Below are 71,864 nucleotides of genomic sequence, written 5' to 3'. Positions count from 1 at the left end.
GGGAACCAGGGATCATAGGAGGCAGGAAAAGCAAGCCTCCTTCGGGCAAGAAGAGGCAGCCAACTAGCCTGTGTTTGGAAGCCTATATTTGCAAGGAATGGGTTAGCTTCTCCTAAAGGAGACCTCCAGATCTGCTCAGAAGATAGATATTCCAGAGGCAGGGTCGAGGTTCCTGACTGCCCTTTGCCAGCCTTGCAAAGACATTCCTAGATTCTAGCGCTATTTTCCATGAAGGAGCAGGCATCGGGAATATGTCAGAGTTGACGGGTGCCTTACTGGCCTCAGCTCAGCTATTGCCTTTCCTTTCAAACTAGGATCAGGGCCTACTTGGTAAAGGGTAAGGGTCTGCTTCTTTCCAAACTGCCAAGGGACACAGCAATGAGACCTCTGTCAAGGTGAGGGAAGCCTAAGAGGACGGATTCTCAAGCAGGTGCTTTGCTACAAAGCATCAGCACCCCACGGAGAGAACCAAGATCCCTGTTCCCCAATGTTGGGAGTGTAGCTTCACACACAGAGTTGTCTCTATAGGAGCCAAGAATGTTCCTGAGAGATTAGGTTCACTAAACCTCTCCTACAGAGCATAGACCTGTCCATGTGGTTTTTCCTTCCCCTGTGAGTTGGGTCCCCGAGGTCCACCACACCTCCGGGGAAACTGTCCCTGAGAAAAGATCTCCAGGAACCGCTTCGCTGAGGCTGGGAAACGCTGTTCACAGGAAGTAAGGCAAGCGAATCTCCTGCAGAGAAAAAGAGGCCTTACTGTCCCTGGAGGAGCAGGCTGCCAGAGTGTGTGAAACCTGACTGTTGCCTTACTGGCCTCAGTTCCACCATTGCCTGTTCCTCCGAACTAGGACCCAGGCCTATTTGGAGAAGCCTTTGGCTGCGGATTTCTACAAAGTGCCAAGGGCTACAGCAGTGAGAATTCTCTCAGCGGTAAGGGAGAGCATTTTATGGATTCTCAAGCTGTTTTCTGAACGACAGGGTCAAAATGAACTGAGAGAATCAGGCTCTCTGTGCCCCTATGTTAGGTACGCAGCTTCACACACAGAAGTGTCTCTATAGGAGCCAAGAATGTTCCTGAGAGATGAGGTTCACTAGAAGTCTGCTACAGAGCATAGACCTGTCCATATGGTTTTGCCTTGCCCTGTGAGTTGGGTCCCCGAGGTCCGCCCCAGCTCAGGGGAAGGAGCCCCTGAGAAAAGATCTCCAGGGACCACTATTCCCCCAGGCTGGCAAACGCAGTTCACAGGAGGTAACGCAAGCGAGCCTCCTGCAAGGCACAACAGGTCTTAGTGTCCCTGGACGATCAGGCTGCCAGAGTGTGTGAGACCTGACTGGTGCCTTACTGGCCTCAGCTCCGCCATTGCATGTTCCTCCGAACTAGGACCCAGGCCTACTAGGAGAAGGGTTTGGGTATGGATTTCTAAATACTGCCAAGGGGTATAGCAATGAGAACTGTGTCACGGGTAAGGAAGAGCATTGTATGGATTTTCAAGCTGTTGTTTGAACGACAGCTTCAAAGCTGCACAGAGAGAATCAGACTCTGTGTCTCCATGTTCGGTACACAGCTTCACAGACAGGGGTGTCTCCATAGGAAACAAGAACGTTCCTGACAGAGTGAGGTTCACTAGAGCTCTCCTAGAGAGCAAAGACTTGTCCATGTGGTTTTTCTTCCCCTGTGCGTTTGGGGCTCCAGGCTCGGCCCCAGCTCCGTGGAAACAACCCCTGAGAAAAGATCTTCAAGATCCGCTTTTCCCAGAGGCTGGGATGTGGGGTTCATAGGAGGCGGGAAAAGCAGGCCTCCTTCAGAGAGCAAGAGGCAGCCAAGCGGCCTGCGTTTGGAAGCCTCTACTTGGAAGAATGGGTTAGCTTCCCCTAAGGGAGACCTCCAGATCTGTTCAGAAGTCGGTAATTCCAGAGGCAGTGTGCAGGGTCCTGACTGCCCTTTGCCAACCTTGCAAAGACATTCCTAGATTCTACAGTTATCTTCCTGAAGAAGCAGGCTTTGGGAATATGTCAGACTTGACTGGTGCCTTATTGGCCTCAGCTCAGCTATTGCCTTTCCATTCAAAGTAGGACAAAGGCCTACTTTATGAAGGGTAAGGGTCTTCTTCTTTCCAAACTGCCGAGGGCTACAGCAATGAGACCTCCGTAAATGCGAGGGAAGCATAAGCGGATGGATTTTCAGGAAGGTTCTTTGCCACCAAGCATCAGCACCCCACGGAGAGAATCAGGCTCCCTTTGCCCCTATGTGGGGTGTGTAGATTCACACACAGTGGTGTCTCTACAGGAGCCAAGAATGTTCCTGAGAGATGAGGCTCACAAGAGCTATCCTACAGAGTGCTCACCTGTACATGTGGTTTCACCTTCCCCTGTGAGTTGGGTCCCCGAGGTCCGCCCCAGCTCCGAGAAAACAGCCTCTGAGAAAAGATCTCCAGGAACCGCTTTTCGCCCAGGCTGGGAAAAGCTGTTCACAGGAAGTAAGGCAAGTGAGCCTCCTGCAGAGAAAAAGAAGCCTTACTGTCCCTGGAGGAGCAGGCTGCCAGAGTGTGTGAAAACTGACTGGTGCCATAATGGTCTTAGCTCCGCCATTGCTTGTTCCTCCGAACTGGGACTCAGGCCTACTTGGAGAAGGGTTTAGCTGCAGATTTCTACAAACTGCCAAGGGCTACTGCAATGAGAACTCTCTCAGAGGTAAGGGCGAGAATTGTATGGATTCTCAAGCTGTTTTCTGAACGACAGCATTAAACCTGCACAGAGAGAATCAGGCTCTCTGCCGCCATGTTGGGTACGCAGTTTCACACACAGAGGTGTCCGCATAGGAGCCAAGAACGTTCGTCAAAGACTGAGGTTCACTAGAGCTCTCTTAGAGAGCAAAGACTTGTTCATGTGGTTTTGCCTTCCCCTGTATGTGTGGGTCTCTGGGCATAACCCCAGCTCCGTGGAAACAACCCCTGAGCAAAGATCTCCAAGATCTGCTTTTCCCCCATGCTGGAAACCAGGGATCATAGGAGGCAGGAAAAGCAAGCCTCCTTCAGGCAAGAAGAGGCAGCCAACCGGCCTGTGTTTGGAAGCCTCTATTTGCAAGGAATGGGTTAGCTTCTCCAGAAGGAGACCTCCAGATCTGCTCAGAAGATAGATATTCCAGAGGCAGGGTCGAGGTTCCTGACTGCCCTTTGCCAGCCTTGCAAAGACATTCCTAGATTCTAGCAATATTTTCCATGAAGGAGCAGGCATCGGGAATATGTCACAGTTGACGGGTGCCTCACTGGCCTCAGCTCAGCTATTGCCTTTCCTTTCAAACTAGGATCAGGGCCTACTTGGTGAAGGGTAAGGGTCTGCTTCTTTCCAAACTGCCAAGAGACACAGCAATGAGACCTCTGTCAAGGCGAGGGAAGCGTAAGCGGATGGATTCTCAAACAGGTGCTTTGCCACAAAGCATCAGCACCCCATGGAGAGAATCAGGCTCCCTGTGCCCCTATGTTCGGTGTGTAGCTTTACACACAGAGGTGTCTCTGTACGAGCCAAGAATGTTCCTAAGAGATGAGACACACTAACGTCTCCTACAGAGCATAGACCTGTCCATGTGGTTTTTCCTTCCCCTGTGAGATGGGTCCCCGAGGTCCACCCCAGCTCTGGGGATAGAGCCCCTGAGAAAAGATCTCCAGGAACCGCTGTTTGCCCAGGCTGGGAAACGCAGTTCACAGGAGGCCAGGCAAGCGAGCCTCCCACAGGGAAAAATAGGCCTTACTGTCCCTGGAGGAGCACGCTGCCAGAGTGTGTGACACCTGACTGGTGCCTTACTGACCTCAGCTCCGCCACTGCATGGCCATCCAAACCAGGACCCAGGCCTACTTGGAGAAGGGTTTGGGTGCGGATTTGTAAAAACTGCCAAGGGTTACAGCAATGAGAAGTCTCTCAGAGGTAAGGGAGAGCATTGTATGGATTCTTAAGCTGTTGTTTGAGTGACAGCTTAAAAGCTGCAAAGAGAGAATCAGGCCCTGTGTGCCCCCTTGTTGGGTACGCAGCTCCACACACAGAGGTATCCCTGTGGAATCCAAGACTTTCCTCACATACTGAGGTTAACTAGAGTTCTCCTACAGAGCAAAGACTTGTCCATGTGGTTTTGCCTTCCTCTGTGCGTGTGGGTCTCCGGGCTCGGCTCCAACTCCGTTGAAATAGCCCCTGAAAAAAGATCTCCAAGAACCACTTTTCCCCCAGGCGGGAAGCGGAGTTCACAGGAAGCGGAACAAGCAAGCCTCCTTCGGGCAAGTAGATGCAGCCAACTAGCCTGTGGTTGGAAGCCTCTATTTGGAAGGAATGGTTAGCTTCTCCAAAAGAAGACCTCCAGATCTGCTCAGAAGATGGAAATTCCAGAGGCAGGGTCGAGGTTCCTGACGGTCCTTTACCAGCCTTGCAAAGACATTTCTAGATTCTAGCGTTATGTTCCATGAAGGAGCAGGCTTCAGGAATATGTCAGACTTGACTGGCGCCTTACTGGCCTCAGCTCAGCTATCGCCTTTCCATTCAAACTAGGACAAGGGCCTACTTGGTGAAGGGTAAGGGTCTGCTTCTTTCCAAACTGCCAAAGGCTACAGCAAAGAGACCTCTGTCAAAGAGAGGGAAGTGGAAGCGGATGGATTCTCAAACAGGTGCTTTGCCACAAAGCATCTGTACCCCACGGAGAGAATCAGGCTGCATTTGCCCCTATGTTGGGTGTGTAGCTTCAAACACAGAGGTGTTTCTATAGGAGCCCAGAATGTTCCTGGGAGATGAGGTTCACTAGAGCTCTGCTACAGAGCATAGACCTGTCCATATGGTTTTGCCTTCCCCTGTGAGTTGGGTTCCCGATGTTCGCCCCAGCTCCGAGGAAGAAACCCCTGAGAAAACACCTCCAGGAACTGCTTTTCGTCCAGACTGGGAAACGCAGTTCACAGAAGGCAAGGCAAGCGAGCCTCCTGCAGAGAAAAAGAGGCCTTACTGCCCCTGGAGGAGCAGGCTGCAAGAGTGTGTGAGACCTGACTGGTGCCTTACTGGCCTCAGCTCCGCCATTGCATGTTCCTCTGAACTAGGACCCAGGCCTACTAGGAGAAGGGTTTGGGTGCGGATTTCTAAAAAACTGCCAAGGGCTACAGCAATGAGAACTCTCTCAGAGATAAGGGAGAGAATTGTATGGATTCTCAAGCTGTTTTCTGAATGACAGCGTTAAACCTTCACAGAGGGAATCAGGCTCTCTGACCCCATAAGTTGTCCCTGTAGGAACCAAGAACGTTCGTCAAAGACTGAGGTTCACTAGAGCTCTCTTAGAGAGCAAAGACTTGTTCATGTAGTTTTGCTTTCCTCTGTATGTGTGGGTCTCCGAGCATAACCTCAGCTCCGTGGAAACAACCCCTGAGCAAAGATCTCCAAGATCTGCTTTTCCCCCATGCTGGGAACCAGGGATCATAGGAGGCAGGAAAAGCAAGCCTCCTTCGGGCAAGAAGAGGCAGCCAACTAGCCTGTGTTTGGAAGCCTATATTTGCAAGGAATGGGTTAGCTTCTCCAGAAGGAGACCTCCAGATCTGCTCAGAAGATAGATATTCCAGAGGCAGGGTCGAGGTTCCTGACTGCCCTTTGCCAGCCTTGCAAAGACATTCCTAGATTCTAGCGCTATTTTCCATGAAGGAGCAGGCATCGGGAATATGTCAGAGTTGACGGGTGCCTTACTGGCCTCAGCTCAGCTATTGCCTTTCCTTTCAAACTAGGATCAGGGCCTACTTGGTAAAGGGTAAGGGTCTGCTTCTTTCCAAACTGCCAAGGGACACAGCAATGAGACCTCTGTCAAGGCGAGGGAAGCGTAAGCGGATGGATTCTCAAACAGGTGCTTTGCCACAAAGCATCAGCACCCCACGGAGAGAATCAGGCTCCCTGTGCCCCTATGTTCGGTGTGTAGCTTTACACACAGAGGTGCCTCTGTACGAGCCAAGAATGTTCCTAAGACTTGAGATACACTAAGGTCTCCTACAGAGCATAGACTTGTCCGTGTAGTTTTGCCTTCCCCTGTGAGTTGGGTCCCCGAGGTCCACCCCAGCTCCGGGGAAACAACTCCTTAGAAAAGATCTCCAGGAACCGCTTTTCGCCCAGGCTGGGAAACGCAGTTCACAGGAGGCAAGGCAAGCGAGACTCCTGAAGGGAAAAAGAGGCCTTACTGTCCCTGGAGGAGCAGGCTACCAGAATGTGTGACACCTGACTGGTGCCTTACTGACCTCAGCTCCGCCATTGCATGGCCATCCAAACCAGGACCCAGGCGTACTTGGAGAAGGGTTTGGGTGCGGATTTCTAAAAACTGCCAAGGGCTACAGCAATGAGAACTCTCTCAGAGGTAAGGGAGAGCATTGTATGGATTCTCAACATGTTGTTCTAATGACAGCTTCAAAGCTGCAAAGAGAGAATCTGTCTCTCTGTGCCCCCTTGTTGGGTACGCAGCTTCACACACTGGGGTGACTCCATAGGAGTCAAGAACGTTCCTGACAGAGTAAGTTTCACTTAGAGGTCTCCTGGAGAACAAAGACTTGTCCATGTGGTTTTCCTTCCCCTGTGCAATTGGGTCTCTGGTCTCGGCCCCAGCTCCATGGAAAAAACCCCTGAGAAAAGATCTTCAATATCCGCTTTTCCCAGAGCCTGGGAAGCTGGGTTCATAGGAGGCAGGAAAAGCAAGCCTCCTTCGGGCACGAAGAGGCAGCCGACCGGCCTGTTTTTGGAAGTCTCAATATGGAAGGAATGAGTTAGATTCTCCTAAAGGAGACCTCCAGATCTGCTCAGAAATCAGTAATTCCAGAGGCAGGGTGCAGGCTCCTGACTGCCCTTTGCCAGCCTTGCAGAGACATTCCTAGATTCCAGCGTTATTTTCCATGAAGGAGCAGGCTTCAGGAATATGTCAGACTTGACTGGCGCCTTATTGGCCTCAGCTCAGCTCTTGCCTTTCCTTTCAAACTAGGACAAGGGCCCACTTTATGAAAGGTAAGGGTCCTCTTCTTTCCAAACTGCCAAGGGCTACAGCAATGAGACCCCTGTCAAGGCGAGGGAAGCGTAAGCTGATGGATTCTCAAGCGGGTGCTTTGCCACAAAGCATCAGCACCCCACGGAAAGAATCTGGCTCCCTTTGCCCCTACGTTGCGTGTGTAGCTACACACACAGAGGTGTCTCGATAGGAGCCAAGAATGTTCCTGAGAGAGGAGGTTCACAGTTGGGGGCCAGAGTGAGGCACTCCGCCCATGGCAAAGGTCATGAGGAAGGAGGCTCGACATACGCAAAGGCGGGATCGAGCCTCAGGAGTCCCCCTGGAAATCCTCGAGCATCTACCCCCATCACCAGAGCCTGCCTACCTTACTACTTTGTGCTCTCACCTACACCTCTGACTTTACAGGGGGCTGTCCCCCACCACCTCTTTCGGAGAAGGAGTTAACCTAGAGCTCCAGTTGATAAAAACCCCTGGGTGTGACAAGAGTTTTTTAACCTACAAACTCCTCTGAAGGTTCTCTAGCCTGCCTGACAGGCTTGTCCGGCCACATGTGATTGCTCACAGCCTCTCAACCATGAGAGGCACGAGATGCTTTAAACCTTCTAAAAACAGGTTCCTTAGGAAAGTTAGAAAATTATTAGTATAAGTATAATGGGCTGATTAAAAATCATATTGGTGAAGGGTTTTTCATTTGTTGAGCTGGTGTTTACTGCTAAGTCTCCACATCCCCTGCCCTTATACACATTAATGAATATATAGAAGAAATAAGTATTAACCTTTGATATAAATCACGTTAGACCTTAGGCTAAGTACATTCTTTCCTTAACTAAAACCCACTACACCCTCACCCTATAGGAATGTAACTTTATTTGGGTGGCGTCTGTTTTAAGAATAATCACCCCTGGAGAAATAAGTGTCCTGGTTGACTGACCGCTGTCACAAGGAGAGGGTCGTAAATTGTCAGCAGGCCCCCCGGCCAGAAGATGATGTAACACCCCTAAGACCTCTGTATACTTTTGTATGAAGCACCTGACTTTGATAAAAGTCAGGACTGCTGACCCCACGTGACTTTTGCATAACATCTCAGTGTATAAAAGTAGACCATGGAAAATAAAGAATTGGGATCAGTTTCTCGAAATACTGGTCTCCCCATGTCTCTCTCTCTCTCTCTCACTCTGGTTGAGTCTCCATCTGGAGCGCGGAACCCACCAAGCTTACTAATTTTGCCTGGGCTTCTAAGATCCGACCGGGGAGGCCTCAGTGTCTCCTCTCCTTCGGGAGAACGGAAGGACGCCTGCGGCCTACGTAAGTGGTGCAAGCTTCTTGTCTTGAAGTTTTATTGGTCCCCCGCGTAAACCAAGCTACTCAGCCTCTTTTCTCCACTGAATTTTCCTACTGAACTATCCTCATTTTATTACTCTTTATATCCTTAATTAACGTTTAATTAAGCAGTTGTTCCCTGACCCTCGCCTACGCCGTCTCTGCTTCGAATACCCTGGATCAGCTGGGGCTGGACCCCGGCAGTTCACTAGAGATCTCCTACAGAGCATAGACCTGTCCATTTGGTTTTGCCTTCCCCTGTGAGTTGGGTCCCCGAGGTCCGCCCCAACTCCGGGGAAACAGCCCCTGAGAAAAGATCTCCAGGAACTGCTTTCCGCCCAGGCTGGGAAACGCTGTTCACAGGAAGTAAGGCAAGCGAGCCTCCTGAAGGGAAATAGAGGCCTTACTGTCCCTGGAGGAGCAGGCTGCCAGAGTGTGTGACACCTGACTGGTGCCTTACTGGCCTCAGCTCCGCTATTGAATGTTCATCTGAACTTGAACCCAGGCCTACTTGGAGAAGTGTTTGTGTGTCGATTTCCAGAAACTGCGAAGGGCTACAGCAATGATAACTCTCTCAGTGGTAAGGGAGAGCATTGTGTGGATTCTCAATTTGTTGTTTGAATGACAGCGTCAAAGCTGCACAGAGAGAATCAGGTCTCTGTGTCTCTATGTTGGCTATGGAGCTTCCCACACAGAGATGTCCCCGTTGGAGCCCAGAACATTCCCCATAGAGTGAGGTTCACTAGAGCACTCCTAGAGAGCAAAGACTTATCCATGCGGTTTTCCCTTCCCCTGTGCGTGTGGGTCTCCGGGATCGGCCCCTGCTACGTGGAAACAGCCTCTGAGAAAAGATCTCCAAGAACCTCTTATCCCCCAGGCTGGGAAGCGGAGTTCGCAGGAGGTGGGATAAGCAAGCTTCCTTCGGCAAGAAGAGACAGCCAACCGGCCTGTGTTTGGAAGCCTATATTTGCAAGGAATGGGTTAGTTTCTCCTGACCGAGACCGCCAGATGTGCTGAGAAGATAGAAATTCCAGAGGCAGGGTCGAGGTTCCTGACTGCCCTTTGCCAGCCTTGCAAAGACATTCCCAGATTCTAACGTTATTTTCCATGAAGGAGCAGGCATCGGGAATATGTCAGACTTGACTGGCGCCTTACTGGCCTCAGCTCAGCTACTGCCTTTCCATTCAAACAAGGACAAGGGCCTACTTGGTGAAGGGTAAGGGTCAGCTTCTTTCCAAACTGCCAAGGACTACAGCAATGAGACCTCTGTCAAGGTGAGGGAAGCCTATGCGGATGGATTCTTAGCAGGTGCTTTGCCACAAAGCATCAGCACCCACGGAGAGAATCAGACTCCCTTTGCCACTATGTTGGGTGTGTAGCTTCATGCACAGAGGTGTCTCTGTAGAAGCCAAGAATGTTCCTGAGAGATGAGGTTCACTAGAGCTCTCCTACAGAGCATAGACCTGTCCATGTGGTTTTGTCTTCCCCTGTGAGTTGGGCCCCCGAGGTCCGACCCAGCTCCAGGGAAACAACCCCTGAGAAAAAATCTCCAGGAACAGCTTTGCCCCCAGGCTGGGAAATGCAGTTCACAGGAGGCAAGGCAAGCGAGCCTCCTGAAGGGAAAAAGAGGCCTTACTGCTCCTGGACGATCAGGCTTCAAGAATGTGTGAGACCTCACTTGTGCCTTACTGGCCTCAGCTCCGCCGTTGCCTGTTGTTCCGAGCTAGGACCCAGGCCTACTTGGAGAAGGGTTAGGGTGCGGATTTCTACAAACTGTCAAGGACTACAGCAATGAGAATTCTCTTAGCAGTAAGGGAGAGCATTGTATGGATTCTCAAGCTGTTGTTTGAATGACAGCTTCAAAGCTACACAGAGAGAATCAGGGTCTCTGTTCCCCTATTTTGGCTGTGCAGCTTCACACACAGAATTTGACTCTGTTGGAGCCAGAAATATTCCTGAAAGACTTAGGCTCACCAAAGTTGTCCTCCAGAGCAAAGACATTGGATGTGGTTTTGCCTTCCCTTGTCAGTATGGGTCCCCTAGCTTGGCCCCAGCTCCGGGGATACAGCCTCTGAAAAAAATCTTGCAAGAAGCGATTTTTCCTCCAGGCTGTTAAGCGGAATTCGCAGTTTGCAAGTTAAGGAAGCCTGCTTCGTGGAAGAGCAAGCAGCCAACTGGCCCTGTGTTAGGAAGCCTGTATTTGAAAGGAATGGGTTAGCTTCTACAGCGGGAGAACCTCAGATCTGCTCAGGGGGCTGAAATACTAGAGTCAGGGTCGAGGTTCTCCCTTGTCCTTTGCGCACCTTGCAAAGACATTCCTAGCTTCTAGCGTTAGTGTCCCTGTAGTAGCAGGCTGCAGGAGCGTGTGATAAATGACTGCCGCGTTCCTGTCCTCAGCTCCGCTATTGACTTTCTATTCGAACTAGAACCCAGGCCTACTTTGAGAGGGGTTAGAGTCCAGTGTTTCCAAACTGCCAAGGGCTACGGCATTGCGAGCTCTGTCAGAGGTAAGAAAAGAGCAATTGGTTGGATTCTTCAGCTGCTGCGTGGCTGCACAGATTCCGAGCCGCATGGAGAGCATGAGGCTCCTTGTGGCCCTATTTTGGGTACGCAGCAACATGCACACAGAATGTCTGTGTTCATTTATGTACAGGCTTATGTACACTAGAGCTCTCCTACAGAGCAAAGACCACTCAGTGGGCTCCAAGAGATACCTGTCGCGACTCGAGAAGAGAGTGGAGTCCTTTGCTTCCCCTTGAGATGAGGCCTGACTCCCCGGGTGAGTATGGAATGCAACCCCAAATCCCTGTCGCCTATGGAGAGGAACATTAAGTCCTGGATACAAGCCTAGATGAGGTCTAGTTTGCCCTTCAGTGAATGGAGCCCAATCCCCAGCTCTCCCTGGCAACTCGAATGGAAGATTGGACTTCCTGGGCCAACACAAGAGGAAGCCTGAATTCCCCGTTGTAACTCGAGAATCCCACCGCAACTCGAGAAAATCCACGTGCTTCCCTCGTCATCGCAAGATGAGGCCCTTTGTCCGCTACAGCATCTCAAGAGAAGTCCACGTTCCATCCTGAAGTGCGAAAAGGTACTTGGCACCCTTGATGTGACCCCAAAAGTTCCGTGACATACCAGACTCACTCAAGGGGAACACCGAGGTTCCCGGCACCACTTCATCTGAGCCCCTTCTCCTCTCCTGATTGCGACAGGAGGGTCGACTCCCCTTCTCTGTCTGCAAGGGGTTCCCGACCTTCCGGGCGCACCTCAGGATGAGGCCGGTCTCATGAGGAAGTTCGAGACGTAGCCTCGTGGGTGGTGCCACATGCCGAAAGACCCCAATTTCACGGTCCACTCTTGAAAAGAACCCGATGCCAGCACACCTCTCTGAAGGAAATTCTGTGGATGAAGGCACAACACGAAGGGGCACTGACACCTTCGTGCATCGTCCAGAAAAACCCGCAGGTCCCACAGACATTTCGACAAGTGGCGTGTCACCCTGTAAACAACTCGAAAGGCAAACGAAGGTCCATTCCTCAACAGAAGACTAGGTGTGACTCTCTTGTCCCTACTCTGCAGGGACCATGGGATCCAAGTCAGAAACGGAGAGGAAGCCTGAGGTTCCTGCGTCCACTCGAGATGAGGCCCTCTTCCATTGCACCACACCCAGTGGAGTCCCGAGAGGCCCCTACCAACTCCACAGTATCCCTGAGTTCTCAGAGGCACAATGAGAAGCTCCCTGAGGTCACAGGCACAAGTCGAGGGAACCCTGGGTTTTTTGCCGCGACTCGAGAAAGACCTCGAGAGTGCTTCAAAATGTGTTGAGTCGTGATTCCCCTACAATGACTCGAGCGCCATGACACGCTCCCCCTCGCCACGCGCATGGAGACCTGACTAACCTGGCACTGCACTAGAGGCTCCCTGAGATCCTCATCGTACCTCGTGAGGAAATCCACACTGGCGCGGCAGCTCGAGGAAACACATGAGACACCCAGGTCATCGCGAGATGAGGGCCTTATTTTCCTGCATGGCCTGGAGACCAATCACGAGTCCTCTCTCCAAACTGAAGAGGAGGCTGGACTCCCTTGAGGCCGCTCAGGGGGCTCCAAGAGATCCGCGTCACGACTCGAGAGGAGAGCAGAGTCCTTGGCTTCCCCTCGAGACGAGGCCTGACTCCCCGGGGGAGCCTGGAATGCAACCCCGAGATCACTGCCTTCCCTGGAGAGGAATATTAGGTCCCGGACACACGCCTAGGTGAGGTCTCTTGGGCCCTGCAGTGACTCGAGCGCAACCCCCAGCTCCCCTCGCAACTCGAGGGGAAGATTGGGCTTCCCAGGGCCAACCCAAGAGGAAGGCTGTGATCCCCGTCGTAACTCGAGAATCCCGCCGCAACTCGAGAAAAACCACGTGGTTCCCACCTCTTGGCAAGATGAGGCCCTTGCCCGCAATGGTGTCTCAAGGGAAGTCCCCTGTTCCGCCCTGAAGGGCGAAGCGGTCCCTGACAGCCTTCCTGCGACACCAAAAGTTCCCCAACATGCCAGGTTCCGTCGAGGGGAACACCGAGGGTCCCGCCACCCCGTCATCTGAGCCCCTTCTCCCCTCCGGATCGCGAAAGGAGAGTCAATTCCCCTGCATGGTCTGGAAGGGGTTCCCGGCCTTCCCGGCGCACCTCAGGATGAGGCCGGCCTCACGAGGAAATTGGAGACGAGCCACGTGGGTGGTGCCACATGCCCAACGCCCCCGATTCCCTGGTCCGCTCTTGAGAAGGACCCGAGGCCCGGACCCCTCTTCGAAGGCAAACCTGTGGGTGAAGGCACCACACGAAGGGGCACTGCCAACCCCGTGCACAGTCCTCAAAGACCCGCGGGTTGAAAACACAGCTCGACGAGGGGCCTGAGATCCCCTGAGCAACTGGAGAGGCAAGCGGGGTTCCCTTCCTCAGACAAGACGAGGCCTGACTCTCCTGTCCCAACTCTGCAGGGACCCTGCGGTCGGAGTCCGAAACGGAGAGGAAGCCTGAGGTTCCTGCCTCCCCTCGAGCTGAGGCCCTCTTCCGTTGCGCCAGACCCAGCGGAGTCCCGAGGGTCACCGCCAACTCCACAGGATCCCTCGCCTCTCAGAGGCACCCTGGGAAGTTCCCTAAGGTCCCCGGCAGAAGGCGAGGGAAACGAGGGTTTCCCGCCGCCCTCCGACAAAGACTTCGAGAGTCCTTCTTCAACGCGTCTCGAGGCCCTAGTCCCCTCCCGCGACTCGAGAGCCAGGACGCGCTCCCCCTCGCCACGCGCATGGAGACCTGACTTCCCTGGCGCCGCACGAGAGGCTCCCTGAGATCCTCGTCGTGCCTCGGGAGAAAACCCCCACGGGCGCCGCAGCTCGAGGAAACCCCTGAGACGCCCCCGTCCTCGCCAGCTGAGGGCCTTCTTTTCCTGCATGGCCTGGAGAGCAATCCCGGGTCCTCTCTCCAAACGGAAGAGGAGGCTGGACTCCCTTGAGGCCGCTCAGGGGGCTCCAAGAGACCCGCGTTGCGACTCGAGAGGAGAGCGGAGTCCTTGGCTTCCCCTCGAGACGAGGCCTGACTCCCCGGGGGAGACTGGAATGCAACCCCGAGATCCCTGCCTTCCCTGGAGAGGAATATTAGGTCCCGGACACACGCCTAGGTGAGGTCTCTTCGGCCCTGCGGTGACTCGAGCGCAACCCCCAGCTTTCCCTCGCAACCCGAGGGGAAGATTGGGCTTCCCAGGGCCAACCCAAGGGGAAGGCTGAGATCCCCGTCGTAACTCGAGAATCCCGCCGCAACTCGAGAAAAACCACGTGGTTCCCACCTCTTGGCAAGATGAGGCCCTTGCCCGCGACGGCGTCTCAAGGGAAGTCCCCTGTTCCGCCCTGAAGGGCGAAACGGTCCCTGACAGCCTTCCTGCGACCCCCTAAAGTCCCCCAACACGCCGGGGTCCCCCGAGGGGAACACCGAGGGTCCCGGAACCGCTTCCTCTGAGCCCCTTCACCCCTCCTGATCGCGACAGGAGGGTCGACTCCCATGTTTGTCTGCAAGGGGTTCCCGACGTTCCTCGCAAACCTCCGGATGAGGCCGGTCTCATGAGGAAATTCGAAAAGTAGCCTCATGGTTGGTGCCACATGTTGAAAGATCCCGAATTCCCGGTCCACTCTAGATAAGAACCTGACGCCCGGACATCTCTTCGAAGGCAACCCTGTGGATGAAGGCACAACACGAAGGGACACTGACATTCCCATGCATCGTCTGGAAAAACCCGCCGATTCCACTCACAGCTCCAAATGTGGACTGCACCTCGTGAACAACTCGAGAGGCAAGTGAAGTTGCATTCCTTCACACAAGACGAGGCCTTACTCTCCTGTCCCAACTCTTCAGGGACCCTGCAATTGGAGTCAGAAATGGAGAGGAACCCTGAGGTTCCTGCCTCAACTAGAGAAGAGGCCCTCTTCCATTGAACCAAACTCAGTGGTGTCCCGAGAGGCCCCTCCCAACACCACAGTATCCCTGAATTCTCAGAGGCTCCCTGAGAAGCTACCTGAGGTCACTGGCACAAGTTGAGGGAACCCAGAGTTTCCTGAAGTAACCCGAGAAAGACTTGGAGAGTCCTTTTTCAACGTCTCTTGATGCCCGATTCCCCTACCATGACTCCAGAGCAAGGACGCGCTCCCCTCGCCACAAGCAGGAAAACTGACTTCCCTAGTACCACACAAGAGGCTCCCTGAGTACCCCATCGTACCTCGTGAGAAAACCCACAGTGGCGCCGCAGTTCAAGAAAAACCACAAGATGCCCCCGTCAAGGAGAGATGGGGGCCTTCTTTTCCTGCCTGACCTGGAGAGCAATTCCTGGTCCTCTCTCCAAACTTCACAGGAGGATTGACTCCCTTTAGGCCACTCAGTTGGGTCCAAGAAATACCCGGTGCGACTCGAGAGGAGAGCGGAGTCCTTTGCTTCCCTAGAGACGAGGCCTGACTCCCCGGGTGAGTTTGGAATGCAACCCCGAGATCCCTGTCGCCCCTGGAGTGGAACATTTTGTCCTAGACACAAGCCTAGATGAGGTCTATTTTGCCCTACAGTGACTCGAGAGCAACCTCCATCTCTCCCTCACAATTTGAATGGAAGATTGGTCTTCCCACGGTCAACACAAGAGGAAGTCTAAATTTCCCATCGTAATTCGAGAATTCAGCCTCAAGTCTTAAAAACCATGTGGTTCCCCCTTCATCTCAATATGAGGCCCTTGCCAGCTAGAGTCTCAAGAGAAGTGCCACGTTCCATCTTAAAGTTCGAAATGCTACTTGGCACACTTGATGCGACCCCAAAGTTCCCCAACATACCGGTCTCACTCCAGGGGAAGACCGAAATTCCCGGCGTCTCCAGGGAAGTCCCATGTTCCGTCCTTAAGTGTAAAACGGTACTTGACACCCTTGATGAGACCGCAAAAGTTCGCCGACACTCTGGGTGCCTCGAGGGGAACACCGAGGGTCCCGGCACCACTTCATCTGAGCCCCTTCTCCCCTCCTGATCGCGACAGGAGAGTCGATTCCCCTGCTTTCTCTGGAAGGGGTTCCCGGCCTTCCTGGTGCACCTCAGGATGAGGCCGGTCTCAGGAGGAAATTCGAGACTAACCATGTGTGAGGTGCCACGTGCCAAACGACCCCGATTTTCCGGTCTGCTCTTGATAAGAACCCGATGCCCGGACACCTCTTCGAAGGCAACCCTGTGAGTGAAGGCACAACACGAAGGGGCACTGACACCCCCGTGCATCATCCGGAAAAACCCGCAGGGTCTACACACAGCTCGACAAGGGGCCTGAGACTCCCGGAACAACTCGAGAGGCAACCAGAATTCCATTCCTCAGACAAGACGAGGCATGACTCTCCTGTCCCAACACTGCAGGGACCGTGCAGTCGGAGTCAGAATCGGAGAGGAAGCCTGAGGTTCCTGCCTCCCCTCGAGATGAGGCCCTCTTCCATTGCGCCGAACCCAGCAGAGTCCCGAGAGGCCCTGCCAACTCCACAGCATCCCTCACCTCTCAGAGTCACCATGGGAAGTTCCCTATAGTCCCCTGCAGAAGTCGATGGAAACGAGGGTTTCCCGCCGCCACCCGAGAAAGACCTCGAGAGTCCTTCTTCAACGCGTCTTGAGGCCCTAGTCACTTCCCATGACTCGAGAGTGATGACCAGCTCCCCCTCGCCATGCGCATGGAGACATGAGTTCCCTGGCACCGCACGAGAGGCTCCCTGAGGTCCTCGTCGTGCCTCGTGAGAAAACTCCCATGGGCGCCGCAGCCTGAGGAAACCCATGAGATGCCTCCGTCATCGCTAGATGAGGGCCTTCTTTTCCTGCCTGGCCTGGAGAGCAATCCCGAGTCCTCTCTCCAAACTGAAGAGGAGGCTCGACACCCTTGAGTCCACTCATTGGGCTCCAAGAGATCCGTGTCGCGACTTGAGAGGAAAGCGGAGTCCTCTGCTTCCCCTCGAGGCGAGGCCTGACTCCCCGGGGGAGTCTGGAATGGAAACCCGAGATCCCTGTCTTCCCTTGAGAGGAATATTAGGTCCTGGACCCAAGCCTCGATGAGGTCTCTTTGGCCCTGTAGTGACTCGAGCAGAACCCCCAGCTTTCCCTCGCAACTCCAGGGGAAGATTGGGCTTCCCAGGGCCAACCCAAGAGGAAGCCTGAAATCCCCGTCGTTTTCGAGAATCCAGACTCAACTCGAGAAAAACGACGTGGTTCCAACGTCTTCACAGAATGAGGCCCTTGCCCGCTACAGCGTCCCCAGGGAAGTCACATGTTCCGTCCTGAAGTGGGAAACGGTACTTGGCTCCCTTGTTGCGACCCCTAAAGTTCCCTGAAATGCCGGGTTCCCTCGAGTGGAACACCTAGAGTCCCGGCCCCACTTCATCTGAGCCCCATCTCCCCACCTGATCACGACAGGAGAGTCGATTCCCCTTCTTTGTGTGGAAGGTGTTCCCGGACTTCCCGGCGCACCTCAGGATGATGCTGGTCTCACGAGGAAATTCGAGATGAGCCACGTGGGTGCTGCCACATGCCGAACGACCCCGATTTCCCGGTCCGTTCTTGAAATGAACCCGATGCCCGGACACCTCTTTGAAGGCAACCCTGTGGGGGATGGCACAAAATGAAGGGGCAATGACACCCCTGTGCATCTTCTGGAAACACCCGCAGGTTCCACACACAGCTCGACAAGGGGCCTGAAACCCACTGAACGACTCAAGAGGCAAGCAGAGTTCCATTACTCAGACAAGACGAGGCCTGACTCTCCTGTCCCAACCCTGCAGGGACCCTGCGGTCGGAGTCAGAAATGGAGAGGAAGCCTGAGGTTCCTGCCTCCAATCGAGATGAGGCCCTCTTTCATTTCGTCAAACCTAGTCGAGTCCCGAGAGGCCCCTCTAACTCCTCAGTATCCCTCACCTCTCAGAGGCACCTGGGAAGTTCCCTAAGGTCCCCGGTAGAGGTCGAGGGAAATAAGTGTTTCCCGCCCCTACCCAAGAAAGACCTCGAGAGTCCTTCTTAAATGCGTCTTGAGGCCCTAGTCCCTCCCATGACTCCAGAGCAATGACGCGATCTGCCTGGCCACACGCATGGAGGCCTGACTTCTCTGGCGCCACACGAGAGGCTCCCTGAGCTCCCCATCATATCTCGTGAGAAACCCCACACTGACGCCGCAGCTCGAGAAAACCCATGAGATGCTCCCGTCATCAAGAGAGGAGGGCCATCTTTAACTGAATGGTATGCAGATCAAGCGTGAACCTTCTGTCCAAGCTACACAGGACGCTTGACTCCCTTTAGGCCACTCATTGGGCTCCAAGAGTTACACGTCGTGACTCGAGAGGATAGTGGAGTCCTTTGCTTCCACTCGAGACGAGGCGTGACCCACCAGGTGAGACTGGAATGCGACCCCGATATCCCTGTTGCCCCTGGAGAGGAACACTACGTCCTAGACCCAAGCCTAGATGAGGACTCTTTGCCCTGAAGTGACTCGAGAGCAACCCACAGCTCTCTGTGACAAGTTGAATGGAAGATTGGACTTCCTGGGCCAACACAAGAGGAAGCCTGAATTCCCCGTCGTAACTCGAGAATCCCGCCGCATCTCGAGAAAAACCACGTGTTTCCCTCGTCATCGCAATATGAGGCCCTTGCCCGCTAGAGCATCTCCAGAGAATTCCCACGTTCCGTCTTGAAGTGCGAAACTGTACTTCGCACCCTTGATGCGACCTCAAAAGTGCCGTGACATACCGGTCTCACTCGAGGGGACCACCGAGGTTCCCGGCACCACTTCATCTAAGCCCCTTCTCCCCTTCTGATCGTGACCGGTGGATCGATTCCCCTGCTTTGTCTGCAAGGGGTTCCCTACCTTCCCGGCGAACCTCAGGATGAGGCCGGTCTCCCGAGGAAATTCGAGACGTAGCCTCGTGGGTGGTACCACATGCTGAAAGACCCCAATTTTCTGGTACGCTCTTGAAAAGAACCTGATGCCCGGACACCTCTTTGAAGGCAACCCTTTGGATGAAGGCACAACACGAAGGGGCACTGACACCCCTCTGCATCGTCTGGAAAAACCCGCAGGTTCCACACACAGCTCAACAAGTGGCCTGTCACTCCGTGAACAACTCGAAAGGCAAGCGGAGATCCATTCCTCCACAGAAGACGAGGCGTGACTCTCTTGTCCATACTCGGCAGGTACTCTGCGACCCGAGTCAGAAATGGAGAGGACCCCTGAGTTTCTTGCCTCCATTCGAGATGAGGCCCTCTTCGATTGCACCAAACCCAGTTGAGTAACGAAAGGCCCCTCCCAAATCCACAGTGTCCCTGACTTCTCAGAGGCACCCTGAGAAGTTGCCTGAGGTCACCGACACAAGTCGGGGGAACCCAGGGTTCCCTGCCGCAACCCGAGAAAGACCTCGAGAGTCCTTCTTCAATGCGTCTTGAGGCCCGATTCGCCTACTATGACTCGAGAGCAATCACGCACTCCCCTTCACCACATGCACGGAGACCTGACGTCCCTAGCACCACACGAGAGGCTCTCTGAGTTCCCCGTCGTACCTCGTGAGAAATCTGATACTGGCGCCGCAGCTGGAGAAAACCCACGAGACGCCCCGGTCATCGCGAGATGAGGGCCTTTTTTCCTGCATGGCCAGGAAAACAATCCCGAGTCATCTCTCCAAACTCCATAGGAGGCTTCACTCCCTTTACGCCACGCAGTGGGCTCCAAGAGATACCCGTCGCGAATCGACAGGAGAGTGGAGTCCTTTTTTTCCCCTCAAGACGAGGCCTGACTCTCCGGGTGAGTTGAGAATGCAACCCTGAGATCCCTGTCGGCCCAGTAGTGGAACACTAGGTCCTGGACACAAGCGTAGATGATGTCTATTTTGCCCTGCAGTGACTGGAGAGCAATCCCCAGTTCTAACTCGCAACTCGAAAGGAATACTGGATTTTCCTGGCGCCACACAAGAGGCTCCCTGAGATCCCCGTGGTACTTCATGAGACTCTCCACACTGGCGCCACAGCTCGAGAAAACCCACGAGACGCCACCGTCATCTCGAGATGAGGGCCTCCTTTTCCTGCATGGCCTGGAGTCCAATCCCGAGTCCTCTCTCCAAACTCCACAGGAGGCTTGACTCCCTTTAGTACACACATTGGGCTCCAAGAGATACCCATCACGACTCGAGACGAGAGCGGAATTCTTTGCTTACCCTCGAGGTGAGAACTGACTCCCCGGATGAGTCTGGAATGCAAACCCGAGATCCCTGTCGCCCCTGGAGAGCAACATTAGATCCTGGACACAAGCCTAGATTAGGTCTCTTTTGCCCTGCAGTGACTCTAGTGCAATCCCCAGCTCCCCCTCGCAACCCCAATGGAAGACTGGATTTCAAGGCCAACAAGAGGAAGCCTAAATTCCCGGTCATAACTCGAGAATCCCGCCGCAACTCGAGCAAAACCACGTGGTTCTCCCGTCATCGCAAGATGAGGCCCTTGCCCACTACAGCGTTTCAAATGATGTCCCAGGTTCCGTCTTGAAATGCGAAATGGTACTTGGCACCCTTGATGCGACCCCAAAGGTCCCCCAACACGCCGGTCTCACTCAAGGGGAACACCGAGGTTCCCGGCACCACTTCATTTAAGCCCCTTCTCCCCTCCTGATCGTGACCGGTGGGTCGATTCCCCTGCTTTGTCTGCAAGGGGGCCCGACCTTCCCTGCACAACTCAGGATGAGGCCGGTCTCATGGGGAAATTCGATACGTAGCTTTGTGGGTGGTGCCACTTGCCGAAAGACTCCAATTTCCCGGTCCGCTCTTGATAAGAATCCGATGCTCGGACACCTCTTGGAAGGCAGCGTTGAGTATGAAGGTACAACACGAAGGGGCACTAACACACCTGTGCATCATCCGGAAAAACGGGCAGGTTACACACACAGCTCGACAAGTGGCCTGTCACCTCGAGAACAACTCGAGAGGCAAGAGGAGTCCCATCCTCCAGAAAAGACGAGGCCTGACTCTCCTGTACCAACATGCAGGGACCTTGCGATCTGAGTCAGAAATGGAGAGGAACACTGAGGTTCCTGCTTCAACTCGAGATGAGTCCCTCTTACATTCCACCAAATGCAGAGGAGTCTCGAGAGGACCCTCCAAACTGCACAGTATCCCTGACTTCTCAGAGGCACTCTGAGAAGCTCCCTGAGGTCGCAGGCACAAGTCAAGGGAACCCTGGGTTTTATGCAGTGACCCGAGAAAGACCTCGAGAGTCCTTCTTCAACCCGTCTTGAGGCCCGATTACCCTACCATGACTCGAGAGCAATGACGAACTCCCCCTAGCCATCTCATGGGGACCTGACTTCCCTGGAGCCACAAGAGAGGCTCCCTGAGCTCCCTCTCGTACCTCGTCAGAAACCCGGCATTAGCGCGGCAGTCTAGAAAACCCACGAGATGCCGCCGTCATCGCGAGATGAGGGCCTTCTTTTCCTGCATGGCCTGGAGAGGAATCCCGAGTCCTCTATCCAAACACCACAGGAGGCTTGACTCCCTTTAGGGCACACAGTGGGCTCCAAGAGATACCCATCGCGACTCAAAAGGACAGCGGAGTTCTTTGCTTCCCCTCGAGACGAGGCCTGATTCCCCGGGTGAGTCTGGTATGCAACCCCCAGATCCCTATCGCCCCTAGGGACGAACATTAAGTCGTGGACACAAGCCTAGATGAGGTCTATTTTGCCCTGCAGTGACTCGTGGAAAATCCCCAGTTCTCCCTTGAAACTCGAATGGAAGATAGGACTTCCCTGGGCCAACACATGAGGAAGACTGTATTCCCCGTAGAAACTCGAGAATCCCGCCACAACTCGAGAAACGCCACGTGGTTCCCCCGTCATCGCAAGATGAGGCCCTTGCCCCCTACAGCGTCTCAAGAGAAGTCCCACGTTCCGTCTTGAAGTGCGAAACGGTATTGGCACCCTTGATGCGACCTCAAAAGTTCCTCGACACACCAGTCTGACTCGAGGAGAACACCGAGGTTCCCGGCACCACTACATCTGGGCCCCTTCTCCCCTCCTGATCGTGACAGGATGGTTGATTCCCCTGTTTTGTCTTGAAGGGGTTCCCGCCTTTCCCGGTGCATCTCAGGATGAGGCCGGTCTCACGAGGATATTCGAGACATAGCCTCGTGGATGGTGACACATGCCGAAAGACCCCGATTTCCCGGTTCACTCTTGATAAGATCCCAATGCCCAGACACCTCTTTGAAGATAACCCTTTTGAAGAAGGCACAACACGAAGGGGCACTGACACCCACAGGTATCATCCGGAGAAACCCGCAGGTACCACACACAGCTCGAGAAGTGACTTGTCACCCCGTGAACAACTGGAGAGGCAAGCAGAGTTCCATTCCTCCACACAAGACGAGGCCTGACTCTCCTGTTCGAACTCTGCAGCGAAACTGCGATCCGAGTCAGATCTGGCCCAGGGGAAGTCAGGAGAGGAAACATGAGTTTCCTGCCTCCACTCGAGATGAGGCCCTCTTCCATTGCACCGAACCCAGTGGAGTCCCGAGAGGCCCCTCCCAACTGCACAGTATCCCTGACTTCTCAGAGGCACCCTTAGACCTTCCTGAGATCACCGGCACAAGTCGAGGGAACCAAGGGTTTCCTGCCCCAACCCGTAAAAGACCTCGAGAGTCCTTCTTCAATGCGTCTTGAGGTGCGATTCCCCTACCATGACTCAGGAGCAATGACGCGCTCCCCCTAGCCACGCGCATAGAAACCTGACTTCCCTGGCGCCACAGGAGAGGCTCCCTGAGCTCCCCATTATACCTCGTGAGCAACACCACACTGGAGCCGCAGCTCGAGAATACACACGAGACGCCCCAGTCCTCACGAGATGAGGGCCTTCTTTTGCTGTATGGCCTGGAGAGCAATCCTGAGTCCTCTCTCCAAACTCCACAGGAGGCTTGACTCATTTTAGGCCACACAGTGAGCTCCAAGATATACCCGTCGCGACTCGAGAGGAGAGCGGTGTCCTTGGCTTCCCCTCGAGACGAGGCCTGATTCCCAGGGTGAGTCGAGAATGCAATGCCGAGATCGCTGTCGCCCTAGCAGAGGAACATTAGGTCCTGGACACAAGCCTAGATGAGGTCTATTTGGCCCTGCAGTGTCTCAAGAGCAATCCCCAGTTCTAACTCGCAATTCGAATGAAAACTGGACTTCCCTGGGCCAGTTGAAGAGGAAGCCTGAATTCCCCATCGTAACTCGAGAATCCCGCCACAACTCAAGAAAAACCACGTGGTTCCCCCGTCATCGAAAGATGAGGCCCTTGCCCGCTACAGCGTCTCAAGAGAAGTCCCACGTTCCGTATTGAAGAGCGAAAAGTTACTTGGAACCCTTGATGCGACCCCAAAAGTTCCCCGACATACCAGTCTCACTTGAGGAGAACACCGAGGTTCCCGGCACCACTTCATCTGAGACTCTTCTCCCCTCTTGATCGCGACAGGAGGTTCGATTCCCCTGCTTTGTCTGGAAGGCGTTCCCGACCTTCCTGGCGCACATCAAGATGAGGCCAGTCTCACGAGGAAATTCGAGACATAGCCTCATGGGTGGTGCGGCATGCCAAAAGACCCCGATTCCCTGGTCCGCTCTTGATAAGAACCCGATGGCAGAACCCAACTCGAAGGCAATCCTGTGGATCAAGGCACAACACGAAGGGGCATTGACACCCTGGTGCATCGTCCAGAAAAACCCGCAAGTTCCACATACAAATCGACAAGTGGCCTGTCACCCCATGAACAACGCGAGAGTCAAGCGGAGTTCCATTCCTCCACACAAGACGAGGCCTGACTCTCCTGTCCCAACTCTGCAGGGACTCTGGGATCCGAGTCAGATCCGGCGCATTCGAAGCCAGGAGAGGAACCCTGAGGTTCCTGCCTCAACTTGTCATGAGGCCCTCTTCCATTGCACCAAACCCAGTGGAGTTCCGAGAGGCCCCTCCCAACTCCACAGTGACCCTGACTTCTCAGAGGCACGCTGAGAAGCTTCCTGAGGTCACTGGCACAAGTCGATGGAACCCAGGGTTTCCTGCTGCAACCCAAGAAAGACCTTGAGAGTCCTTCTTTAACACGTCTTCAGGCCCAATTCCCCTACCATGACTCGAGAACAATGACGGGCTCCCTCTCACCACGTGCATAGAGACCTGACTGCCCTGGCACCACGTGAGAGGCTCACTGAGCTCCCAGTCTTACTTCGTGAGAAACCCCACACTAGCGCCACAGCTCGAGAAAACCTACAAGACGCCCCAGTCATTGGGAGATGAGGGCCTTCATTTCCTGCATTGCCTGAAGAGCAATCCCGTGTCCTCTCTCCAAACACCAGAGGAGGTTTGACTCCCTTTAAGCCACTCAGTGGGCTCCAAGACATACCCGTCCGACTCGAGAGGAGAGCAGAGTCCTTTGCTTCCCCTCGAGACGAGGCCTGACTCCAAGGTGAGTCTGGAATGCAACCCCGAGATTTCTTTCGAGTCTTGAAATGAACATTAGGTCCTGCACACAAGCTTTGGTGGGGTCTCTTTTGCCTTCAGTGACTAGAGCGCACCTCCAGCTCTTCCTCGAATCTCGAATGGAAGATAAGACTTTTGTGGGCCAACACAAGAGGAAGCATGAATTCCCTGTGGTAACTCAAATATCCCACCACAACTCGAGAAAAACCAAGTGGTTCCGTAGTCATTCCAAGATGAGGCCCTTGCCCGCTGGAGCACCCCAAGAGAAGTCCAACTTTCCATTTTGAAGAGTGAAACGGTACTTGGAACGCTTTATGTGACCCCAAAAGTTACCCGACATACCTGTCTCACTTGAGGGAAACACCAAGGTTCCCAGCAGCACTTCATCTGAGCCACTTCTCCCCTCCTGATCGCCACAGGAGGGTCGATTCCTCTGCTTTGTCTGGAAGAGTTTCATGACCTTCGCGGCACACCTCAGGATGAGGCCGGTTTCATGAGGAAATTCGAGACAACCCATGTAGGTGCTGCCAAATGCTGAATGACCCCGATTTCCCAGTCCGCTCTTCATAAGAACCCGATGCCCGGACACCTCTTCGAAGGCAACCCTGTGGATGAAGGCACAAATCGAAGGATCACTGACACCCCCGTGCATCGTCTGGAAAAACCTGCAGATTCCACACACAGTTTGACAAGGGGCCTGAAACCCGATGAACAACTCGAGAGGCAAGCGGAGTTCCATTCCTCAGAAAAGACGTAGCCTGACTCTCCTGTCCCAACTCTGCAGGGATCCTGCGGTCTGAGTCCGAAACAGAGAGGAAGTCTGAGGTTCCTGCCTCCCCTCGAGATGAGGCCCTCTTCCATTGCGACAAACCCAGCGGAGTCCCGAGAGGCCCCGCCAATTCCACAGTATCCATCAACTCTCAGAGACACCCTGGGAAGTTCCCTAAGGTCCCCGGCAGAAGGCGAGGGAAATGACTTTTCCCGACACAACCCGAGAAAGACCTCCATAGTCCCTCTTCAACGCGTCTCGAGGCCCTACTCCCCTCCCGTGACTCGAGAGCCATGACGCGCTCCCCCTCGCCACGCGCAGGGAGACCTGACTTCCCTGGCGCCGCACGAGAGGCTCCCTGAGATCCTCGTCGTGCCTCGCGAGAAAACCCCCAAGGGCGCCGCAGCTCGAGGAAACCCCTGAGACGCCCCCGTCCTCACGAGGTGAAGGGCCTTCTTTTCCTACATGGCCTGGAGAACAATCCCGAGCCCTCTCTCCAAAATGAAGAGGAGGCTTGACTCCACTGAGGCCACTAGGGGGCTCCAAGAGATCCGCGTCGCGACTCGGGAGGACAGCGGAGTCCTTGGCTTCCCCTCGAGACGAGGCCTGACACCCCGGGGGATCCTGGAATGCAACCCCGAGATCCCTGCCTTCCCTGGATAGGAACATTAGGTCCTGGACACACGCCTAGATGAGGTCTCTTTGGCCCTGCAGTGACTCAAGGCAGCCCCCAGCTTTCCCTCGCCACTCGAATGGAAGACGGGGCTTCCCAGGGCCAACAGAGGAGGAAGCCTGTAATCCCCGTCGTCACTCGAGAATCCCGCCGCAAATCGAGAAAAAACACGTGGTTCCAACGTCTTCGCAAGATGAGGCCCTTGCCCACTACGGCGTCTCAAGGGAAGTCCCATGTTCCACCCTGAAGTGCGAAACGGTACCTGACACCCTTCGTACGACACCCAAAAGTTCCCCGACACGCCGGGTTCCCTCGAGGGGAACACCGAGAGTCCCGGCACAGCTTCATCTGAGGCCCTTCTTCCCTCCTGATCGCGACAGGAGAGGCGATTCCCCTGCGTGGTCTGGAAGGGGTTCCCGGCCTTCCCGGCGCACCTCAGGATGAGGCCGGTCTCACGGGGAAATTCGAGACGAGCCACGTGGGTGGTGCCACATGCCGAACGCCCCCGATTCCCCGGTCCGCTCTTGAGAAGGACCCGAGGCCCGGACCCCTCTTCGAAGGCAACCCTGTGGGTGAAGGTACCACTCGAAGGGGCACTGACACCCCCGTGAGTCGTCCGGAAAAACCCGCGGTTTCCACACACAGCTCGACGAGGTGCGTGAGACACCCTGAGCAATTCGAGAGGCAAGCGGAGTTCCCTTCCTCGGACAAGACGAGGCCTGACTCTCCTGTCCCAACTCTGCAGGGACCCTGTGGTTGGAGTCCGAAAAGGAGAGGAAGCCTAAGTTTCCTGTCTCCCCTCGAGATGAGGCCCTCTTCCATTGCGCCAAGCCCAGCGGAGTCCCGAGAGGCCCCGCCAACTCCACAGCATCCCTCACCTATCAGAGGCACCCTGGGAAGTTCCCTCAGGTCCCCGGCAGAAGTCGAGGGAAATGAGGCTTTCCCGTCGCAACCCCAGAAAGACCTCGAGTGTCCTTCTTCAACGCGTCTGTAGGCCCTAGTCCTCTCCCATGACTCGAGAGCCATGAAGCGCTCCCCCTCGCCACGCGCACAGAGACCTGACTTCCCTGGCACCGCACGAGAGGCTCCCTGAGATCCTCGTCTTGCCTCGTGAGAAAACCCCCACGGGCGCCGCAGCTCAAGGAAACCCCTGAGAAGCCCCCATCCTCGCGAGGTGAGGGCCTTCTTTTCCTGCCTGACCCAGACCGCAATCCTGAGTCCTCTCTCCAAACTGAAGAGAAGGCCTGACTCCATTGAGGCCACTCAGTGGGCTCCAAGAGATCTGCGTCGCGACTTGAGAGGAGAGCGGCATCCTTTGCTTGCCCTCGAATCTAGGCCTGACTCCCCGGGGGAGTCTGGAACGCCACCCTGAGATCCCTGTCTTCCCTTGAGAGGAATGTTAAGTCCCGGACACAGGCCTAGATGAGGTCTCTTTGGCCCTGCAGTGACTCGAGTGCAACCCCAAGCTTTCCCTCGCAACTCGAATGGAAGATTAGGCTTCCCGGGGCCAACACAAGAGGAAGCCTGAAATCCCCGTCGTAACTCTAGAATCCCGCCGCAACTCGAGAAAATCCACATGGTTCCAACGTCTTCGCAAGATGAGGCCCTTGCCCGCTACGGCGTCTCAAGGGAAGTCCCGGGTTCTGTCCTGACCTGCGAAATGGTACCTGACTCCTTTCATGCAACCCCCAAAAGTCCCCCACACGCCGGTTTCCCTCGAGGGTAACACCGAGGGTTCCGGCCCCACTTCATCTGAGCCCCTTCTCCCCTCCTGATGGCGACAGGAGAGTCGATCCCCCTGCGTTGTCTGGAAGGGTCCCCGGCCTTCCCGGCACACGTCAGGATGAAGCCTTCCTCACTAGGAAATTTGAAACTCGCCCCGTGGGTGGTCCCACATGCCGAAAGACCCCTATTTCCCGGTCCGCTCTTAAAAAGAACCCGAGGCCCAGACACCTCTTCGAAGGCAACCCAGTGGGTGAAGGCACAACACGAAGGGGCACTGTCACCGTCGTGCATTTCCGGAAATACCCGCAGGTTCCACACACAGCTCAACAAGGGGCCTGAGACCCCCTGAGCACCTCGAGAGGCAAGCGGAGTTCCCTTCCTCAGACAAGACGATTCCTGACTCTCCTGTCCCAACTCTGCAGGGACACTGCGGTCGGAGTCCGAAACGGAGAGGAAGCCTGAGGTTCCTGCCTCCCCTCGAGGTGAGGCCCTCTTCCGTTGCGCCAGACCCAGCGGAGTCCCGAGGGGCCCCGCCACCTCCACAGGATCCCTCGCCTCTCAGAGGCACCCTGGGAAGTTCCCTAAGGTCCCCGGCAGAAGGCGAGGGACACGAGGGTTTCCCGCCGCCTCCCGAGGAAGACCTCGAGAGTCCTTCTTCAACGCGTCTCGAGGCCCTAGTCCCCTCCCGTGACTCGAGAGCCAGGACGCGCTCCCCCTCGCCACGCGCATGGAGACCTGACTTCCCTGGCGCCGCACGAGAGGCTCCCTGAGATCCTCGTCGTTCCTCGGGAGAAAACCCCCACGGGTGCCGCAGCTCAAGGAAACCCCTGAGACGCCCCCGTCCTCGCGAGCTGAGGGCCTTCTTTTCCTGCATGGCCTGGAGAGCAATCCCGGGTCCTCTCTCCAAACGGAAGAGGAGGCTGGACTCCCTTGAGGCCGCTCAGGGGGCTCCAAGAGCCCCGCGTCGCGACTCGAGAGGAGAGCGGAGTCCTTTGCTTCCCCTCGAGGCGAAGCCTGACTCCCCGGTGGAGTCTGGAGTGCGACCCCGAGATCCTTGTCTTCCCATGAGAGGACTATTAGGTCCTGGACACACGCCTAGATAAGGTCTCTTTGGCCCTGCAGTGACTCGAGCACAACCCCCAGCTTTCGCTCGCAACTCGAAGGGAAGTTTGGGCTTCCCAGGGCCAACACAAGAGGAAGCCTGAAATCCCCGTCGTAACTCGAGAATCCCGCCGCAACTCGAGAAAAACCACGTGGTTCCATCGTCTTCGCAGCATGAGCCCCTTGCCCGCCACGGCGTCTCAAAAGAAGTCCCACGTACCTACTGAAGTGCAAAATGGTACTCTGCACCCATGATGGCACTCGCAAAGTTCCCCAACGTACATGCCTCACTCGAGGGGAACACCCATGTTCCCCACACCACATCATTTGAGCCCCTTTTCCCCTCCTGATTGCAACAGGAGTGTCGATTCTCCTGCTTTGTCTGGAAGGTGTTACCGATCTTCCCAGCGCACCTCAGAATGAGGCCGGTCTCACGAGGAAATTGGAGATGTAGCCTCGTGGGTGGTGCCACATGCGGAAAGACCCCATTTCCTGGTCCGCTATTAATAAGAACCCGATGCTCGTACACTTCTTCGAATGTATCCCGTTGGATGAAGGCACAATAAGGAGGGGCCCTGCACACCCATGCATCTTTTGGAAAATTCTGCAGGTTCCACATACAGCTTGACAAGTGATCTGTTACCTCGTGAACAACTCGAGAGGCAAGCTAAGTTTCATTTCTCCACAGAATACGAGGCCTGACTCTCCTGTCCCAACTCTGCAGGAATCCTGAGATCGGAGTCTGAAATGGAGAGGAACCCTGAGGTTCCTTCCTCAACACGAGATGAGGCCCTCTTGCATTATACCACACCCAGTGGTGTCCCGAGTGGCCCCTCCCAACTCCACAGAATCCCTGACTTCTCAGAGGCACCATGTTAAGCTCCCTGAGGTCACCGGCACAAGTCGAGAAAAACCATGGTTTCCTGCCGCAACCGGAGATAGACCTTGAGAGTCGTTCTTCAACGCCTCTTGAGGCCCGATGTCCCTACCATGACTCGAGAGCAATGACACGCTCCCCCTCCACACGTGCATGGAGACCTGACTTTCCTGTCACCACACGAGAGACTCCCTGAGCTCCCCATCGTATCTTGTGAGAAACCCCATCCTGGCACCGCACCTCGAGAAAATGCACAAGACGCCCCTGTCATCACGATATGCGGGCCTTCTTTTCCTGCATGGCCTGGAGAGCAATCCCGAGTCCTCTCTCCAATCTCCACAGGAGGCTTGACTCCCTTTAGGCCACACAATGGGCTCTAAGAGATACCCGTCGCGACTCAAGAGGAGAGGGGAGTCCATTCATTACCCTCTTGAAGAGGCCTGACTCCTCGGGAGGATCTGGAATGCAACTCCGAGATCCCTGTTGCCCCTTGAAAGGAACATTAGGTCCTAGACACAAGCCTAGATGAGGTCTCTTTTGCCCTGCAATAACTCGAACCAACCCCCAGCTCTAGCTCTCAACTCGTATGGAAATTTGGACTTCCCTGGGCCAACACAAGAGGAAGCCTGAATTCCCTGCCGCAACTCGAGAAAAACCACGTGGTTCCCCCGTCATCACAAGATGGGGCCCGTGCTCACTACAGCGTCTCAAGAGAAGTCCCACGTTCCGTGTTGAAGTGCAAAACGTTACTTGGCACCCTTAATGCGACCCCAAATGTTCCCCGACACACCGGTTTCATTTGAGGGGAACACCGAGGTTCCCGGCACCACTTCTTTTGAGCCCCTTCTCCCCTCCTGATAGCGACAAGAGGGTCGATTCCCCTGCTTTGACTTAAAGGGGTTCCCGACATTCACGGCGCACCTCAGGATGAAGCCGGACTCATGGGAAATTTCGAGACGTGGCCTCGTGGGGGGTGCCACATGCCGAAAGACCCCGATTTCCCAGTACACTCTTGAGAAGAACCCGATGACCAGACACCTCTTTGAAGACAACCCTGTGGATGAAGGTACAACAAAAGGGGCACTGACACCCCTGTGCATCGTCCAGAAAAACCCACAGGTTCCACATACAGCTCTACAAGAGGCCTGTCACCCCGTGAACAACTCGAGATGCAAGCGGATTTCCATTCCTCCACACAAGATGAGTCCTGACTCTCCTCTCCCAACTCTGCAGGAACATGCGATCCGAGGCAGAAATGAAGAGGAAACCTGATGTTCCTGCTTTATCTAAAGATGATGCCTTTTTCCATTTCACCAAACCCAGTGGAGTTCCGAGAGGTCACTCCCAACTCCACAGTATCCCTGATTTCACAGAGGCACCTGAGAAGCTCCCTGACGTAACATGCATGAGTCGAGGGAACCCATGGTTTCCTGCCACAACCTGAGAAAGACCTTGAGAGTCCTTCTTCAATGCGTCTTGAGGTCCAAATCCCCTATCATGACAAGAGAGCAATGACGCACTCCCCCTCGCCACGCGCATGGAGACCTGACTTCCCTGGCGCCGCACAAGATGCTCCCTGAGCTCCCAGCCTTACCACGTGGGAAACACCACACTTGTGCCTCAGCTCGAGAAAACCCACGAGATGCCCCTGTCATCGCGAGATGAGGGCCTTCTTTTTCTGCATGGCCTGGAGAGCAATACCGAGTCCTCTCTCCAAAATCCACAGGAAGCTTGGCTCCCTGTAGGCCACTCAGTGGGCTCCAAGAGATATCCGTCGCGACTCGAGAGGAGAGTGGAGTCATTTGCTTCCTCTCGAGATGAGGCCTGACTCCCTGGGTGAGTCTGGAATGCAACCCCGAGATCCCTGTCGCCCCTGGAGAGGAACATTAGATCCTGGACACAAGCCAAGATGAGGTCTCTTTTTCCCTACAGTGACTCGTGCGCAATCCCCAGCTCTCCCTCGCAACTCGAATTGAAGATTGGACTTCCCTGGGACAACACAAGAGGAAGCCTGAAATCCCCGTCGTAACTCGAGAATCCCGCCGTAACTCGAGAAAAACCAAGTGGTTGCCCCATCATCGCAATATGAGGCACTTTCCCGCTACAGCGTCTCAAGAGTAGTCCCACGTTCCATCTTGAAGTGCGAAACAGTACTTGGCACCCTGATGCAACCCCAAAAGTTCCCCAACATACTGGTCTCACTTGAGGGGAACACCGAAGTTCCCGGCACCATTTCTTTTGAACGCCTTCTCCCCTCCTGATCACGACAGGAGGGTCGATTCCCCTGCTTTGTCTGCAAGGGTTTCCCGACCTTAACGGCGCACCTCAGGATGATGCCGGTCTCACGAGGAAGTTCGAGACGTAGCCTCGTGGGTGGTGCCACATGCCGAAAGACTCCGATTGCCCGGCCCGCTGTTGATAAGAACCCGATGCCTGGACACCCCTTAGAAGGCAACCCTGTGGATGAAGGCACAACACGAAGGGGCACAGACACACCCGTGCACCGTCCGGAAAAACCTACAGGTTCCACACACAGCTCGACACGTGGTCTGTCACCCCGTGCACAACTCGAGAGGCAAGCTGAGTTCCATTCTCCACACAGGACGAGGCCTGACTCTCCTGTCCCAAATCTGCTGGGACCCTTCAATCCGAATCAGAAATGGAGAGGAACCCTGAGGTTCCTGCCTCAACTCAAGATGAGGCCCTCTTCCATAGCACCAAAACCACTGGAGTCCCGAGAGCTCCCTCCAACCCACAGTGTCCCTGACTTCTCAGAGGCACCCTGACAAGCTCCCTGAGATCTCCGGCACAAGTTGATGGAACCCAGGGTTTCCTGCCGCAACCCGAGAAAGATTGGATAGTCCTTCTTTGATGCATCTTGAGGCCCGATTCCCCTACCATGTCTCAAGAGCAATGAAGCGCTCCCAGTACCCATGCGCATGGAGACTTAACTTCCCTGGCACCTCACGAGAGGCTCCCTGAGGTCCCCGTCGTACCTCGTGAGAAACCCCACACTGGCGCCGCAGCTCGAGAAAACCCACAAGACGCCCCCATTATAGTGAGATGAGGGCCATCATTAACTGCATGGCCTGGAGGGCAATCCCGAGTCGTCTCTCCAAACTCCACGGGAGGCTTGACTCACTAAGGCTACTCAGTGCGCTCAATAGGTACCCGTCGCGACTCGAGAGGAAACAGGAGTACTTTGCTTCCCCTAGAAACAAGGCCGGACTTCCCGGGTGAGTCTGGAATGCCACCCCGAGATCCCTGTCACCCCTGGAGAGGAATATTCGGTCCTGGACACAAGCCTAGATATGGTCTATTTTGCCCCGCAGTGACTCGAGTGGGATCCCAGCTCACCCTCGAAACTCGAATGAAAGATTGGACTTCCATGGGCCAACACAGGAGGAAATCTGAATCCCCCGTCGAAACTCGAGACTCCCGCCGCAATGCGAGAAAAACCACGTGGTTCACTCGTCATCCCAAGATGAGGCCCTGGCCCGCTACAGCGTCTCAAGTGAAGTCCCACGTTCCGTCTTGAAGTGCGAAATGCTACTTTTCACCCTTGATGTAACCCCAAAAGTTCCCCGACACACCGTTCTCACCGAGGGGAACACCGAAGTTCCCGGCACCACTTCATCTGATCACTTTCTCCCCTCCTGATCACGACAGGAGGGTAAATTCCCCTGCTTTGCCTGGAAGGAGTTCCCGCCCATCCCGGCGCACCTAAGGATGAGGCCTTTCTCAGGAGGAAATTCGAGACGTAGCCTCGTGGGTGGTGCCACATGCCAAAAGACCCCGATTGTGCGGTCCACTCTGGATAAGAACCCGATGCCCGGACACCACTTCGAAGGCAACCCTGTGGATGAAGGCACCACAGAAGGGTTACTAAAACTCCCGTGCATCGTACAGAAAAACACGCAGGTTCTACACACAGCTCGACAAGTGGAATGTCACCCCATGAACAACTCGATAGGCAAGCAGAGTTCGTTTCCTCCACACAAAACGAGGCCTGACTCTCCTGTCCCAACTCTTCAGGGACCCTGCCATCCGAGTCAGAAATGGAGAGGAAACCTGAGGTTCCTGCCTCAACTCGAGATGAGGCCCTCTTCCATTGCACCAAACCCAGATGAGTCGCGAGAGGCCCCTCCCAACTCCACAGTATCCCTGAATTCTCAGAGGCACCTTGAGAATCTACCTGAGGTCACCGGCACAAGTCGAGGGAACACAGGGTTTCCTGCTGCGACCCGAGAAAGACCTTGAGAGTCCTTCGGCGCGTCTTGAGGCCCGATTCCCCTACCATGACTCGAGAGCAAAGACCCGCTCCCCATCGCCATGCGCATGGAGACCTGACTTCCCTGACGCCTGAAGAGAGTCTCCCTGAGCTCCCCGTCGTACCTCTTCGGAAACCCCATTCAGGCACCGCAGCTCGAGAAAACCCACGATACGCCCCCGTCATCACGAGATGAGAGACTTCTTTCCTGCCTGGCATGGAGAGCAAAACCGAGTCCTCTCTCCAGACTCCACAGGAGGCTTGACTCTCTTTAGGCCTCTCAGTTGGCTCCAAGAGATACCTGTCAGGACTTGAAGGGAGAGCGGAGTCCTTTGCTTCCCCTCGAGACGAGGCCTGACTCCCCGTGTGAGTCTGGAATGCAACCCCGAGTTCCTGTCGCACCTAGAGAGGAAAATTCGGTCCTGGACACAAGCCTAGATGAGGTCTATTTTGCACTGCAGTTACTAGAGAGCAATCGCCAGCTCTCCCTCGCAAATCGAATGGAAGATTGGACTTCCCTGGGCCAATACAATTGGAAGCCTGAATTCGACACCGTAACTCGAGAATCCCACCGAAACTCGAGAAAATCCACGTGGTTCCCCCATCAGCGCTAGATGAGGCCCTTGCCCGCTACAGCGACTCAAGAGAAGTCCCACGTTCTGTCTTGAAGTGCGAAACGGTACTTGATGCAATCTCAAAATTCCCCGACATACCGGTCTCACTGGAAAGGAACACCGAGGTTCCCGGAACCACTTCATTTGAGCTCCGTCTCCCCTCGTGATTACGACAGGAGTGTCGATTCCCCTGCTATGTCTGGAAGGCGTTCCCGACCCTTCCAGCGCACCTAAGGATGAGGCAGGTCTCACGAGGAAATTCGAGACATAGCCTCGTGGGTGGTGCCACAAGCCAAAAGACCCCGATTTCCCGGTCTGCTCTTGATAAGAACGTGATGCCCTGACACCTTTACGAAGGAAAACCTGTGGATGAAAGCACAACACGAAGGGGCACTGACACCCCCGTGCATCGTCCAGAAAAACCCGCAGGTTACAAACACAGTTCGACAAGTGGTCTGTCAGCCCGTGAACAACTCGAGAGGCAAGTGGAGTTCCATTCCTCCACACAAGACGAGACCTGATTTTCTGTACCAACTCTGCAGGGAAACTGCGATCCGAGTCAGTACCAGCGACAGGAAACCCAGGAGAGGAAACATGAGGTTCCTGCCTCCACTCGAGATGAGGCTCTCATCCATTGCACCAAACCCAGTGGAGTCCAGAGAGGCCCCTCCCAACTCCACAGTACCCCCTGACTTCTCAGAGGCACCCGGAGAAGCTCCATGAGGTCACCGGCACATGTCGAGGGAACACAGGGTTTCCTGCCACAATGGGAAAAAGACCTCGAGAGTCCTACTTCAACGTGTCTTGAAGCCCGAATCTGCTTCCATGGCTCTATAGAAATGACACGCACCCTCTCGCCACACACATGGAGACCTGACTTCCCTGGCGACATAAGAGAGGCTCCCTGAGCTCCCTGTCGTACCTCGTGAGAAACCCCACACTGACGGCGCAGCTCGAGAAAACCCACCATACGCCCCTGTCATCGCGAGATGAGGGCCTTCTTTTCCTGCATGGCCTGGAGAGGAATCCCGAATCCTCTTTCCAAACTCCACAGGAGGCTTGACTCCCTTTAGGCCACTTAGTGGGCTCCAAGAGATACCCGTCGCGACTCGAGAGGAGAATGGAGTCCTTTGCTTCTCCTCGAGACAAGGCCTGACTCACCAGGTGGGTCTGGGATGCAACCCCGAGATCCCTATCTCCCCTGGAGAGCAACATTAGATCCTGGAAACAAGCCTAGATGAGGTCTCTTTTGCCCTTCTGTAACTCGAGAGCAATCCCCCGCTCTCCCTAACAACTCGAATGGAAGATTGGACTTCCCTGGGCCAACACAAGAGGAAGCCTGAATTCCCCTTCGTAACTCGAGAATCCCGCCGCAACTCGAGAAAAAACACTTGGTTCCCTTGTCATCGCAAGATGAGGCCCTTGCCCGCTACAGCTTCTCAAGAAAAGTCCCACGTTGGGTCTTGAAGTGCGAAACGATACTTGACACCCTTGATGTGACCCCGAAAGTTCCCCGAAATATCGGTCTCACTCGAGGTGAACACCGAGATTCCCGGCACCAGTTTATCTGAGCCCCTTCTCCCCTCCTGTTCGAGATAGGAGGGTCACTTCCCCTGCTTTGTTTGTAAGGGGTTCCCGACCATCACGGGGCACTTCAGGATGAGGCCGGTCTCACGAGGAAATTCGAGACGTAGCTCGCGGGTGGTGCCACATGCCAAAAGACTATGATTTCCCGGTATGCTCTTGATAAGAACCCGATGCCTGGACACCTCTTCGAAGGCAACCCTGTGGATGAAGGCACAACACAAAGGGGCACTGACACCCTCATGCATCGTCCGGAAAAACCCGCAGGTTCCACATACAGCTCAACAAGTGGCTTGTCACCCCTGAAGAACTCGAGAGGCAAGTGGGGTTTCATTCCTCTACACAAGACGAGGCCTGACTCTCCTGTCCCAGCTCTGCAGGGACTTTGCAATCCGAATCAGACCAGCGCCAGTGAAGTCACGAGAGGAACGCTGAGGTTCCTGCCTCCACTCGAGATTAGGACCTCTTCCATTGCACGAAACCCAGTGGAGTCCCGAGAGACGCGTCCCAGCTCCACAGTATCCCTGACTTCTCAGAGGCACCCTGAGAAGCTCCCTGAGGTCACCAGCACAATTCGAGTGAACCCAGGGTTTATTGCCGCCACCATAGAAAGAACTCAAGAGTCCTTCTTCAACACGCTTTGAGGCCTGATTCCCCTACCATGACTCGAGGGCAATGACGCACTCCCTCTGCTACACTCATGAAGCCCTGACTTCCCTGGCGCCACACGAGAGGCTCCCTGAGCTCCCCATCATACCTCGTGAGAAACCCCACACTGGCACCGCAGATAGAGAAAACCCACGAGACGCCCCCGTTTTCGCAACATGACGGCCTTCTTTTCTAGCACGGCCTGGAGAGCAATCCCGAGTCCTCTCTCCAAACTCCACAGTAGGCTTGACTCCCTTTTGGTCACTCAGTGGACTCCAAGACATACCCGTCACGACTCGAGAGGAGAGCGGAGTCTTTTCCTTCCACTCGAGGCGAGGCCTGACTCCTCGGGTGAGTCTGATATACAAACCGGAGATCCCTGTCGCCCCTGGAGAGAAACATTAGGTCCTGGACATAAGCCTAGATGAGGTCTCTTTTGCCCTTCTGTAACTCGAGAGCAATCCCCCGCTCTCCCTAACAACTCGAATGGAAGATTGGACTTCCCTGGGCCAACACAAGAGGAAGCCTGAATTCCCCTTCGTAACTCGAGAATCCCGCCGCAACTCGAGAAAAAGCACTTGGTTCCCTTGTCATCGCAAGATGAGGCCCTTGCCCGCTACAGCTTCTCAAGAAAAGTCCCACGTTCCGTCTTGAAGTGCGAAACGATACTTGACACCCTTGATGTGACCCCAAAAGTTCCCCGAAATATCAGTCTCACTCGAGGTGAACACCGAGGTTCCCGGCACCAGTTTATCTGAGCCCCTTCTCCTCTCCTGTTCGAGATAGGAGGGTCACTTCCTCTGCTTTGTTTGTAAGGGGTTCCCCACCATCACGGGGCACTTCAGGATGAGGCCGGTCTCACGAGGAAATTTGAGACGTAGCTCGCGGGTGGTGCCACATGCCAAAAGACTATGATTTCCCGGTATGCTCTTGATAAGAACCCGATGCCTGGACACCTCTTCGAAGGCAACCCTGTGGATGAAGGCACAACACAAAGGGGCACTGACACCCTCGTGCATCGTCTGGAAAAACCCGCAGGTTCTACATACAGCTCAACAAGTGGCTTGTCACCCCTGAAGAACTCGAGAGGCAAGTGGGGTTTCATTCCTCTACACAAGACGAGGCCTGACTCTCCTGTCCCAACTCTGCAGGGACTTTGCAATCCGAATCAGACCAGCGCCAGTGAAGTCACGAGAGGAACGCTGAGGTTCCTGCCTCCACTCGAGATTAGGACCTCTTCCATTGCACGAAACCCAGTGGAGTCCCAAGAGACGCGTCCCAGCTCCACAGTATCCCTGACTTCTCAGAGGCACCCTGAGAAGCTCCCTGAGGTCACCAGCACAATTCGAGTGAACCCAGGGTTTATTGCCGCCACCATAGAAAGAACTCAAGAGTCCTTCTTCAACACGCTTTGAGGCCTGATTCCCCTACCATGACTCGAGGGCAATGACGCACTCCCTCTGCTACACTCATGAAGCCCTGACTTCCCTGGCGCCACACGAGAGGCTCCCTGAGCTCCCCTTCATACCTCGTGAGAAACCCCACACTGGCGCCGCAGATAGAGAAAACCCACGAAACGCCCCTGTTTTCGCGACATGATGGCCTTCTTTTCTAGCACGGCCTGGAGAGCAATCCCGAGTCCTCTCTCCAAACTCCACAGTAGGCTTGACTCCATTTTGGTCACTCAGTGGACTCCAAGACATACCCGTCGCGACTCGAGAGGAGAGCGGAGTCTTTTCCTTCCCCACAAGACGAGGCCTGACTCCTCGGGTGAGTCTGATATGCGAACTGGAGATCGCTGTCGCCCCTGGAGAGAAACATTAGGTCCTGGACACAAGCCTAGATGAGGTCTCTTTTTTCCTGCAGTGACTCTAGAGCAATCCCCAACTCTCCCTCGAAACTCGAATGGAAGACTGGACTTCCCTGGGCCAACAGAAGAGGAAGCCTGAATTTCCCGTTGTAACACAAGAATCCCGCCACAACTCGAGAAAAACCACGTCGTTCCCTCTTCATCGCAAGATGCGGCCATTGCCGCTACAGCGTCTCAAAAGAAGTCTTACGTTCCATCTTGAAGTGCGATACGGTACTTGGCACCTTTGATGCGACCCCAAAATTTCCCCAACACACTGGTCTCACTGGAGGGGAACACCGAGGTTCCCGGCATCACCTCATCTGTGCCCCTTCTCCCCTCCTGATCGAGACAGGAGGGTCGATTCCCCTGCTTTGTCTGCAAGGGGTTCCGACCTTCCCGGCGCACCTCAGGATGAGGCCGGTCTCACTAGGAAATCCGAGATGTAGCCTGGTGGGTGGTGCCACATGCGGAAAGACCCCGATTTCCCGGTGCGCTCTTAATAAGAACCCGATGCCCGGGCACCTCTTCGAAAGCAAACCTGTGGATGAATGCACAACACGAAGGGGTACTGACATCCCCATGCATAGTACGGAAAAACACGCAGATTCCAAACACAGATCGACAAGTGTCCTGTCATCCCTTGAAGAACTAGAGAGGCATGCGGAGTTCCGTCCCTGCACACAAGAGAAGGCCTGACTCTCCTTTCCCAACTCTGCAGGGACCGTGCGATCGGAGTCAGAAATGTAGATGAAACCTGACGTTCCTGCATCAACTCGAAATGAGGCCCTCTTCCATTGCGCCATACCCAGTGGAGTCCCGAGAGGCCCCTCCCAACTCCACAGTATCCCTGACTTCTCAGAGGCACCCTCAGAAGCTCTCTGCGGTCACTGGCACAAGTCGAGTGAACCCAGGGTTTCCTGCTGCATTCTGAGAAAGACCTCGAGAGTCCTTCTTTACCGCGTCTTGAGGCCCGATGCCCTACAATGACTGGAGAGCAATGACGCATTCCCCTCGCCACGCCCATTGAAACCTAACTTCCCTGGCGCCACACGAGAGGCTCCCTGCGCTCCCCGTCCTACCTCATGAAAACCCCACACTGGCACCGCCGCTCGAGAAAACTCACGAGACGCCCCCATCATCGTAAGATGAGGGCCTTCTTTTCCTACATGACCTAGAGAGCAATCCCGAGTCCACTCTCCAAACTCCACTGGAGGCCTGTCTCCCTTTAGGCCACTCAGTAGCCTCCAAGAGATACACGTCGCTACTCTAGAGGAGAGCGGATTCCGTTGCTTCCCCTCGAGCCGAGGCCTGACTACTTGGGTGAGTCTGGAATGGGATCCCGAGATCCGTGTCGCCCCTGTAGAGGAAAACTCGGTCCTGGACACAAGCCTAAATGAGGCCTTTTTTGTCCTGCATTGACTCAAGTGCAATCCCCAGCTCTCCCTCGCAACTCGAATGGATGATTGGACTTCCCTGGGCCAACACAAGAGGAAGCCTGTATTCCCATTGTAATTCGAGAATCCCGCGGCAACTGGAGAAAAACAACGTAGTTCCTCAGTCATCGAAATATGAGGCCCCTGTCAGCTATAGCGTCTCCAGGGAAGTCCCATGTTCCGTCTTGAAGTGTGAAACGGTACTTGGCACCCTTGATGCGACCCCCAAATTTCCCTGACACCCCGGTCTCACTCGAGGAGAACACGGAGTTCCCAGCACCGCTTCAGCTGAGCCTCTTCTCCCCTCCTGATGGCGACAGGAGGGTCGATTCCCCTGCTTTGTCTGGAAGGGGTTCCCAGACTTCCCGGCATACCTCAGGATGAGGCCAGTCTCACGAGGGAATTCGAGACGTAGCCTCGTGTGTTGTGCCACATGCCGAAAGACCCCGATTTCCTGGTCCGCTATTGATAAGATCCCGATGCCCGGTCACCTCTTCGAAGGTAACCCTGTGGATGAAGGCACAACACGAAGGGGCACTGACACCCCTGTGCATCGTCCCCCAAAACCGCAGGTTCCACATACAACTCGACAGGTGGCCTGTCATCCCGTGAACAACTCGAGAGGCAAGTGGAGTTCCATTACTCCGCACAAGACGAGCTCTGACTCTCCTGTCCCAACTCTGCAGGGACCCTGCTATCCGAGTCAGAAATGGAGAGGAACCCTGACATTACTGCCTCAATCCGAGATTAGGTCCTCTTCAATTGCACCAGTCCCTGTGAAGTCCCGAGAAGCCCCTCTCAATTCCACAGTGTCCCTGACTTCTCAGAGGCACCCCGCTAAGCTCCCTGAGGTTATGGGCACAAGTCGAGGGAACCCAGGGTTTCCTGCCACACCCCGAGGAAGACCTCGAGAGTTCTTCTTCGAAGCGTCTTGAGGCTCGATTCCCCTACCATGACTTGAGAGCAATGAAGCGCTCCCCCTCGCCACGTCCATGGAGACCTGACTTCCGTGGCACCACAGGAGTCTCCCTGAGCTCCCCGTCCTATCTCGTGAGAAACCCCAACCAGGCACTGCACCTTGAGAAAACCCACGAGACGCCCTCGTCATCGCGAGATGAGGGCCTTCTTTTCCTGCATGGCCTAGAGAGCAATCCCGAGTCCTCTCTCCAAACTCCACAGGAGGCTTAACTCCATTTAGGCCACTCTTGGGCTCCAAGGGATACCCGTCGCGACTCGAGAGGAGAGCGGAGTCCATTCATTCCCTTCGAGACGAGGCCTGACTCCCCGGGTGAGTCTGGAATGCAACCCCAAGATCCCTGTCGCCCCTGGAGAGAAAAACTGGGTCCTGGACACAAACCTAGATGAGCTCTATTTTGCCCTGCAGTGACTCAAGAGCAATCTCCAGCTCTCACTTGCAACTCGAATGGAAGATTGGACTTCCCTGGGCCAACACAAGAGGAAACCTGTATTCCCCATCGTAACTCAAGAATCCGGCCGCAACTCGAGAAAAAACACGTGGGTCCCCCGTCAGCGCTAGATGAGGCCCTTGCCCACTACTGCGTCTCAAGAGAAGTCCCAGGTTCCATCTTTAAGTGCGAAACGGTACTTGGCACCCTTGATGCAACCCGAAAAGTTACCCGACTTACCAGTTTCACTCAAGGGGAGCACCGAGGTTCCCGGCACTACTTCATCTGAGCCCTTTCTCTTCTCCTGATCCCGAAAGGAGGGTCGATTCCCCTGCTTTGTCTGGAAAGGGTTCCCAGACTTTCCTGCGCACCTCAGGATGAGGCCGATCTCACGAGGAAATTCGAGACGTAGCCTAGTGGGTGGTGCAACATGCTGAAAGACCCCGATTTCCCGGTCCGCACTTGAGGAGAACACGATGCCCGAACACCTCTTCGAAGGCAACCCTGTGGATGAAGGCACAACAGGAAGGAGCACTGACGCCCCCGTGCATCTCCGAAAAACCCGCAGGTTCCACACACATCACGAAAAGTGGTGTCATCCTTGAACAACTTGAGATGTAAGCGGAGTTCCATTCCTCCGCAGAACACGAGACCTGACTCCTGAGCAAACTCAGCAGGGACCCTGCAATCTGAGTCAGATCCGGCTCCAGGAAGTCAGGAGCAGAACCCTGAGGTTCCTGCCTCAACTCGAGATGAGGCCCTCTTCCATTGCACCAAACCCAGAGGAGTCCCGAGAGGCCTCTCCCAAATCCACAGTATCCCTGACTTCTCAGAGGCACCCTGAGAAGCTCCCTGAGGTCACCGGCACAAGTCAAGGGAACCCAGGGTTTCCTGCCGCAACCCTAGAAAGACATCGAGAGTCCTTTTTCAACCCGTCATGAGGCCCGATTCCCCTACCCTGAATGGAGAGCAATGACGCGCTCCCCCTTGCCCCGCCCATGGAGACCTGACTTCCCTGGGGCCACACGAGAGGCTACCTGAACTCCCCGTCATACCTCGTGAGAAATCCCACACTGGCTCCCCAGCTCGAGAAAACCCACGAAACGCCTCCGTCATCGCGAGATGAAGGCCTTCTTTTCCTGCATAGCCTGGAGAGCAATCCTGAGTCCTCTCTCCAAACTCCACAGGGGGCTTGACTCCCTTTAGGCCACTCAGTGGGCTCCAAGAGACACCTGTGGTGACTCAAGAGGAGAGCGGGGTCCTTTGCTTCCCCTCGAGTCGAGCTCTGACTCCCAGGATGCGTCTGGAATGCAACCCCGAGATCGCTGTCGGCCCTAGAGAGGAATATTAGGTCCTGGACACAAGCCTAGATGAGGTCTCTTTTGCCCTGCAGTGACTCAAGAGCAAACCCCAGCTCTCCCTCGAAACTCGAATGGAAGATTGGACTTCCCTGGGCCAACACAAGAGGAAGCCTGAATTCCCCGTCGTAACTCGAGAATCCCTCCGCAGCTTGAGAAAAACCACGTGATTCCCCCGTCATCCCAAGATGAGGCCCTTGCCCTCTACAGCATGTCAAGTGAAGCCCCAAGTCCGTATTGAAGTGCAAAACGGTACTTGGCACCCTTGAAGCGACCCCAAAAGTTTCCCGACACACCGGTCCCACTCGAGGGGAACACCGAGGTTCCCGGCACGACTTCAACTGAGCCCTTTCACTCCTCCTGGTCGCGACAAGATGGTCGATTCCCCTGCTTTGTCTGGAAGGGGTTCCCGATCTTCATGGCGCACCTCAGGATGACACCAGTCTAACGAAGAAATTCGAGACGTAGCCTCATGGATGGTGCCACGTTCTGAAAGACCCCGATTTCCTGCTCCGCTATTGATAAGAACCCGATATCCGGACACCTCTTTGAAGGCAACCCTGTGGATGAAGGCACAACATGAAGGGGCACTGACCCCCTAATGCATCTTACGGAAAAAACCGAAGGTTCCACTCACAGCTCGACAAATGGTCTGTTATCCTGTGAACAACTCGAGGGGCAAGCGGAGTTCAATTCCTCCACACAAGACGAGGCCTGACTCTCCTGTCCCAACTCTTCAGGGACCCTGTGGTCGGAGTTTGAAATGGAGAGGAACCCTTAGGTTCCTGCCTCAACTCGAGATGAGAACCTTTGCCATTGCACCAAACCCAGTGGAGTTCCGAGAGCCCCTCCCAAGTCCACAGTATGCCTGACTTCTCAGAGGCACCCTGAGAAGCTCCCTGAGGTCACCGGTTCAAGTCGAGGGAACCCAGGGTTTCCTGCTGCAACCTGAGAAAGACCTCGAGACTCCTTCTTCAACGCGTCTTGAGTCCCGATTTCCCTACCATGACTCGAGAGCATTTATGGGCTCCCCCTCATCACACGCATAGAGACCTGACTTTCCTGGCGCCACACGAGAGGCTCCCTGAGCTCCCCGTCGTACCTCGTGAGAAAACTCATACTTGCGCCCCAACTCGAGAAAACCCACAAGACGCCCCCGTCATTGCGAGCTGAGGGCCTTCTCTTCCTGTATGGCCTGGAGAGGAATCCCGAGTCCTCTCTCCAAACTCCACAGGAGGCTTGACTCCCTGGAGGCCACTCAGTGGGCTCCAAGAGATACCTATCGCGACCCAGGAGGATATCAGAATCCTTTGCTTCCCCTCGAGCCGAGGCCTGACTCACTGGGTGAGTCTGGAATGTGTCCCCGTGATCCCTATCGCCCCTGGAGAGGAACATTAGGTCCTGGACACAAGCCTAGATGAGGTCTATTTTGACCTGCCGTGACTCGAGAGCAATTCCCACCCAGCTCTCCCTGGCAACTCGAATGGAAGAATGGACTTCCCTGGGCCAACACAAGAGGAAGCCTGAATTCCCCGTCATAAGTCAACAATCCCATCGCAACTTGAAAAAAACCACATGGTTTCCCCTTCATCACAAGATGAGGCCCTTGCCCGCCACAGCGTCTCAAGAGAAGTCCCACGTTTCGTCTTGAAGTTTGAAACAGTATTTGGCAAGCTTCATGTGACCCCAAAGGTTCCCTGACATACTGGTCTCACTCGAGGGGAACACCGAGGTTCTCGGCACCATTTCATCTGAGCCCCTTCTCCCCTCCTGATCGCGACAGGAGGGTCGATTAACCTGCTTTGTCTGGAAGGCTTTCCCCACCTTCCAGGGGCACCTCAGCATGAGGCCCGTCTCACGAGGAAATTCGAGACGTAGCCTCGTGTGTGGTGCCGCATTCCAAAAGACCCCGATTTCCCGGTCCGCTCTTGATAAGAACCCGATGCCCACACACCACTTCGAAGGCAACCCTGTGGATGAAAGCACATCACGTAGGGGCACTGACACCCCCATGCATTGTCTGGAAAAAACCGCAGGTTCCACACACAGCTCGCCAAGTGGCCTGTCACTCCTTGAACAACTCGAGAGGCAAGCGGAGTTCCATTCCCCCACACAAGACGAGGCCTGACTCTCCTGTCCCAACTCTGCAGGGACCCTGCGATCTGAGTCAGAAATGGAGAGGAACCCTGAGGTTCCTTCCTGATCTCGAGATTAGGCCCTCTTCCATTGCAGCAAACCCAGTGGAGTCCCGAGAGGCCTCTCCCAGCTCCATAGTACCCCTGACTTCTCAGAGGCACCCTGAGAAGCTACCTGAGGTCACAGGCACAAGTCGAGGGAACCCAGGGTTTCCTGCTGCAACCCGAGAAAGACCTCGAGCGTCCTTTTTCATTGTGTTGAGCCCTGATTCCACTACCATGACTCGAGAGCAATGACGTGCGCCCCCTCGCCACTCGTATGGAGACTTGACTTCCCTGACACCACACGAGAGGCTCCCTGAGCTCCCGGTCGTACCTTGTGAGAAACCCCACACTGGCACCGCAGCTCCAGAAAAACCACGAGACTCCCCCGACATCGCGAGATGAGGGCCTTCTTTTCCTGCATGGCCTGGAGAGCAATCCCGCGTGCTCTCTCCAAACTCCACAAGAGAGGAGCCAAGATTGCTGAGGAGTAGGACGGGGAGAACTCTTTCCCCCCCAAACAATTTCATCAAAAGAGCATTTAAACGTCGAGTAAATTCCACAATACAACTTATGAATGCTGCCAGAGGACATCAGGCACCCAGAAAAGCAACCCAACTCTTGGAAAGTAGGTAGGAAAAAGTATAAAAGACAAAAAAAGAGACAAAAGAGGGAGGGAGGGATTTCCGTCCCGGGAAGATAGTCTTAAAAAGAGAAAAGTTTCCAAACATCAGGAAAGCTTTTCACTGCCAAATCTTTGCCAAGCTTTGGAAGCACAAAGGGCAACATAAGGGGGATAAAAATAAATAAACAATTAAAACTAGCAGATTGCAAGCCCTACGGCAACTCCCCCAGCCGCGAAGCAGTGCAGACGCCTGCTCACACCATTAGCAAGCAGGGGCTGGGCAGGGAGGCGCGGCGCGGGCTGCATTGCTTAGAGTCAGAATCTGGCCTGAATACCCTGAGCGCTATCTGAACGAAATAACTTGGGCTAGCAAACCAGACTCTGGGATATCTACCACGCAAAAAGCCAGCCCTAACCTAAGACACCGCCAGGCCCGCGCACGGTACAAAGGACTGAACAGAGATAGCCGGCTGCAGACCTTCCCCCTCCGGTGACAGGCAGCCAGAGCCGGAAGGGGGCAATCGCAGCCCCAGAGAGACATTATCTATAAAACTGTAAGCAGGCTTCTTTGCTAACTAAAACTTCTTGGGGATCTGGACGGTCAACATCTGCCTGAGAAGGTGTGCCTGTTTTACACCCAGATAACCGAGTGACGGGGAGGCGATAAGTCACAACATTGGCGCTCGCCAAACACCTCATCACCTGAGCTGCTCGGACCTGGGAAGAGCACAAAACGCAGGCCCAACCGAGTCTGTGCCTCTGAGGACTACCCGAGTGCCTGAACCTGAGCGGCTTGGACCTGGGAGGTGCATGCAGCCCAGGGCCAGCCTCGGATTGTTCCCGGTGGAACAACCTAGAGCCCGAGCAGTGTGGGCAGGGAGGCTACACGTGCCGTGAGCGGGGGCAGACCCAGTGTGGCTGAGGCACTGCGAGCGCACGCCAGTGTTATTTGTTTGCAGCATCCCTCCCTCCCTCCCCACTGCGCAATTGAACAAGTGAGCCTAAAAAAAAAAAGTGTCCTCCACCGTCCCCTTTGTGTCAGGGCGTAAACCAGACACTGAAGAGACCAGCAAACAAAAGAAGCTATAACAGAGGGAATCGCCTTGGAAGCTACAGGCAATAAATTAAAACCCTGTGGTTACTAGGACTACATAGGAAGGTGCCTATAGATCTTGAGAAATATAAGTCGGACCAAGGAACTAGCCAAAAATGAACTGAACCCACGATACTCACAACAAAACCAGAGAAAGTCCTAGATATATTTTTATGATCATTCATTCTTTTTTTTAATTTTTTTTAATTTTAAGTCGTCTATTGTTCCTTTAATTTTCACTTTTATAACCTATTACTTTGCAAAAAAAAGACCCTATTTTTTTCTTCTTCAGCAAACTTCATATATATATATATATATATATATATATATATATATATATAAAATAATTTTTTGACCGTGTTTTTTTGTTTTGTTTTTTTTTTTCTTCTTTTCTTTATCATTGTATTTTTGAAATTCCAAAATCTACTCTAGATTTTTAATTTATGCTTTTTGGTATTTGATATCAATTTTGTACCTGTAGTTTCTTTATAATTTTTGCGACACTGCTTGTTTTTGTTTGTTTGTTTTCTCTTTAGTTTTCTTCTTCCGTTTTTTTAACATTGTATTTTTGAAATTCCAAACTCTACTCTAGATTTTTAATTTTTGCTTTTTGGTATTAGTTATCAATTTTGTACCTGTATTTTCTTGATAATTTTTGCGACCTTGTTTGTTTTTCTTTGTTCGTTTTTTCTCTCTTTCTTTTCCTTCTTCTTTTCTTTAACATCGTATTTTTGAAAGTCCAAACTCTACTCTAGATTTTTAATTTTTGCTTTTATGTATTTGTTACCAATTTTGTACCTTTAAGAACCCAATCTTCAGTACCCATTTTTCACTAGGGAGCGAGATTACTGGCTTGACTGCTCTCTCTCCCTTTGGACTCTCCTTTTTCTCCACCAGGTCGCCTGTGTCTCCTCCCTAACCCCTCTCTACTCTACCCAACTCTGTGAATTTCTGTGTATTCCAGACGGTGGAGAACACTTAGGGAACTGATTACTGGCTGGATCTGTCTCCCTCCTTTTCATTCCCCCCTTTTATCCTTCTGGCCACCTCTGTCTCCTTCCTCCTTCTTCTCGTCTCTGTATAACTCTGTGAACATCTCTGAGCGGTCCAGTTGTGGAGTGCACATAAGGAAGTGACTACTGGCCAGCCCACTCTCTCCACTGTTGATTCCACCTCATCTCATTTGGGTCACCTCTAACTCCCTCCTCCCTCTTCTCTTCTCCATGTAACGCTGTGAACCTTTCTGATTGACCCTCACAGTAGAGAAACTTTTCTTCTTTAAAGTAGATGTTTTATCAATGGTGCTGTATAGAAGGAGAAGTTTTGAAACTACTGTAAAAGTAAGACAGATAACTGGAAGCAGGAGGCTTAAGTCCAAACCCTGCCTCCAGGGAACTCCTGACTCCAAGGAACATTAATTGACAGGAGCTCATCAAATGCCTCCATACCGACACTGAAATCAAGCACCACACAAGGGCCAACAAGTTCCAGGGCAAGACATACCAAGCAAATTCTCCAGCAACAAAGGAACGCAGCCTTGAGCTTCAAGATACAGGCTGCCCAAAGTCACCCCAAAACCACAGACATCTCATAACTCATTACTGGACACTTCATTGCACTCCAGAGAGAAGAAATACAGCTCCACCCACCAGAACACGGACACAAGCTTCCCTAACCAGGAAACCTTGACAAGACACCTGTACAAACCCACACACAGCGAGGAAATGCCACATTAAAGAACTCCACAAACTGCCAGAATACAGAAAGGACACCCCAAACTCAGCAATTTAAACAAGATGAGACAGAGGAATACCCAGCAGATAAAGGAACAGGATAAATGCCCACCAAACCAAACAAAAGAGGAAGAGATAGGGAATCTACCTGATAAAGAATTCCGAATAAGGAGAGTGAAATGGATCTAAAATCTTGAAATTAAAATGGAATCACAGATAAATAGCCTGGAGACAAGGATTGAGAAGATGCAAGAAAGGTTTAACAAGGACCTAGAAGAAATAAAAAAAGAGTCAATATATAATGAATAATGCAATAAATGAAATTAAAAACACTCTGGAGGCAACAAATAGTAGAATAACAGAGGCAGAAGATAGGATTAGTGAATTCGAAGATAGAATGGTAGAAATAAATGAATCAGAGAGGATAAATGAAAAACGAATTAAAAGAAATGAGCACAATCTCAGAGACCTCCAGGACAATAGTAAACGCTACAACATTCGAATCATAGGGGTCCCAGAAGAAGAAGACAAAAAGAAAGACCGTGAGAAAATACTTGAGGAGATAATAGTTGAAAACTTCCCTAAAATGGGGAAGGAAATACCCACTCAAGTCCAAGAAACCCAGAGAGTCCCAAACAGGATAAAGCCAAGGCGAAACTCCCCAAGACACATATTAATCACATTAACAAAAATCAAACACAAAGAACAAATATGAAAAGCAGCAAGGGAAAAACAACAAATAACACACAAGGGAATTGCCATAAGGATAACAGCTGATCTTTCAATAGAAACTCTTCAAGCAAGGAGGGAATGGCAAGACATACTTAAAATGATGAAAGAAAATAACCTACAGCCCAGATTATTGTACCCAGCAAGGATCTCATTCAAGTATGAATGAGAAATCAAAAGCTTTTCAGACAAGCAAAAGCTGAGAGAATTCTGCACCACCAAACCAGCTCTCCAACAAATACTAAACAGGAAACACAAAAACGGTGTATAAATTCGAACTCCAAACAATAAAGTAAATGGCAATGGGATCATACTTATCAGTAATTACCTTAAACGTAAATGGGTTGAATGCTCCAACCAAAAGACAAAGACTGGCTGAATGGATACAAAAACAAGACCCCTACATATGTTGTCTACAAGAGACCCACCTCAAAACAGGGGATACATACAGACTGAAAGTGAAGGGCTGGAAAAAGATTTTCCATGCAAATAGGGACCAAAAGAAAGCAGGAGTAGCGATACTCATATCAGATAAAATAGACTTTAAAACAAAGGCTGTGAAAAGAGACAAAGAAGGTCACTACATAATGATCAAAGGATCAATCCAAGAAGAAGATATAACAATTATTAATATATATGCACCCAACGCGGGAGCACCACAGTATGTAAGACAAATGCTAACAAGTATGAAAGGAGAAATTAACACTAACACAATAATAGTTGGAGATTTTAATACCCCACTCACACCTATGGATAGATCAACTAAACAGAAATTTAACAAGGAAACACAAACATTAAATGATACAATAGACCAGTTAGACCTAATTGATATCTATAGGACATTTCATCCCAAAACAATGAATTTCACCTTTTTCTAAAGTGCACATGGAACCTTCTCCAGGATAGATCACATCCTGGGCCATAAAGCTAGCCTTGGTAAATTCAAAAAAATAGAAATCATTCCAAGCATCTTTTCTGACCACAATGCAGTAAGATTAGATCTCAATTACAGGAGAAAAACTATTAAAAATTCCAACATATGGAGGCTGAACAACACGCTGCTGAATAACCAACAAATCACAGAAGAAATCAAAAAAAGAAATCAAAATTTGCATAGAAACGGATGAAAATGAAAACACAACAACCCAAAACTTGTGGGACACGGTAAAAGCAGTCCTAAGGGGAAAGTTCATAGCAATACAGGCACACCTCAAGAAACAAGAAAAAGGTCAAATAAATAACCTAACTCTACACCTAAAGCAACTAGAAAAGGAAGAAATGAAGAACCCCAGGGTTAGTAGAAGGAAAGAAATCTTAAAAATTAGAGCAGAAATAAATGCAAAAGAAACAAAAGAGACCATAGCAAAAATCAACAAAACCAAAAGCTGGTTCTTTGAAACGATAAATAAAATTGACAAACCATTAGCCAGACTCATCAAGAAACAAAGGGAGAAAAATCAAATCAATAAAATTAGAAATGAAAATGGAGAGATCACAACAGAAAACACAGAAATACAAAGGATCATAAGAGACTACTATCAACAATTATATGCCAATAAAATGGACAACGTGGAAGAAATGGACAAATTCTTAGAAAAGTACAACTTTCCAAAACTGGACCAGGGAAGAACTAGAAAATCTTAACAGACCCATCACAAGCACGGAAATTGAAACTGTAATCAAAAATCTTCCAGCCAACAAAAGCCCAGGTCCAGACGGCTTCACAGCTGAATTCTACGAAAAATTTAGAGAAGAGCTAACACCTATCCTGCTCAAACTCTTCCAGAAAATTGCAGAGGAAGGTAAAGTTCCAAACTCATTCTATGAGGCCACCATCAGCCTAATACCAAAACCTGCCAAAGATCCCACAAAAAAAGAAAACTACAGGCCAATATCACTGATGACATAGATGCAAAAATCCTTAACAAAATTCTAGCAATCAGAATCCAAGAACACATTAAAAAGATCATACACCATGACCAAGTGGGCTTTATCCCAGGGATGCAAGGATTCTTCAATATCCGCAAATCAATCAATGTAATACACCACCTTAACAAATTGAAAAATAAAAACCATATGATTTTCTCAATAGATGCAGAGAAAGCCTTTGACAAAATTCAACATCCATTTATGATAAAAACTCTCCAGAAAGCAGGAATAGAAGGAACATACCTCAACATAATAAAAGCTATATATGACAAACCCACAGCAAACATTATCCTCAATGGTGAAAAATTGGAAGCATTTCCTCTAAAGTCAGGAACAAGACAAGGGTGCCCACTTTCACCATTACTATTCAACATAGCTTTGGAAGTTTTGGCCACAGCAATCAGAGCAGAAAAAGAAACAAAAGGAATCCAAATTGGAAAAGAAGAAGTAAAACTCTCACTGTTTGCAGATGACATGATCCTCTACATAGAAAACCCTAAAGACTCCAGCAGAAAATTACTAGAACTAGCCAATGACTATAGTAAAGTTGCAGGATATAAAATCAACACACAGAAATCCCTTGAATTCCTATACACTAATAATGAGAAAACAGAAAGAGAAATTAAGGAAACAATTTCATTCACCATTGCAACGGAAAGAATAAAATACTTAGGAATATACCTACCTAAAGAAACTAAAGACCTATATATAGAAAACTATAAAACACTGGTGAAAGAAATCAAAGAGGACACTAATAGGTGGAGAAATATACCATGTTCATGGATTGGAAGAATCAATATAGTGAAAATGAGTATACTACCCAAGGCAATTTATAGATTCAATGCAATCCCTATCAAGCTACCAACAGTATTCTTCACAGAGCTAGAACAAATAATTTCACAATTTGTATGGAAATACAAAAAACCTCGAATAGCCAAAGCGATCTTGAGAAAGAAGAATGGAACTGGAGGAATCAACCTACCTGATTTCAGGCTCCGCTACAAAGCCACAGTTATCAAGACAGTATGGTACTGGCACAAAGACAGAAATATAGATTAGTGGAACAAAATAGAAAGCCCAGAGATAAATCCACACACATATGGACACCTTATCTTTGACAAAGGAGGCAAAAATATACAATGGATTAAAGACAATCTCTTTAACAAGCGGTGCTGGGAAATCTGGTCAACCACTTGTAAAAGAATGAAACTAGAACACTTTCTAACACAATACACAAAAATAAACTCAAAATGGATTCAAGATCTAAACGTAAGACCAGAAACTATAAAACTCCTAGAGGAGAACATAGGAAAAACACTCTCTGAAATACATCACAGCAGGATCCTCTATGACCCACCTCCCAGAATATTGGAAATAAAAGCAAAAATAAACAAATGGGACCTAATTAACCTTAAAAGCTTCTGCACATCAAAGCAAACTATTAGCAAGGTGAAAAGACAGCCTTCAGAATGGGAGAAAATAATAGGAAATGAAGCAACTGACAAACAACTAATCTCAAAAATATACAAGCAACACCTACAGCTCAACTCCAGAAAAATAAATGACTCAATCAAAAAATGGGCCAAAGAACTAAATAGACGTTTCTCCAAAGAAGACATACAGATGGCTAACAAACACATGAAAAGATGCTCAAAATCACTCATTATCATAGAAATGCAAATCAAAACCACTATGAGGTACCATTTCACGCCAGTCAGAATGGCTGCAATCCAAAAGTCTACAAATAATAAATGCTGGAGAGGGTGTGGAGAAAAGGGAACCCTCTTACACTGTTGGTGGGAATGCAAACTAGTACAGCCACTATGGAGAACAGTGTGGAGATTCCTTAAACAACTGGAAATAGAACTGCCTTATGATCCAGCAATCCCACTGCTGGGCATACACACTGAGGAAACCAGAAGGGAAAGAGACACGTGTACCCCAATGTTCATTGCAGCACTGTTTCTAATAGCCAGGACATGGAAGCAACCTAGATGTCCATCAGCAGATGAATGGATAAGAAAGCTGTGGTACATATACACAATGGAGTATTACTCCGCCATTAAAAAGAATAGAATGAATCAGTTCTAATGAGGTGGATGAAACTGCAGCCTATTATACAGAGTGAAGTAAGCCAGAAAGAAAAACACCAATACAGTATACTAACGCATATATATGGAACTTTGAAAGACGGTAACAATAACCCTGAGTACGAGACAGCAAAAGAGACACTGAGGTATAGAAGAGTCTTATGGACTCTGTGGGAGAGGGAGAAGGTGGGAAGATGTGGGAGAATGGCATTGAAACATGTAAAATATCATGTATGAAAAGAGTTGCCAGTCCAGGTTTGATGCATGACACTGGATGCTTGGGGCTAGTGCACTGGGACGACCCAGAGGGATGCTATGGGGGGGAGGAGGGAGGAGGGTTCAGGATGGGGAGCACATGTATACCTGAGGTGGATTCATTTTGATATTTGGAAAAACTAATACAATTATGTAAAGTTTAAAAATAAAATAAAATTAAAAAAAAAATCCACAGGAGGCTTGACTCCCTTTAGGCCACTCAGTGGTCTCCAAGAAATACCCGTGGGGACTCGAGAGCAGAGCAGAGTCCTTTCCTTCCTCTCGAGATGAGGCCTGACTCCTCGGGTGCGTCTAAAATGCAACCCCGAGATCTCTGTCGCCCCTGGAGAGGAACATTAGGTCCTGGACACAAGCTTAGATGAGGTCTCTTTTGCCCTGAAGTGACTCGAGAGCAATCCCTAGCTCTCTCCCACAACTCCAATGGAAGATTGGATTTCCCTGGGCCAACACAAGAGGAAGCCTGAATTCCCCATCGTAACTCGAGAATCCCGCCGCAACTCGAGAAAAACCACATGGTTACCCCGTCATCGCAAGATGAGGCCCTTGCCCGCTACAGCGTCTAAAGAGAAGTCCCAGGTTTCTTCTTGAAGTGTTTTCACACTTCAAGTGTGAAAACTTGGCACCCTTGATGCGATTCCAAAAGTTCCCCGACACCCTGGTCTCTCTCGAGGGGAACACCGAGGTTCCCGGTACGACTTCATCTGAGCCACTTCTCCCCTCCTGATTGCGACTGGAGGGTCGACTCCCGTGCTTTGTATGGAAGGGGTTCCCAACCTTCCCGGCGCACCTCAGGATGAGGCCGGTCTAACGAGAATATTTGAGATGTAGCTTCATGGGTGGTAACACATGCCGAAAGACCCCGATTCCCCGGTCCGCTCTTGATAAGAACCCGATGCCCGGACACCTCTTCAAAGACAACCCTGTGGAAGAAGGCACAACACGAAGGGGCACTGACACCCTCGTGCATCGTCTGGAAAAACCCGCAGATTCCAAACACAGTTCGACAAGTTGCCTGTCACCCCGTGAATAACTCGAGAGGCAAGCGGAGTTCCATTCCTCCTTACAAGACGAGGCCTGACTCTCCTGTCCCAACTCTGCAGGGACCCTGCGATCAGAGTTAGAAATGGAGATGAACCCTGAGGTTCCTGCCTCCACTCGAGATGAGGCCCTCTTCTATTGCACCAAACCCAGTGGAGTCCCGAGAGGGCTCTCCCAACTCCAGGGTATCCTTGACTTCTCAGAGGCACACTGAGAAGCTCCCTGAGGCCACCGGCACTAGTCGAGGGAACCCAGGGTTTACTGCCGTGACCCAAGAAACACCTTGAAAGTCCTTCTTTAACGGTTCTTGAGGCCCGATACACCTACCATGACTCTAGAGCAATGACGCGCTCCCCCTCGCAATGCGCATGGAGACCTGACTTCCCAAGCGCCACATGAGAGGCTCCCTGAGCTCCCCGTACTACCTCATGAGAAACCCCACACTGGCGCTGCAACTCGAGAAAACCCACGAGACGCCCCCTTCATCGCGAGATGATGGCCTTCTTTTCCTGCATCGCCTGGAGAGCAATCCCGAGTCCTCTCTCCAAACTCCACAGGAGGCTTGACTCCCTTTAGGCCACTCAGTGGGCTCCAAGAGATACCCGTCGCAACTCGAGAGGAGAGCGGAGTCCTTCGCTTCCCCTCGAGACAAGGACTGACTCCCCGCGTGCATTAGGAAAGCAACCCCGAGATCCCTGTCCCCCCTGGAGACGAACATGATGTCCTGGACACAAGCCTAGATAAGGTCTCTTTTGCCCTGCAGTAACTCAAGCGCAATCCCTAGCTCTCCCTCGCAACTCTAATGGAAGACTGGACTTCACTGGGCCAACACAAGAGGAAGCCTGAATTTCCCGTCTTAACTCGAGAATCCCGCCGCAACTCTTAAAAACCACGTGGTTCCCCATTAATCGCAATATGAGGCCTTTGCCCGCTACAGAGTCTCAAGAGAAGCCTCATGTTTCGTCATAAAGTTCGAAATGCTACTTGGCACCCTTGATGCGACCCCAAAAGTTCCCCAATATACCGGTCTCACCGAAGGTCCTGGCACCACTTCATTTGAGCCCCTTCTCCCCTCCTGATCACGGCAGGAAGGTCTATTCCCCTGCTTTGTCTAGAAGGGGTTCCCGACCTTCATGGCGCACCTCAGGATGAGGCCAGTCTCACGAAGAAATTCGAGACGTAGCCTCGTGTTGGTGCCACGTGCCGAAAGACCACGATTTCTCGGTCTTGCTCTTGATAAGAACCCGATGCCCGGACACCTCTTCTAAGGCAACCCTGTGGATGAAGGCACTACACGAGGGGGCACTGGCAACCCTGTTCATCGTCCGGAAAATCCCACAGGATCCACATACAGCTCCACAACTGGCCTGTCACCCCTTAAACAACGAGAGAGGCAAGCGGAGTTCCCTTCCTCAGACAAGACGAGGCCTGAGTATCCAATCCCAACTCTGCAGGCACGCTTCGATCTGAGTCAGAAATGGAGAGGAAACCTGAGGTTCCTGCCTCAACCCGAGATGAGGCCCTCTTCCATTAAAACAAACCCAGTGGAGTCCCGAGAGGCCACTCCCATCTCCACAGTATCCCTGACTTCTCATAGGCATTCTGAGAAGCTCCTTGAGGCCACCGGCAAACGTCGAGGGAAATAAGGGTTTCCTGCCACAACCGAAGAAAGACCTCGAGAGTCCTTCTTCAATGCGTCTTGAGGTCAGATTCCCCTACCATGGCTCGAGAGCAATAACGCGCTCCCCCTCGCCACGCACATGGAGACCTGACTTCCCTGGCGCCACATGAGAGGCTCCCTGAGCTCCCTGTCGTGCCTCGTGTGAAACCCCACACTGGCGCCGCAGCTCGAGAAAACCCACAAGACCCCTCCGTCATCGCGAGATGAGGGCCATCTTTTCCTGCATGGCCTGGAGAGCAGTCCCAAGTCCTCTCTCCAAACTTCACAGGAGGCTTGACTCCCTTTAGGCCACAAAGTGGGCTCCAAGAGGTGCCCGTCGCGACTCGAAAGGAGAGCGGAGTCCTTTGCTTCCCTTCGACACGAGGCCTGACTCCCTGGGTGAGTCTGGAATGCAAACCTGAGATCCCTGTGGCCCTTGGAGAGGAACATTAGGTCCTGGACAGAAGCCTAGATGAGGTCTCCTTTGTCCTGCAGTGACTCGAGCGCAACCCCCAGCTCTCCCTCGCAACTCGAATGGATGATTGGACTTCCCTGGCCCAACACAAGAGGAAGCCTGAAATCCCCGTCGTAACTCGAGAATCCCGCCGCAGCTCGAGAAAAACCACGTGGCTCCCCCGTCATCGCAAGATGAGGCCCTTGGCCGCTACAGCGTATCAAGGGAAGTCCCACGTTCCATCCTGAAGTACAAAACGGTACTTGGCACCCTTGATGCGACCCCCAAAGTTCCCTGACATACCGGTCTCACTCGAGGGAAACACCAAAGTTCACGGCACCACTTCCTGTGAGCCCCTTCACCCCTCCTGATCGCGACAGGAGGGTCGATTCCCATGCTTTGTCTGCAAGGGTTCCCGACGTTCCCCGTGAACCTCCGGATGAGGCCGGTCTCATGAGGAAATTCGAAAAGTAGCCTCATGGTTGGTGCCACATGCTGAAAGATCCCGAATTCCCGGTCCACTCTAGATAAGAACCTGACGCCCGGACATCTCTTCGAAGGCAACCCTGTGGATGAAGGCACAACACGAAGGGACACTGACATCCCCATGCATCGTCTGGAAAAACCCGCCGATTCCACTCACAGCTCCAAATGTGGACTGTCACCCCGTGAACAACTCGAGAGGCAAGTGAAGTTGCATTCCTTCACACAAGATGAGGCCTTACTCTCCTGTCCCAACTCTTCAGGGACCCTGCGATCGGAGTCAGAGATGGAGAGGAACCCTGAGGTTCCTGCCTCAACTAGAGAAGAGGCCCTCTTCCATTGAACCAAACTCAGTGGTGTCCCGAGAGGCCCCTCCCAACACCACAGTATCCCTGAATTCTCAGAGGCTCCCTGAGAAGCTACCTGAGGTCACTGGCACAAGTTGAGGGAACCCAGAGTTTCCTGAAGTAACCCAAGAAAGACTTGGAGAGTCCTTTTTCAACATCTCTTGATGCCCGATTCCCCTACCATGTCTCCAGAGCAAGGACGCGCTCCCCTCGCCACAAGCAGGAAAACTGACTTCCCTAGTAACACACAAGAGGCTCCCTGAGTACCCCATCATACCTCGTGAGAAAACCCACAGTGGCGCAGCAGTTCGAGAAAAACCACAAGATGCCCCCGTCAAGGAGAGATGGGGGCCTTCTTTTCCTGCCTGACCTGGAGAGCAATCCCTGGTCCTCTCTCCAAACTTCACAGGAGGATTGACTCCCTTTAGGCCACTCAGTTGGGTCCAAGAAATACCCGGTGCGACTCGAGAGGAGAGCGGAGTCCTTGGCTTCCCCTCGAGACGAGGCCTGACTCCCCGGGGGAGCCTGGATGCAACCCCGAGATCCCTGCCTTCCCGGGAGAGGAATGTTAGGTCCTGGACACACGCCTCAATGAGGTCTCTTTGGCCCTGTAGTGACTCGAGCAGAACCCCCAGCTTTCCCTCGCAACTCCAGGGAAGATTGGGCTTCCCAGGGCCAACCCAAGAGGAAGCCTGAAATCCCCGTCGTTTTCGAGAATCCAGACGCAACTCGAGAAAAACGACGTGGTTCCAACGTCTTCACAGGATGAGGCCCTTGCCCGCTACAGCGTCTCCAGGGAAGTCCCATGTTCCGTCCTGAAGTCGGAAACGGTACTTGGCTCCCTTGATGCGACCCCTAAAGTTCCCTGAAACGCCGGGTTCCCTCGATTGGAACACCTAGAGTCCCGGCCCCACTTCATCTGAGCCCCATCTCCCCTCCTGATCGCGACAGGAGAGTCGATTCCCCTGCTTTGTGTGGAAGGTGTTCCCAGCCTTCCCGGTGCACCTCAGGATGATGCTGGTCTCACGAGAAAATTCGAGATGAGCCACGTGGGTGGTGCCACATGCCGAACGACCCCGATTTCCCGGTCCGCTCTTGAAATGAACCCGATGCTCGGACACCTCTTTGAAGGCAACCCTGTGGGGGAAGGCACAAAATGAAGGGGCAATGAAACCCCCGTGCATCTTCTGGAAACACCCGCAGGTTCCACACACAGCTCGACAAGGGGCCTGAGACCCACTGAACGACTCGAGAGGCAAGCAGAGTTCCATTACTCAGACAAGACGAGGCCTGACTCTCCTGTCCCAACCCTGCAGGGACCCTGCGGTCGGAGTCAGAAATGGAGAGGAAGCCTGAAGTTCCTGCCTCCAATCGAGATGAGGCCCTCTTTCATTTCGTCAAACCTAGTGGAGTCCCGAGAGGCCCCTCTAACTCCTCAGTATCCCTCACCTCTCAGAGGCACCTGGGAAGTTCCCTAAGGTCCCCGGTAGAGGTCGAGGGAAACGAGTGTTTCCCGCCCCAACCCAAGAAAGACCTCGAGAGTCCTTCGTAAATGCGTCTTGAGGCCCTAGTCCCTCCCATGACTCCAGAGCAATGACGCGATCTGCCTGGCCACACGCATGGAGGCCTGACTTCTCTGGTGCTGCACGAGAGGCTCCCTGATCTCCCCATCATATCTCGTGAGAAACCCCACACTGGCGCCGCAGCTCGAGAAAAACCCATGAGACGCTCCCGTCATCACGAGAGGAGGGCCATCTTTAACTGCATGGTATGCAGATCAAGCGTGAACCCTCTGTCCAAGCTACACAGGACGCTTGACTCACTTTAGGCCACTCATTGGGCTCAAAGAGTTACACGTCGCACTCGAGAGGATAGTGGAGTCCTTTGCTTCCACTCGAGACGAGGCGTGACCCACCGGGTGAGACTGGAATGCGACCCCGATATCCCTGTTGCCCCTGGAGAGGAACACTACGTCCTGGACCCAAGCCTAGATGAGGACTCTTTGCCCTGAAGTGACTCGAGAGCAACCCCCAGCTCTCTCTGACAAGTTGAATGGAAGATTGGACTTCCTGGGCCAACACAAGAGGAAGCCTGAATTCCCCGTCGTAACTCGAGAATCCCGCCGCAACTTGAGAAAAACCACGTGTTTCCCTCGTCATAGCAATATGAGGCCCTTGCCCGCTAGAGCATCTCCAGAGAATTCCCACGTTCCGTCTTGAAGTGCGAAACTGTACTTGGCACCCTTGATGCGACCTCAAAAGTGCCGTGACATACCGGTCTCACTCGAGGGGACCACCGAGGTTCCCGGCACCACTTCATCTGAGCCCCTTCTCCCCTTCTGATCGCGACCGGTGGGTCGATTCCCCTGCTTTGTCTGCAAGGTTTCCCTACCTTCCCGGCGCACCTCAGGATGAGGCCGGTCTCCCGAGGAAATTCGAGACATAGCCTCGTGGGTGGTACCACATGCTGAAAGACCCCAATTTTCCGGTACGCTCTTGAAAAGAACCCGATGCCCGGACACCTCTTTGAAGGCAACCCTGTGGATGAAGGCACAACACGAAGGGGCACTGACACCCCTGTGCATCGTCCGGAAAAACCCGCAGGTTCCACGCACAGCTCAACAAGTGGCCTGTCACTCTGTGAACAACTCGAAAGGCAAGCGGAGATCCATTCCTCCACAGAAGATGAGGCGTGACTCTCTTGTCCATACTCGGCAGGTAGCCTGCGACCCGAGTCAGAAATGGAGAGGACCCCTGATGTTCCTGCCTCCATTCGAGATGAGGCCCTCTTCGATTGCACCAAACCCAGTTGAGTAACGAAAGGCCCCTCCCAAATCCAGTGACCCTGAATTCTCAGAGGCACACTGAGAAGTTGCCTGAAGTCACCGACACAAGTCGAGGGAACCCAGGGTTCCCTGCCGCAACCCGAGAAAGACCTCGAGAGTCCTTCTTCAATGCGTCTTGAGGCCAGATTCGCCTACTATGACTCGAGAGCAATCACGCACTCCCCTTCACCACACGCACGGAGACCTGACGTCCCTAGCACCACACGAGAGGCTCTCTGAGCTCCCCGTCATACCTCGTGAGAAATCTGATACTGGCGCCGCAGCTGGAGAAAACCCACGAGACGCCCCCGTCATCGCGAGATGAGGGCCTTTTTTCCTGCATGGCCAGGAAAACAATCCCGAGTCATCTCTCCAAACTCCATAGGAGGCTTCACTCCCTTTACACCACGCAGTGGGCTCCAAGAGATACCCGTCGCGACTCGACAGGAGAGCGGAGTCCTTTTTTTCCCCTCAAGATGAGGCCTGACTCTCCGGGTGAGTCGAGAATGCAACCCTGAGATCCCTGTCGGCCCAGTAGTGGAACACTAGGTCCTGGACACAAGCGTAGATGATGTCTATTTTGCCCTGCAGTGACTGGAGAGCAATCCCCAGTTCTAACTTGCAACTCGAATGGAATACTGGATTTTCCTGGCGCCACACAAGAGGCTCCCTGAGATCCCCGTGGTACTTCATGAGACACCCCACACTGGCGCCACAGCTCAAGAAAACCCACGAGACGCCACCGTCATCTCGAGATGAGGGCCTTCTTTTCCTGCATGGCCTGGAATCCAATCCCGAGTCCTCTCTCCAAACTCCACAGGAGGCTTGACTCCCTTTAGTGCACACATTGGGCTCCAAGAGATACCCATCGCGACTCGAGACGAGAGCGGACTTCTTTGCTTACCCTCGAGGTGAGAACTGACTCCCCGGATGAGTCTGGAATGCAAACCCGAGATCCCTGTCGCCCCTGGAGAGCAACATTAGATCCTGGACACAAGCCTAGATTAGGTCTCTTTTGCCCTGCAGTGACTCTAGCGCAATCCCCAGCTCCCCCTCGCAACCCGAATGGAAGATTGGATTTCAAGGCCAACAAGAGGAAGCCTAAATTCCCGGTCATAACTCGAGAATCTCGCCGCAACTCGAGCAAAACCACGTGGTTCTCCCGTCATCGCAAGATGAGGCCCTTGCCCGCTACAGCGTTTCAAAAGATGTCCCAGGTTCCGTCTTGAAATGCGAAACGGTACTTGGCACCCTTGATGCGACCCCAAAAGTCCCCCAACACGCCGGTCTCACTCTAGTGGAACACCGAGGTTCCCGGCACCACTTCATTTAAGCCCCTTCTCCCCTCCTGATCGTGACCGGTGGGTCGATTCCCCTGCTTTTTCTGTAAGGGGGCCAGACCTTCCCTGCACAACTCAGGATGAGGCCGGTCTCATGGGGAAATTCGATACGTAGCTTTGTGGGTGGTGCCACTTGCCGAAAGACTCCAATTTCCCGGTTCGCTCTTGATAAGAATCCGATGCTCAGACACCTCTTGGAAGGCAGCCTTGAGTATGAAGGTACAACACGAAGGGGCACTAACACACCTGTGCATCATCCGGAAAAACGGGCAGGTTACACACACAGCTCGACAAGTGGCCTGTCACCTCGAGAACAACTCGAGAGGCAAGAGGAGTCCCATCCTCCAGAAAAGACGAGGCCTGACTCTCCTGTACCAACATGCAGGGACCTTGCGATCTGAGTCAGAAATGGAGAGGAACACTGAGGTTCCTGCTTCAACTCGAGATGAGTCCCTCTTACATTCCACCAAATGCAGAGGAGTCTCGAGAGGCCCCTCCAAACTGCACAGTATCCCTGACTTCTCAGAGGCACTCTGAGAAGCTCCCTGAGGTCGCAGGCACAAGTCAAGGGAACCCTGGGTTTTATGCAGTGACCCGAGAAAGACCTCGAGAGTCCTTCTTCAACCCGTCTTGAGGCCCGATTACCCTACCATGACTCGAGAGCAATGACGAACTCCCCCTAGCCATCTCATGGGGACCTGACTTCCCTGGCGCCACACAGAGGCTCCCTGAGCTCCCTCTCGTACCTCGTCAGAAACCTGGAACTAGTGCGGCAGTCTAGAAAACCCACGAGATGCCGCCGTCATCGCGAGATGAGGGCCTTCTTTTCCTGCATGGCCTGGAGAGGAATCCCGAGTCCTCTATCCAAACACCACAGGAGGCTTGACTCCATTTAGGGCACACAGTGGGCTCCAAGAGATACCCATCGCGACTCAAAAGGACAGCGGAGTTCTTTGTTTCCCCTCGAGACGAGGCCTGATTCCCCGGGTGAGTCTGGTATGCAAGCCCGAGATCCCTGTCGCCCCTAGGGATGAACATTAAGTCCTGGACACAAGCCTAGATGAGGTCTATTTTGCCCTGCAGTGACTCGTGGACAATCCCCAGCTCTCCCTTGAAACTCGAATGGAAGATAGGACTTCCCTGGGCCAACACATGAGGAAGACTGTATTCCCCTTCGAAACTCGAGAATCCCGCCACAACTCGAGAAACGCCACGTGGTTCCCCTGTCATCGCAAGATGAGGCCCTTGCCCCCTACAGCGTCTCAAGAGAAGTCCCACGTTCCGTCTTGAAGTGCGAAACGGTATTGGCACCCTTGATGCGACCACAAAAGTTCCTCGACACACCGGTCTGACTCGAGGAGAACACCGAGGTTCCCAGTACCACTACATCTGGGCCCCTTCTCCCCTCCTGATCGCGACAGGAGGGTCGATTCCCCTGTTTTGTCTGAAGGGGTTCCCGCCTTTCCCGGTGCATCTCAGGATGAGGCCGGTCTCACGAGGATATTCGAGACATAGCCTCGTGGATGGTGACACATGCCTAAAGACCCCGATTTCCCGGTTCGCTCTTGATAAGATCCCAATGCTCAGACACCTCTTTGAAGATAACCCTTTTGATGAAGGCACAACACGAAGGGGCACTGACACCCCCGGGTATCGTCCGGAGAAACCCGCAGGTACCACACACAGCTAGAGAAGTGACCTGTCACCCCGTGAACAACTGGAGAGGCAAGCAGAGTTCCATTCCTCCACACAAGACGAGCCCTGACTCTCCTGTTCGAACTCTGCAGCGAAACTGCGATCTGAGTCAGATCTGGCCCAGGGGAAGTCAGGAGAGGAAACATGAATTTCCTGCCTCCACTCGAGATGAGGCCCTCTTCCATTGCACCGAACCCAGTGGAGTCCCGAGAGGCCCCTCCCAACTGCACAGTATCCCTGACTTCTCAGAGGCACCCTTATACCTTCCTGAGATCACCGGCACAAGCCGAGGGAAGCAAGGGTTTCCTGCCCCAACCCGTAAAAGACCTCGAGAGTCCTTCTTCAACGCGTCTTGAGGTGCGATTCCCCTACCATGACTCAAGAGCAATGACGCGCTCCCCCTAGCCACGCGCATAGAAACCTGACTTCCCTGGCGCCACAGGAGAGGCTCCCTGAGCTCCCCATTATACCTCGTGAGCAACACCACACTGGAGCCGAAGCTCGAGAATACCCACGAGACGCCCCAGTCCTCACGAGATGAGGGCCTTCTTTTGCTGTATGGCCTGGAGAGCAATCCTGAGTCCTCTCTCCAAACTCCACAGGAGGCTTGACTCATTTTAGGCCACACAGTGAGCTCCAAGATATACCCGTCGCGACTTGACAGGAGAGCGGTGTCCTTGGCTTCCCCTCGAGACGAGGCCTGATTCCCTGGATGAGTCGAGAATGCAATGCCGAGATCGCTGTCGCCCCAGCAGAGGAACATTAGGTCCTGGACACAAGCCTAGATGAGGTCTATTTGGCCCTGCAGTGTCTCGAAAGCAATCCCCAGTTCTAACTCGCAATTCGAATGAAAACTGGACTTCCCTGGGCCAGTTGAAGAGGAAGCCTGAATTCCCCGTCGTAACTCGAGAATCCCGCCGCAACTCAAGAAAAACCACGTGGTTCCCCCGTCATCGAAAGATGAGGCCCTTACCCGCTACAGCGTCTCAAGAGCAGTCCCACGTTCCTTATTGAAGAGCGAAAAGTTACTTGGAACCCTTGATGCGACCACAAAAGTTTCCCGACATACCATTCTCACTTGAGGAGAACACCGAGGTTCCCGGCACCACTTCATCTGAGACTCTTCTCCCCTCTTGATCGCGACAGGAGGTTCGATTCCCCTGATTTGTCTGGAAGGCGTTCCCGACCTTCCTGGCGCACCTCAAGATGAGGCCAGTCTCACGAGGAAATTCGAGACATAGCCTCGTGGGTGGTGCGGCATGCCAAAAGACCCCGATTCCCTGGTCTGCTCTTGATAAGAACCCGATGGCAGAACCCAACTCGAAGGCAATCCTGTGGATCAAGGCACAACACGAAGGGGCAGTGACACCCCGGTGCATCGTCCAGAAAAACCCGCAAGTTCCACATACAAATCGACAAGTGGCCTGTCACCCCATGAACAACGCGAGAGTCAAGCAGAGTTCCATTCCTGCACACAAGACGAGGCCTGACTCTCCTGTCCCAACTCTGCAGGGACTCTGGGATCCGAGTCAGATCCGGCGCATTCGAAGCCAGGAGAGGAACCCTGAGGTTCCTGCCTCAACTTGTCATGAGGCCCTCTTCCATTGCACCAAACCCAGTGGAGTTCCGAGAGGCCCCTCCCAACTCCACAGTGACCCTGACTTCTCAGAGGCACGCTGAGAAGCTTCCTGAGGTCACTGGCACAAGTCGATGGAACCCAGGGTTTCCTGCTGCAACCCAAGAAAGACCTCGAGAGTCCTTCTTTAACACGTCTTCAGGCCCAATCCCCTACCATGACTCAAGAACAATGACGGGCTCCCTCTCACCACGTGCATAGAGACCTGACTGCCCTGGCACCACGTGAGAGGCTCACTGAGCTCCCAGTCTTACTTCGTGAGAAACCCCACACTAGCGCCACAGCTCGAGAAAACCTACGAGATGCCCCAGTCATCGGGAGATGAGGGCCTTCATTTCATGCATTGCCTGGAGAGCAATCCCGTGTCCTCCCTCCAAACACCAGAGGAGGTTTGACTCCCTTTAAGCCACTCAGTGGGCTCCAAGAGACCCGTGTCGCGACTCGAGAGGAGAGCGGAGTCCTTTGCTTCCCCTCGAGACGAGGCCTGACTCCAAGGTGAGTCTGGAATGCAACCCCGAGATTTCTGTCGAGCCTTGACATGAACATTAGGTCCTGCACACAAGCCTTGGAGGGGTCTCTTTTGCCTTCAGTGACTAGAGCGCACATCCAGCTATTCCTCGAATCTCGAATGGAAGATAAGATTTTGTGGGCCAACACAAGAGGAAGCATGAATTCCCTGTGGTGACTCAAATATCCCACCGCAACTCGAGAAAAACCAAGTGGTTCCGCAGTCATTCCAAAATGAGGCCCTTGCCCGCTGGAGCACCCCAAGAGAAGTCCAACTTTCCATTTTCAATTGCGAAACGGTACTTGGAACGCGTTATGCGACCCCAAAAGCTACCCGACATACCTGTCTCACTTGAGGGAAACACCGAGGTTCCCAGCAGCACTTCATCTGAGCCACTTCTCCCCTCCTGATCGCCACAGGAGGGTCGATTCCTCTGCTTTGTCTGGAAGAGTTTCATGACCTTCGCGGCACACCTCAGGATGAGGCCGGTTTCATGAGGAAATTCGAGACTACCCACGTGGGTGGTGCCAAATGCTGAACGACCCCGATTTCCCGGTCTGCTCTTCATAAGAACCCGATGCCCGGACACCTCTTCGAAGGCAACCCTGTGGATGAAGAAAAAAAACGAAGGGTCACTGACACCCCCGTGCATCGTCTGGAAAAACCTGCAGATTCCACACACAGTTTGACAAGGGGTCTGAAACCCCATGAACAACTCGAGAGGCAAGCGGAGTTCCATTCCTCAGAAAAGACGAGGCCTGACTCTCCTGTCCCAACTCTGCAGGGACCGTGATGTCGGAGTCCGAACAGAGAGGAAGTCTGGGGTTTCTGCCTCCCCCCGAGATGAGGCCTCTTCCATTGCGCCAAACCCTGCGGAGTCCCGAGAGGCCCCGCCAACTCCACAGGATCCCTCGCCTCTCAGAGGCACCCTGGGAAGTTCCCTAAGGTCCCCGAAAGAAGGCGAGGGAAAAGAGGTTTTCCCGCCGCCCCCCAAGAAAGACCTCGAGAGTCCTTCATCAAAGCGTCTCGAGGCCCTAGTCCCCACCCGTGACTCGAGAGCCATGACGCGCTCCCCCTCGCCACGCGCATGGAAATCTGACTTCCCTGGCGCCGCACGAGAGGCTCCCTGAGTTCCTCGTCGTGCCTCGGGAGAAAACCCCCACGGGCGCCGCAGCTCGAGGAAACCCCTGAGACGCCCCCGTCCTGGCGAGCTGAGGGCCTTCTTTTCCTGCATGGCCTGGAGAGCAATCCCGGGTTCTCTCTCCAAACGGAAGAGGAGGCTGGACTCCCTTGAGGCCGCTCAGGGGGCTCCAAGAGAACCGCGTCGCGACTCGAGAGGAGAGCGGAGCCCTTGGCTTCCCCTCGAGACGAGGCCTGACTCCCCGGGGGAGCCTGGAATGCAACCCCGAGATCCCTGCCTTCCCTGGAGAGGAATATTAGGTCCCAGACACAAGCCTAGGTGCGGTCTCTTCGGCCCTGCAGTGACTCGAGCGCAACCCCCAGCTTTCCCTCGCAACTCGAGGGGAAGATTGCGCTTCCCAGGGCCAACCAAAGAGGAAGCCTGAGATCCCCGTCATAACTTGAGAATCCCGCCGCAACTCGAGAAAAACCACATGGTTCCCACCTCTTCGCAAGATGAGGCCCTTGCACGCGATGGCGTCTCAAGGGAAGTCCCCTGTTCCGCCCTGAAGGGCGAAAGGGTCCCTGACAGCTTTCATGCGACCCCCAAAGCTCCCCGACACACCGGGTTCCCTCGAGGGGAACACCGAGGGTCCCGTCACCGCTTCATCTGAGCCCCTTCTCCCCTCCTGATCGCGACAGGAGAGTCGATTCCCCTGCGTGGTCTGGAAGGGGTTCCTGGCTTTCCCGGAACACCTCAGGATGAGGCCGGCCTCCCGAGGAAATTCGAGACGAGCCCCATGGGTGGTGCCACATGCCGAACGACCCCGATTTCCCAGTCCGCTCTGAATAAGAACCCGATGCCCGGACACCTCTTCGAAGGCAACCCTGTGGGTGAAGGTACCACTCGAAGGGGTACTGACACCCCCGTGCATCGTCCGGGATACCCCGCGGTTTCCACACACAGCTCTACGAGGTGCCTGAGACACCCTGAGCAATTCGAGAGGCAAGCGGAGTTCCCTTCCTCAGACAAGACGAGGCCTGACTCTCCTGTCCCAACTCTGCAGGGACCCTGTGTTCGGAGTTCGAAAAGGAGAGGAAGCCTAAGGTTCCTGCCTCCCCTCGAGGTGAGGCCCTCTTCCTTTGCGACAAGCCCAGCGGAGTCCCGAAAGGCCCCGCCAACTCCACAGGATCACTCACCTATCAGAGGCACCATGGGAAGTTCCCTAAGGTCCCCGGCAGAAGTCGAGGGAAATGAGGCTTTCCCGCCCCAACCCCAGAAAGACCTCGAATGTCCTTCTTCAATGCCTCTGGAGGCCCTAGTCCTCTCCCATGACTCGAGAGCCATGACGCGCTCCCCCTCGCCATGGGCACGGAGACCTGACTTCCCTGGCACCCCACGAGAGGCTCCCTGAGATCTTCATCTTGCCTCGTGAGAAAACCCCCACGGGCGCCGCAGCTCGAGGAAACCCCTGAGAAGGCCCCGTCCTCGCGAGGTGAGAGCCTTCTTTTCCTGCCTTACCCAGAGGGCAATCCCGAGTCCTCTCTCCAAACTGAAGAGGAGGCCTGACTCCCTTGAGGCCACTCAGTGGGCTCCAAGAGATCTGCATCGCGACTTGAGAGGAGAGCGGCATCCTTTGCTTGCCCTCGAGACGAGGCCTGACTCCCCTGGGGAGTTGGAACGCCACCCCGAGATCCCTGTCTTCCCTTGAGAGGAACCTTAAGTCCCGGACACAGACCTAGATGAGGTCTCTTTGGCCCTGCAGTGACTCGAGTGCAACCCCCAGCTTTCCCTCGCAACTCGAATGGAAGATTAGGCTTCCCAGGCCAATACAAGAGGAAGCCTGAAATCCCCGTCGTAACTCTAGAATCCCGCCGCAACTCGAGAAAATCCACATGGTTCCAACGTCTTCGCAAGATGAGGCCCTTGCCCGCTACGGCGTCTCAAGGGAAGTCCTAGGTTCTGTCCTGAACTGTGAAACGGTACCTGACTCCTTTAATGCATCCCCCAAAAGTCCCTCACACGCCGGTTTCCCTCGAGGGTAACACCGAGGGTTCCTTCCCCACTTCATCTGAGCCCCTTCTCCCCTCCTGATGGCGACAGGAGAGTCGATCCCCCTGAGTTGTCAGGAAGGGTCCTCGGCCTTCCCGGCACACCTCAGGATGAAGCCGGCCTCACTAGGAAATTTGAGACTAGCCCCGTGGGTGGTCCCACATGCCGAAAGACCCCGATTTCCCTGTCCGCTCTTTAAAAGAACCGGAGGCCCGGACACCTCTTCGAAGGCAAGCCAGTGGGTGAAGGCACAACACGAAGGGGCACTGTCACTGTCGTGCATCGTCCAGAAACACCCGCAGGTTCCACACACAGCTCAACAAGGGGCCTGAGACCCCCTGAGCACCTCGAGAGGCAAGCGGAGTTCCCTTCCTCAGACAAGACGATTCCTGACTCTCCTGCCCCAACTCTGCATGGACCCTGCTGTCGGAGTCCGAAACGGAGAGGAAGCCTGAGGTTCCTGCCTTCCCTGGAGATGAGGCCCTCTTCCATTGCGCCAAACCCAGCGGAGTTCTGAGAGGCCCGCCAACTCCTCGGCATCCCTCATCTGTCAGAAGCACACTGGGAAGTTCCCTAAGGTCACCGGTAAACTTTTATTGCACAAGGTCCACATGAAAAGGCCCACGCAGCAGGACATCCACAGATTCTGTCTGCCATTAAAGGGCAGTAAGGTGCCCTCCCCACTTTTTTGCTGCCTCGGCGGCCACCAGGGTGCAATTCGCGTACCCTTCCCTTTCCCATCCTAGCAGGTGCTCCAGGGCCCGCTGGCCTACAAAGTGCCAGAAGCAGGGCTGGGCCAGCCGGCCAGAATTCAGGGTTCTGTCCCTTGGACTTCCAGCGGACACTAGGCTGCTTGGGAAAACCGCGCAGACTCTGAGGTTTTTCAGCAGAGGGGTGGAGCGGTAAAGGCCTTGACCCCAAAGACGAGGCCTTTCTGCGACCGCCAGGTTGGGGAGCTCTGAGACTGTGCCAACACAGGGCGGAATACATGGTTCCCTGCTCCAGGCAGTCCCCGTTCCCTTACCTGTGTTCCGCACCCCTCCGCTGTGGCCAATGGATGCCGATCCTTGGGGATCCAGGAGTTCACGAAATGGGCATTCCCAGCCGCAATGGCGACCCCCAACAGCACATCTGAAAAGCCCTCCCCCACCCCTGCCAGGAGCCGACCCCCGCTGCGAACGGAACCCCACCCCGCCCCGCGCCGCCAGGTTTCGCCCCGGCCCTGCCGGGATCCCGGCGGGTTCCCAGCCACATTGGTGACCACCGGGAGCACAACAGGGACCGACCACCAACCCACAGCGAGCGGAATCTCGACCTGTGCAGCCCAGGTTTACCCCGCCCTGGGTGCGCTCCCGGCGCGTTTCCAGCCGCAGTGGCCATCTCCGAGATCACAACTGGGAAGCCCTCCCCCACCCCCGCCAGGAGCCGACACCCGCCCTGCGCCGCCCGGGTTCGCCCCGCCCCTGCCGCGCTCCAGGGGCGCTGCCCACCTTCACCAGTGGCTCACGCTGAGCCCCGTCCCCACGCCCGCTTCCAGGAGAGGCTCTCGGACCTCGCTGCTGCCGCCAGGTCAAACATGAGGACAATACATACACCCCACAGAGACAATCCAAGCTGTCTATGATTTAGGGATAAAACGAGGACTACAGAAAGGCAAGATGACCTGACCTAGGAAGGCCATGATATTCTATAGAACCAGACAAAGTTGGTTACCAAGGAAACTTTTTTCCTTGGAACCCGGAAAGCTGGTTCTTTGCATATGCAATGACCAACAATTAGCTTGTTACCCAAGCCTGCCTCACTGCCACCCCCATCCCCCCACTCCCCAGAAGACTGGCTCAAAGAAATATTTTAAATCTCAGGCGGAAACCTGGAAGATGTCTTGTCTGTCTGTTTGGATTAAGGTATGTGTCAGTGTGAGCCTTGTGTTTTTTGATAATATTGCTCAAGTTCTGTGTTCTGATTTCAGTGGTCTCAAGACAAGGCAGCCCTTCCAAATCAAACTGCTGGAAATACAAGAAAACATTGACCTAAATGAATGTCAGAGTCCCGTGAACTGGGAACTAGTCAATATTAAATATCTAGTATTTTTGGTTTTGCTCCTCCATTATAGACATGTCTAAGAGTCAACAACACTAAGCACAACATGTTCATAGTGCCTAGGTTTCTTTTGAGGTAAAAATTGCTCTATTGTTATATCTGTCACAAGCTTGTCAGCAAGAAACTACCTGGAAACGACAACAACAAAAGTAAAAAATATAAATGTGATATGAGCTTTTAGACAAACTCTTTACAATAATTATACTCTAAAATATCTGCCTCTCATAGTCTTGATTGAAGGCAGAGGGGAAGGGGATGACAGAGGATAAGATGGTTGGATGGCATCACTGACTCGATGGACATGAGTTTGAGCAAGCCCCTGGAGCTGGTGACGGACACGGAAGCCTGGTGTCCTTCAGGCCACGGGGTCCCAAAGAGTCAGACACGACTGAGCAACTGAACTGAACTGAACTAACAAACGTTTCTCCAGGTGTTTTGGTTACCCGAGTTTCTATCCTTGTGACGACAGTGTATTGAATAGCTAGGTCATTTCCAAATAAATGAAAGTTCTGAAACATTCACGACTTGAAAGGACCTCCCTTTTACACAGAAACAAAAGAGATTTTTGACTCTCCATGAATAGTGTCTGGCACCATCCTGACATGTTAAATATAAGAAAGCAATTGTTTTGTTTTGTTCTGTTCTTGGGGGTGGGGGGAGGGGGGCGGGCTATAGCGAATGCCAATATAAAAGTCAGTTCTTGGTTGCTGAAGGGAAATGTATGACTTGTTATTACAAGAAAGTATGTGGAATGCAATGGCACTTGAGGAAGGAAAACGAAGTAGTTCTGTCTTACAGGTGGCAGTTTCAGAATGGGAGAAGCAAGGGAATGGGTACAGAATGGGATAAGGAGGTTGTAGGGAAAGTGGACCCCCAGAAAAGAGTTCTGTGCCTAGCACAAGTTTTCTTGAGATGCCGAACTGCCTTTGCTAATGGAGTTTAAGTTTCTTTACCTCTTAAGTGATCTCTTCTAGGTTGACCTAGAACAGAAATCTTTGGTTAGCTTTGGCTAAGTGGAGAAGTAGTGTTTCACGGTGACATATGTGATCCTTCCTGACTGTTTGCAGCTCTTTTGATATCGATGCACTGCTTCTGCTGCTGCTGCCGCCGCCGCTGCTGCTAAGTCGTTTCAGTCGTGTCCGACTCTGTGCGACCCCATAGAAGGCAGCCCACCAGGCCCCACAGTCCCTGGGGTTCTCTAGGCAAGAACACTGGAGTGGGTTGCCATTTCCTCCTCCCATGCATGAAAGTGAAAAGTGAACGTGAAGTCGCTCAGTGGTGTCCGAGTCTTAGCGACCCCATGGACTGCAGCCTACCAGGCTCCTCCAT

This window comes from Bubalus kerabau, unplaced genomic scaffold, assembly GCF_029407905.1.
Source record: "Bubalus kerabau isolate K-KA32 ecotype Philippines breed swamp buffalo unplaced genomic scaffold, PCC_UOA_SB_1v2 scaffold_42, whole genome shotgun sequence".
NCBI classification, from domain to species: Eukaryota; Metazoa; Chordata; class Mammalia; order Artiodactyla; family Bovidae; genus Bubalus; species Bubalus kerabau.
The sequence above is the reverse complement of the archived record's forward strand: the minus strand, read 5'-3'. Positions refer to the sequence as shown.